Source organism: Lemur catta, chromosome 11 (assembly GCF_020740605.2).
Source record: "Lemur catta isolate mLemCat1 chromosome 11, mLemCat1.pri, whole genome shotgun sequence".
In the NCBI taxonomy this organism is placed as follows: domain Eukaryota; kingdom Metazoa; phylum Chordata; class Mammalia; order Primates; family Lemuridae; genus Lemur; species Lemur catta.
In genome coordinates, this window is record NC_059138.1 from 16,203,704 (window position 1) to 16,275,792 (window position 72,089).

At 41.4% G+C, this 72,089-nt stretch overlaps 2 protein-coding genes and 1 long non-coding RNA gene across 7 annotated transcripts in view; 2 read left to right on the forward strand and 1 right to left on the reverse strand.

Moving 5' to 3' along the window:
* The first annotated feature begins 716 nt into the window (after positions 1 to 716).
* Positions 717 to 10,002, forward strand: LOC123647099. The gene is made up of 2 exons (XR_006738137.1): positions 717 to 758; positions 9,778 to 10,002. It is a non-coding gene; the product is annotated as an uncharacterized LOC123647099 (long non-coding RNA).
* Positions 10,003 to 10,095: 93 nt separating this feature from the next.
* LOC123647301 (aldo-keto reductase family 1 member B15-like) lies at positions 10,096 to 30,028 on the reverse strand. 5 transcript variants are annotated; one of them, XM_045564647.1, is made up of 10 exons: positions 29,176 to 29,277; positions 27,422 to 27,589; positions 25,678 to 25,794; positions 24,649 to 24,726; positions 19,421 to 19,543; positions 19,051 to 19,157; positions 18,568 to 18,649; positions 17,964 to 18,047; positions 17,229 to 17,311; positions 10,096 to 10,234 (listed from the first exon to the last, which is right to left on the reverse strand). In XM_045564647.1, the coding sequence occupies exons 1-10, from the start codon at positions 29,242 to 29,244 to the stop codon at positions 10,177 to 10,179; spliced, it is 969 nt and encodes a 322-aa protein (XP_045420603.1). In that variant the 5' UTR covers positions 29,245 to 29,277; the 3' UTR covers positions 10,096 to 10,176. The 5 variants fall into 5 exon arrangements, with proteins under 5 accessions (XP_045420603.1, XP_045420604.1, XP_045420607.1 ...); XM_045564648.1 differs by lacking the exon at positions 29,176 to 29,277 and adding an exon at positions 29,800 to 30,028 and having other exon boundaries at positions 10,100 to 10,234; XM_045564651.1 differs by lacking the exon at positions 29,176 to 29,277 and adding an exon at positions 28,665 to 29,033 and having other exon boundaries at positions 10,134 to 10,234.
* A 36,496-nt stretch (positions 30,029 to 66,524) lies between these two features.
* The window catches only part of LOC123647621 (aldo-keto reductase family 1 member B1), a 16,577-nt gene continuing 11,012 nt past the window's right edge, over positions 66,525 to 72,089 (forward strand). The window contains exon 1 of the mRNA XM_045565225.1: positions 66,525 to 66,659. Coding sequence (XP_045421181.1) covers positions 66,594 to 66,659 — 66 coding nt within the window. The 5' untranslated portion in view covers positions 66,525 to 66,593. The remainder of the gene's footprint in view (positions 66,660 to 72,089) is intronic.

Genomic DNA, 72,089 nt, shown 5'->3' on the forward strand with positions numbered 1-72,089 from the left:
ATTAATTGGCTATATTAATTGCCACAATGACTGTATAGAAAGACAAGTGTGTGCAATTATTCTCATGGGTAACAAAGCTAGAGTGACAACCAAGGATCATTGACCCTCAGGAATCTGTGGCAAAGACTAATAAACTATGGTATTCTAGGAGCAAGATATGTGGGCAGGCAATGAAGGTGTTTGATTTGTATGTCCAGAAAAGATCTTGAGTTGGTCAGTACCACAATAGAAAATCATGGTCTCTTGTCCAGTTTTAAGAACTGAGGCAGTTTTCACACTTAGAACACATTGATTAAAGGGCCATGTCCCCTTGAAGAAGTTTCCTGCAATACCATAGCAAGTAGTTACAGTAGCTATTCACAATCCTTCCTCAAAGGAACCTACTGCCATTCACCAGAGTAATTATACACTAGGAAGAGTAAATATTTAATTCTTTTTAAGGCTATGGATAAGCTGACATGGACACCAACCACGTAACTCCAAGTAGCATCAGCCTCCTTGTTGGAATGATTATGTTTAGAGGCCAAGTGATAAACGGAATTCGAGCCCAAGTCAGAGAGCTGTGGAATACTTAGCAAATGGAAGAACCATCACATTGTTTCACTATGGAGTAAGTCTCTCTCTCTCTCTTTTTTTTTTAGAGATGGGATCGTGTTGTGTTGCACAGGCTGGTCTCGAACTCCTATCCTCCAATGATCCTCCCACCTCCACCTCCCAAAGTGCTGGGATTATAGGCCTGAGCCACCATGTGCAGCAGAGTAAGTCTTTATGGTGGGAAAGGCTAAGCAGAAACCCTTAAAGTCCCTAAAAGAAACTCCCTGATCCTCATCCGTGGGCAACGATAGTAAGTTGAAAGCAAGAAAGCATCCTGCAGTGATTCATGCCACCCTCAAACACTTAAAAGGATGCAGGAGTATTGCTGTCCATGAAAACTCATTCAATTCATCAGTTTGGTTCTTGCTTAAACTAGATAGTTGATGAACAGTGATAATGGTCCTTGGCCACCTGGACATTCTGGTCATTGGTCCACTATTATGATGATACCATGACAATTGGACCTGGTAGCAGAAAGTAGCTACAGCTCTAAATGCCTAAGTAAGGCATGTGCACCTAAGCTGATGGGAGATAAACCCTATGAAGATTCAGGGGCCTGATGCATCTGTAGGAGTTTTAGAAGCTCAATGGTCTAGACCAGGGATTGCCACACTGTGGCCCATAGGTCACATCAAGCCAACTGCCTGTTTTGGTATGGTCTGCAAGCTAAGAATGGTTTTTACATTTTTAAATGGTTGAAAAAATCAGAAGAATAATATTTTATGACATGTGAAAATTATTTTAAATTACAGTTAGTATTATAAATGAAGTTTTATTGTAACACAACCACACTCATTCATTTACATTTTGTCTATGGCTGTGTTTGAGTTTCAACAGCAAAGCTGAAGAGTTGCAACAGAGACCATATGTGGAACTTTCATCACTTAGTAAGTCACCTCAACAGCATTTCAAGTGCCAAGTATATTTACTTTATTTTACCAGTGCATATCTTTCATGTCAAAGCAAGAAAAGTAGACGTTCAATGTTGCACTTTCAAGTCATTATGGCGTGCTGTTTATACATAAACATGTATTTACTATGCATCGATACTTTGACTATGCTAAAACACAGTACATGTCAACATTACCAGACTAAGCACTCATCACAATACACTCAACTCACAGGAAAGCAAAAGGCAGAAAACTTAGGAAATTTAAACTGGAATATCTCATTATAGAAGAATTTCTTCACTAGAATTACAAATGTAAATGAGGCTGCAACCAAAGTTAATTTTTCAAGTGGCCCATTTGTTAGCAAGCAAGAAAAATTATTTACCAATAGTAAGCTAATTAAATTGTGTTTGGTTCTATCAGCTAAATAAATATGTACACAGAAAATAAACTTGTTTAAGACTATGAGCCTTTTGATAAGAAGAGTTGGTTGAAAAGTTGAGGACATTGGGAACAATATCAATAGTTAGTTAAAAAAACAAAGCTAATGGTTCTGAGTATCTTTCCTTGTCTTCTGATGAGTTTACAGATGCTACTGATACTGCTCTATCGTTGTTTTTTTACTTGAAATGTCAATGCTAAGTTTGAAGTAACTGAAGAATTAAGCTTTATGAATACTCTGTGTGGAACAACTACAAGTGGAAATAATATAATATTTTCAAAGAAGTTGAGAAAATCTTTAATTCAATACAACCTGAAGTGGAATCTGCTAAGATGTGCATGGTGGAACAGACAAAGGCTTAGTTGGACAAATTTATAAAGCTTATGGGGAAAGAAAGATGTTAAAACCTGTGATTACTCATTGTATTATTCATCAGCAGGTACTTTGCATAAAATATTTGAATCTATCATGTGTTATTGCACCAGTACTGTCAAAATGAACTTTATTCATTCTTGTGGACCTAACCATCTTCAATTTTCTGACTTTTTTCTTTTTTTTAATTTTTGTTGTTTTGTTCATTTTTTTTCTCTTTGTATTTTTAAAATTGTTTTTTCAGTTTTCTGATTTTTTGTGAGAAATAGAAGCTGAATATCCTGAATTAACCTATCAAACAGTAGTTTGATGGCTTGCCAGTGGTAAAGCTTAATTGTGATTTTTTTGGTTTTAGTTCCAGGATGAAATTGAAATTTTTCTGAACAAGAGGAACTACTCTCATCCACTATTATTCAACACTGAATGACTTTTGAAATTTTTTTGCTAGATTTTGCTAATTTTTAGGTGTGTTGTGGTATTAAGAGTTTTTGTCTTTTAGAACTATATATTGATCTATTTACACATGAAAGGATATCATGTTTGGGATTTTCTTAAAATAATCAGGGAAGAGAATGGAAAGTGAAAGGGTACAAATGAAATAATATTGGCCATAAAATGATACTAAAGCTGAATGATATTTATATTACATTCAATATAGTATCCTCTCTACTTCTGTACATGTTTGACATTTTCTATAATAAAAGGTTGGGGCCAGGTGCAGTGGCTCACACTTGTAATTCTACTACTTTGGAAGGCCAAGGTAGAAGGATTGCTTGAGGCCAGGAGTTTGAGAGCAGCCTTAGCAACACAGTGAGATCCCTCCCCCTACAAAAAGCACAAAACTTAGCTGGGCATGGTGGTCCATGCCTGTTATCTCAGCTACATGGGAGGCTAAAGCAAGAGGATCGCTTGAGCTCAGGAGTTTGAGGTTGCAGTGAGCTATGATGACACCACTGTACTCTAGCCTGGACAGCATAGTGAGACCCTGTGTCTAAATAAATGAATGGGTGGATAGATAGATAGAGGGAAAAAATCAATATCTGTTATTATAGCTAACAAAGAAAGAAGTCACCTTATAGATAGATTGGCTTGAAAAGATATCCCAAGACTTAAGTGATAACCAAAATAGTCATCAAAGGGGCAGCCAATTCTTCAGGTAGCTGAGAGTCTAGGGAGTCACCTCAAACTTGCCTCTAGAGCCAATGAGCCACATGGGATTTAAATCACAGTGTCAGCAAGAGTCAAATAGATGATTTGGGATGAGCAGAAATAAAGAACTCGCTGCATAAGGAATGAAAAAAATCTCTAAAAATCCTCTGGCCTTTCCAGAGTGAAGAAGGAAATCCCTCTGGGTTGGCCAAAGACTGAGAACAGCGTGAACAAGAGCCAAGTTATCCAGGAAGCAGATATGCAGGTGTTAACTAAAACAAAAAAAATTAATCAGTGAGGTTTATCCTTTGGAAAAAGGAGAACTTTATTTCTCATAAAGGGTAGCAACCTGCTAGGCAGCCATTCCAACAGGTTGGGAAGCAGAGCCTAGGCCAGAAGCCAGGCACACATGTTTCAAAGAAGAGACAAAAGACAACAGGATTTTATACTAAGCAGGTGGTCAAATATACATATTTAACAAACTATAGGATGAGTCATGAATATTTATGAAGGGAAATCATATACATGTAATTCTGCTTTATCTCTCTTATGCCCATCATGCCTGGGAACTCAGTTTTAAGGTGTTTCTGGGGCCCCATTGGCCAAGAGGGGTCTGTTCAGTTAGCAGAGGGCTTAGGATTTTATTTTTGGTTCACGCAGGAATTCCAAATTTTCTGGAGTAGTATGGGAGAGTAGAGTAACTAACCCTCTAAAATTTTTACAAACTCAAAAAGGAGGGAAGAGCAGGTAGGCTTTGGAGGGTACAAAAACTTGTCTGAGATCAAAGGAAGTCAAATTGCCAAAAGCAAGGGCTCTTATCCTTTGATGGGCCAAACAATCCTTTAAGAATTTATTTTTTTTAAATGAGAGAAAATAAAAGTTTTCACAACACAAAATTTTGCAATTGATTTCAGGGGAGGTTCAAAGCCTGAGGCCCAAGAACCCTAGATTAAGAACTCCTGGATGAATATCTTGCTTACAGAAAGTTCGCATGGAGATAAATGACAGGGAAGATGAGGAAGGCATTGTTAAGTGTGCTGTGCTCCTTTCAGGCAAAGAGAACACAGCAACATCAAGGATGCTTTCCTGCCCTAGGGGCATTTACATGAAACTGTAAAGGACCAGGAATGGGGAGCTTTGCCTAGTGGGGACATGCTGAGGCAGTCACTGAAAGGTTGAAAATAGCTGTTTGGCTTGAGAAAGTCCAGTATTTGAAGCTGTATCTTTTATAAAACCAAAGATCAGGTAATTCACAGTTGTAGTCTCCACTCTATTCCCTACAATCACTATTCATGATTTTTCAGCATTCAAGTCAACTAAACCAAAATTTTATAGACAATGTATTGGGAAGTGTGTGAGATAAAAAATTACTGAAACATGGACCTGACCCAAGCACACTCATCTCTAAGTGGAAAATGTGAACATCCCTTGCAACAACCTGGTCCTGAACTCTTTGACCTTCAACTTCAATGTCCTTCTTCAGTCTTTTCCAGCTACACACAACCATAGCCACTCCTTTGGTATTCTCCTCATTTAATACTTCTCCATTGTCAAGATCTCAAATTCTGAAATTCTTTTAGACCATAAACTCTTATTCTTCTGTCTTTCTTGTACCTAATATTTTTTCTCTTTACCCTCATCATGAACTCTAGACTCTTTGAATGCTTATATCCAGGTCTTCCAACTCTGTCTGGGTTTCACTTGCCTCCTTCCTATCCTAGACACCAATGACATGTGAAATGACCAAGGACCATTAGATGGCAGCATAGTCTCAACTAAACTGCTCACAAGGTTGAGCAAGTCAGGTAAGATTATTGTTATTTATGAGAGCCTCGTTTGAAGGAGCAGTACAATAGTGGAATTAAAGGATATAGAATACAGGGAGATCATTCAGCTGGGGACAAGAAGATCTTGACCCCATACAAGTGTAAACCAGAGAAGTGGCTAGACCTAAGCATGAAGGGAGATGGCAGGGTACTTTCAGGTTCATTGTGTGTAACCACTTCATACCTATCCACGTAGGCGGTCTTCCACCTGCTTTGAAAAATTTCTTGCCCAATGACCCTGAAGGATTTTCTATTTAAGAGTCAGTTACTTAATGCCAACAAGCCTCCTGGAATCCTTTGCTCTTAACTGCCTTGCCAGTTCCCAGTGCTAGGTAAAGTCGACTTTCTTGTCTCTCTCCTTCTGGGCATGCAGGTGCTCCTGCAGAAAGTTACACAACACTGCACCTCGATTCAACTCCAAAGCATAATATGTAACTTCAGTGGTGACCTCAAGGCTGTTCAACTTTCCTTCATTTCATTCTTAGGTAACTACTTGGGGCATTCCTCATAGAAGCAATTCTATGCCTTCCCCATTCCCTGAGATCCCTTACCACGTTTCGGCTCACCCAACCACAGCAGTTGACCTCACACCCTCCTTTATCTGGAGGGGTTGGACCATCCATCCTGGCCTATTCTGAAGCCCTCTCCTGAAGACTTAGCACAGGAGCTACAGAGTCCTATGTAGTATATTAATAGAGCTGGATAGAGAAGACATCAGAAATTCCACCCTCTTCAATGGAAAGGAATGAAAAATGGATATCTTATATATCTTCTCTGAATCAACTTACTCCTCAGAAAGATATGTTACAAATGTTAATACCTGGAGTGTTTCCTAAATCATCATCAGAAGCCTGGAGTTGTATCTTTTACAAATCTTATCTGGAAGGACAATGCTTTCAAACTATTCACTAAGTAATTAACAAACTAACATAAAATATACTCTAGTCCTTTAAATTTCAATTGACTTTACCCTATCCCAATGACTTGTGATTTGTTCATTAGGTCATTCATTTAATACATACATTAGAGCCAAGTCTCATAGCCACTACACATACTGCCACATACAGAAATGTAATAATGGAAGACTTTTATGGCAGATAATGAATAGTGGAAAACAAGAATCATTCATCCAGAATTTGTCGGTATGTCCCTCCAGCCACCACTGCAGCCAAAGCTGCTGCCACCAGTGCCAGGGCCAGGACCACAGCCTGAGCCTGAGCCAGCACAGCCACAGCTACAGCTGCTGCCATGGCTGCCCAAAGGCCTTCTTCAACATGGAATTTTCCTTCTGATGGCAAGACAGGGTTCTTAGATCTGCCTTCTTGTTCCCTGATCTTCTCGAAGGCTTCTGTCTTCTGCACTAGAATCTTACATTTAATTTCATCTGGATTATTTTGATACAGAAGCCTAAAAGACTGTACATGAGAGATTTCATCTCATTGCCCAACATGATAACAAAATAAATCTAACTGGAGAATAGTATTGTAGCTCAATAATCCATGAAGGGGCCATAGCACCCCAGACCTGAGAGAGTGCTGATGCCAGGCAGTATTATAAAAATATACCATTTTTTTTCTTCTTTATAAGCTCATAGTTATATTCAGGCCAGTTTGTAAAAGATGGTTGGATCAAATTGTTTTTTGACAATTTGGAAAAAATTTGGAACTTGTTCACGTGGCCAAAATTTAGTTGCCCCAATAGGTAATGTAATGAAAACTATGGACCAAAGTTTTGGGTAAGGCAGTTTGAGTTTTTCTTTAAAAGGCCTTTTTAACCTTTTTTTCCTTCTGTTTCAAATGAGTTTTCAATGTTCACATTGTTGCTAGAACTGGTTGCCCCAATTGACCTTGAATTAATGATAACATAGACATTGAGTTTTAGCTCAATACCATTAACCCAGCAACTGCAGTTCACAAGTACAGAGAGATAGAGAGCTTAACAAACTATATTTTAACTCTATAGTGGCAGGTTGACCATTTGAGCTCTGATATTTTATTGATGTAATTTGCCCATCAGTTTAAACACGTGCACAAGAATAGAACATAACATGTGGAGACCAACTAGAGTCCTAGAAAACCTGGCATCTCTTTAAACTTTCTTATAGACAATACATTTATGTGCCACATACAAATATAGATAAACACTCAATACAAAGAGAAATTTAAGAGGTTTCAAACACAAGCCTGGGAACACCACATCAAACAAAACAAAACTCAAAGCAAGAGTACTTCCAAACAAATCTATATAGGGGGAGACTGGATAGAAGTTTTCAAGAATCTTATCTCAAACCAACTTGTACCAAAAATGACCTGTCCTAAGTCCAAACGGCATAAAAGCCCAAATGGCATAAACAGAGGATTCCCAGTGTGCATACCAGTTTTGAAGAATGTAGTCAAAAGGGCTACATGCAGGGATTGAATTCTTATTTCCCAGTCACACACACAAATACATACACACCCAAATGGACTGAAGTTCCAACAAATAAGCCTAAGGAGGGCCAAATACAAACAGTCATAGGTCCTACTGTCCCAAATTGTTGAGGTTTCCAACATGAATGGGAATTCCTCTGGAGCTCCCCAAATGGAGAGAGGAGGTTTTGGGTCCTTCTGGGAGTTAGCTACTCTCCCAGCAAAACAGGCCCCAAGGCAGGATTGTTGCAAGGGATTTGGAAATATTAGGAAATAAAGAGATAATATAGATGGAGAAATGATTGAGATGGAGACAAAGTGCAATTTAATTGATGGGGGAGTTAGGGGGTCCCCAGCATTCCCATGAGCTGTGAGGCCACAAGTGAAGTCCTGCATCACTATTTATTGTTACAACAAATAGTTGTCTTTTGTTAGAGAATTATGTATACAGCTCATTTTTTGAGGTTCCCAGGGGCACCTTACTAATTCCGTCTATAAGAATAGGTGGTTAAAAAATTTTTCAAAGATAAGCATGTTAAGCCCTATGTTAGAAACAGACCTAGCTGAGCATACAAATTAAAGGTAAAATGTATAAAATGAGAACACTGAGTCTCTGTACTACTCTAATCTACTTCTTCTAGACAGAGAGACATGTAGTCAGGAGTGAAGCAGGAATAGCCTTAAAGTCTAGGATAGTTCCAGCTGCACATTATCGGCTGGGCAGGCATTTCAATCAGCTTCTCCACCAAGGACCCAAACCAAGCTTCTGCCTTGCAAAAAAGCTCAAGGTGATGGTCAGAAGCAAAGAAGAAATGTTGCTTTGCAAATGTCTTCTGACAATGGCTCCCTTGTTGGAAGCAGCTTCTATTCTGTGAACTAACATGTCCACAGATTCCTTCAGGGCAAAGCCTTGCAAAACTCCTGAAACTTTTCACGTCTCTTAGCCTATTTCCCAACAGGGTCCTACTCTCCCAAATGGTTGAGCCTCTCAACTCAAACAGGAGTTCCAGAGAAACTCCCCAAATGGAGAGAAGAGTTTTTCCACCGTGTAGTACCTTCAAACAGCACTCACCCACCCAGACACAGATGCCAAATCCAAAGGTCAAAGGTCCATTCATCCCTGACATGACAGTTAGGGGTGCATTTGGGACTGGTGACAGCAAAGCCAGCGGGAGAAACCAAAACCAACCTCTGGCAGAAACTCAGCCAGGCAGCCACTAGGGAGGCTTTAAAGTCTCTTTTTATCCCATGGCTACCAAGCTGCAAGCAATGGATTCTGAATGAGCCCTCAAATTGTTAATGAATCCACAAGTGGGGGTTCAATGTTGCTTGCAGCACAGAAAGCCAATTACTGAGACAACAAGGATTATCAAAGAAGAAAGGGTTTATTGCAGGAGATATGTCTATTGGGAGGAAGAAGGTATGGAGTGCCTCAAATCTGCCTCCCTAATCAACAGATCAGGGGTTTTTTGGAGGTGAAATGAATAATGCATATGGGGAGTGAGTGTCATTACATGTTTGCAGTGGAGTGCATAGCACATAAGCACAGTGAGAAATCATGCTAGTTTATATAGCCCATGATCAAAAAATGGTGGACAAGTCCCTCCCAGGATGGGGATTTTAGCATTATAATGAGCTAGGGTTAATATTGGGCATTCTTTCAGCTTTGTGCATAGGCTCAGTGGGGTCCTTGGGCACAATCTATGGTGGGGTATCACTTTTCTTGTCTTCTCTGGACAAATAAGTGATGTAAGGCTTTGTAGTCATCTTGTGACCACAAGGAGGCTGTGCCATTTCTGGAAAAGAAACTCAAAATGGAATGCATCAGTACAACAGGAAGTTACAAAGTTCTGGCCAGCAAATCTTCCTGGCCTGGGAACTTGAAACATAAGAGAACTACAAAAAAAAAAAAAAAAAAAACTATAAAAAATGTTTTCTTGCTTATGAAGCCAGTTGTAGTTATAAAAATCTTTACTTCTGTATTTCTAAACTGATCTGTCTATATTGAAAACCAAGAGTTCATACTAATTCTTACCCAATTCCACAAGGTTCATTCTAGTTTTGTAACTTTTTGTAATTGTAACCTTCTCTTACAGTGAGAAATCAGGCTCCATAGGTGACTACATAATTTGCAGAACCCAGAGGAAAATGAAAATGCAGGGTCCTAATCCAAAAACCAGGAAAAACTGCTGTTAAAGGTACTAAAATGTAAAGCTTTTTCCCTATTTTGCATGGTCTCTCAAATTGTAATAATGTTTTTTATTTGTTATGTAATGTCATTTTAAGTAAAGAAAAATTAAACCTTTTAATTATTAGCATTAGTTATACTGTTTATCTTCTTACTGTGCAATACCAGTTTTAAATGCAAATACAAAAGTATTTAACTTATATACATATTTACCAATTTTACACAAGTCATATTTGGGGGTTCATACATGCATATGTTATTCTTACCAGAACAATGGACACACTGTTCCAAACTAACTCAAATGTTGTCATGTACACAGTCTAACCAGCATGTTGTAATTTGGCTTACTGTTGCGTAAGGATGTGCTGAAAGGAAAAGAAACCATGGTTTGCCATATCTTTTCTTTCCTTCTATATCATTTTCAGCATATGTGATTGTCTAATACACAGAACTAAAACAAGGGCTCATGCGATTAAGTCAGGCCCTCCCCAAGGATCTCCCAATCTTAAAGGCAACTGATTTGGAACATTAATTATAGCTGTAAAATCTCTTTTACAATACAATCATGCCAGTGCTATCTTAACATATTCACAGGTTCCACCTACCTCAGAAAAGGGGATTATACAAGGGTGTGGGTCATTGGAGGGTATCTGAGAATCCTGTCTACCACACTCACCTTGGGATAGACGGTAGCTAGGGACCTAGAAAGCTAGCCATATGGCCTCCAGTGGGCCTGGCTATGAAGAGCAAAATGTCCCTAGGACAGATGCATAAAGGCCCACTAAACCCTTCCGGTCATATCAAGCAATTTGGACTCTTCTACAGGGGCAGCAAATGTCAATTATGGGACTAAACTACATGAGGCACAATTTCCAAGTCAAAGTTCAGAGACTGCAAATGCAAAGTCATGGTGCTGGGGAAGCTGCCAATACTTGTGAACACACTGAAAATGCTTTGCCCTGGGTAAAATAATACAGGGTCCAGGGAGCCAAAAGAAAGAATACATACAGAAACAAACAGGCTATTGAGAAAAGCAGTGCTGAAATATGAAGTAGATGATGTCAAGAGATACTATTTTAACTATTTGGGTAACAAGTGAATATAAAGTTTTTACCAAAGATGTCCATAAGTATAATCTCACAAATATTGACCATAGTTGACTATGGGCAGGGTGATATGTCAGACGGTATGCTAGGTGGAAGAGTGTTCCCTAAAAGGCCATGTCCACTCAGAACCTCAAAATGTGACCTTATTTGAAGACAGGGTCCTTGCAGATACAGCTAGTTGAATTAAGATGAGGACATACTGGATTAGGGTGAATCATAAATCCAATAACTGGTGTCCTTATAAGAAGGACATGTTAAGGCAGAGGCAGAAATCAAAGTGAAACTTTAAGACGTGGAACTCCTCAGATGGAACCAGGAACTAGGAAGAGGCCAGGAAGAATTCCTTCCTAGAACCTTCAGAGGGAATATGATTTTGGACTTCTGGCCTCCAGAACTGGGAAGAAATAAATTTCTTGTCTTTTAACTTGTGGTAATTGACGACAGCAGCCCTAGGAAAACTATTAATATTTAATACTAGTAAGGAAGAAATAAAAACTAGAATAATCAGAATATTGCTGTTTATGGAGAGTGAGGTTATGAATTCTGCTTATCAATAAATACAGAGGAACCATTATCTTTAATTTTCAGGATTATCCCAAGGTTGTAGCACTGAGGTATAGTTTTTTTCCAATCAGGTAGTCAAAGGCCCCTGGGAGGCTGACATATAGGCTGTGTTTGAGCCTGCTTCCCACCTGAGCTATTAGCATCCCCTGGCTTATGGACAGTAGTACCATGGCCATTCTCCTTTGCTTGGTGCTTCTCATTCCTCATGAAAACTGTGTCCTGGTAGAAAATAGATTCTGGGACTATGACCTATATGCAAGCAAGAACTGTTCAACTCACACTTAAGAAAGAATTGCTGATAAGAGCAATGCACCTGTTTCCAGTATGGAGTATAATAAGCAGAATTGAAGAGTGAGAATAGTAATGGTCCCTCAATATGTATTTTACCCTTCACCACTAGACTCGAGAACAGAAGTAAAAATCTGATCATGAATTAAACGCTGACATTCTCCCCATATCATCCCTGACTCCTAAAAGACCATCTCAGTTCCAGCTTAAGAATGATATAAACAATCTTTGCAATTTATGACTAGTTTTAGAGTTCTTCATACAGTTACTTCAGTTTATGTGAGTAGGCATCATGGGTTGTAACAACTGACAGATCTGGTTTCAGTTTTTCCCATTTGTAAACTTGGAGTAAAAATATTTTCCATCCATGCACCCATCCATTTATTCAACAGATATTATTGAGGCACAGGGAATACGGCAACTAACACAACACACAAAAATCCTTCTCCCACAGAGCTTACATTCAAGTGGGTAGAAACAGAAGAAGAAAAAAAATAACGAATATATAAATCGTAATATGTTAGATAAACAAATGCTATGGAGGAAAAGAAAGCACAGAAAGGCAAGAGGGAGTATCAGAGGAGATGGGTTCCTTTTAAACATGGTGATAAAGGAAGGCCTGAGAGGATGATAAATGAGCAAAGAAATTAAAAAGAAAATATGAGGCAGAGGATTATTTCAATATCTGAGGGCAGAACATCCCAGGCAGTGAGAATCGCAAAGGGAAAATCTGCATGGCCCGAGCTCAGTGATGAAGCCAAACCACCTATCCTGTGTACTCTTTAATGATGGTCAAGGTCGTCTTGATCCCCATCAACTCTCCCTAACTTAAGTGGGGGCTGACATTTTTGAATCAGCCAACGTGATGAGTGGAAGCAATATAAAGTTTTAAAGGTGAAAAACTTTCATGAAATTTCTGGGAAAATATTTACCTACTAACAAAAAATAAGGAAAACTGAACTGGGTAGTCTTTAAAATAAAACGCAATCAAATTCCACTGCATTGTGCATTCAGAATATTTGTTTACTAAAGTTGAAACATCCATTAAATGAGAATAATTTTAAGTAAAAGTATTTCTTTGACTTTCCCAGTGCATGTTTGAAATAACTAATTGAGTCGATTTGTTATTTGTTACTTTAAGTCCTTAATACTTCTGATTTTAAAAGTAAAATACTTGTCTATTATAGAAACTTTGAAAATTATGTAAAAGAAAACAAACTGGTTACCACGTAACAGAAACAATCCTATAGATTATGTATGGATGTACATATAAATAGTAAAAATGTAAAACTGTAGATGGCAAGTATATCAGTCAAAGGTCCTGATAGGAGAAGAGAAACCACTCTAAGATTTTTGGACATTAGATATTTATTTCAAATAATTGGTGGCACAGGTGATGGAAGAGCTGGGATGTCAATGGGAGTAGATGAGGCAATCAGAGGGTAGCAGCTGCAGGAAGAGACCACCACTCCAAGGGGTGGGGGACACAAGAGGAAATGCCACATTTTTATCCCGGCAGCCTCATCACCTACCTGGTAGGACACAGAACCAGGTGGAGGCTGCCTGGCACTAGCTGGGACCACAGAGGAAGAAGTGTGACTTCTGTTGGAGATGCCACTCAAGGTGGAGAGAGAGACACCCGGCTCTTCCCTTCCTCCAGCCCTGCTGTCTCCCCACAGTCCCTCCCACGGAGCAAACCCAGAGGAATCCAGGTGGCAAGGAAGCCTGGGAAGTGAGGGGTAGAGCACCCCCGCCCCCATGCCACGCAGAATTAATGATGGTAAGGCAGAAAAGGACGTGAGAGTAGGTGAACGACCAGGAGAGGAAGGATGAGGGGACTCATGAATTTGAGGACAGGCATTTCCCCTGGGGAGGGAGTCATGAGAATGGGGATGGCGAGAGGTCCAACGTGGGCCTCAGCTATATTGGTAAACACTTATTTCTTTAAAAAAAAATTTTTTTAAATAACTTTGGAACCAGTATGGCAAAATGTTAGCATTTGTTACATTTGTAAAGTAGGTGACAAGATGCTCATCGTTCCCTATGTATTTCTATATAATTGAAAATTTTCATAATTATTATAGAAAAAATGTGTCACATTAATGGCAATAGTAAGCATTTTTCTTGCTCAGACTGGGCCCTGTTTTCCACCCCACTCCCAAGGACACACCACACCTCTCTAGGTGAACAGTGACACCTTGTGGATCCTGCAGGCTCTGTTACCAGCACTGCCACCCACCTGGTTCTGTGTCCTACCAGGCGGGTGGTGGGGCTGCAGGGATAAGGACATGGTATTTCCTCTGACACTTGGGGGTGATGGTATATTAAGGACAGAAGTGGGGAGCCAGACAGGGCAAGAGTGCAGAAAGGCAGGAAGGGAAGAGGCCACGAGAGGACTTGGGAGGATGAGCATGACAAATCATGGGAACTTCCCAGACCCTGCTCCTGTAGAGCTTGGTTCAGCTCTCACTCCTGGGGAGCCTGGAGCAAGTTCCCTGGTCTCCCCCTGCCTCTGTTTCCTCTTCTGCAACATGTGAACGATAAGGGCTCCTACCTCAAAGGGTTGTTTCCAGGATTCAATTTCTACACCCACATGAAGAGCACTTTGATTTGTGTGGGTGCATAGTAAACCCTCAATACATGTGTGTTACTGTTATTATGTTTTATTCATTTTATTCTTTGCATCCTCATTGTTACCACAGTTTCTGGTGTTTGACAATCATTTGTTCAGGTCAAATAAGTGAAAACCAATTGTCATTTCCTTATCTGAGCCGTGCTTTTCTGTGATAATCTTCTCTTAGTTGAACATGTGCATCTAGATACAACACTGCCTGGATTCTGGCCTACAACGGGGCCAGGCTCCGTGTGATTTCAGACAAGCTTGGCTAAAAGAAGACTCAGATGGAGAGAGTTGTACATCAGTGAAGAGAGAGAACCCACTGGGTAATTGCATCAGGAGACTCAGCTTCAATATTCTGCACTGAAAGGAAAATCCTCCAAATGAGAAAATCTGCAGGAAAAACAAGCATAAAGAAGAACCTGTTCCACAAAAGCAATAATTGGGGTTTAAAAGTCATTCCTCTCTGGTGTGTTCTATGGTCTCTGTGTTCTCTCAGCCTCCTCCCCAAAGACTTTGCCAGCACACAAGAAGGGTGCTGTCACCCTGACCCTCCCTCATGCTGATGTGAGGGCTGTGCTAGGAAAGAGGCCAGGCAAGGAGGGACCAGGACACGAGAATAAACCCGCAATGACAGCTCATGTGCACCTGCTGCCCAGCGAGGTGACTTCCCACGACTGTCACGACACGGTGAAGTGGGAAATAACACTTTGGGGGTTGCTGTGAGTATTAAATGACATAGTAACACAGGCATAGGGCCTAGGACAATGGCACACGCTAAGCTAACATTCAATGGACCTTAGCTGTGATTAGCATTGTCGTTCCTACTTATGAAGAAATCATCTTGGGAAAGGGCAAATTTACCCGCAGTCGCACAGCTCATAAATCAGTGGTAGAGCTGGGATTTGAAGCCATGGAATTTACTACTGACCCCACGAATCCACTGCCTCCAGGAGAAATGATGTTCATACGAGGAGAAGCAGCTTAGTTTGGGGCAGAGACACACTTATGTTCGCCATTCCTCTTTACTCTAAGTAGCTGCTGTTTGGGGACCTCGGATAAAAGTAGCAATTGTCAGATGGGTACAGGCTGCTATGAGATGCCTGTAGACTGTGGTCTGGATAGATGTGGAATATCATGACAAGCAAGCAAGGGTGGAGATAGGCAAAAGATTTTTAAAAAGTGAAAAATCACGTTTTGGCTTTAAAAACTTAGAAGAGATTTCAATTGTCATTGTATTTGGGACTTGGAAGTAATAAACACTAGAAGTCACCTTCCCAAAGACATGTATCTTTGATTTGTTTAATCAGCTACATTTATCAGAAAGTAATGGCAGAAAAGAGATCATTTAGAATAATCACCTAGCCAGAGTAAAACTTTCTCTTAAGTACTTATAAATATTTAAATCATTTACGGTAAAGTTATTCCTACCTCCTTTAAGAGGCATTCAAATAACAATGCCTACGACTGGAGAATCCCATAACTGACAGAGTAATTCTCCTGGCTACCTATTTATGCAATCTTGTGGCCTTAAATACCACCTATGTGTCCTGACTGCCAAATATTTATCTGCAGACCAGACCTTCCCCACTAACTCCACACTGATATGCCCGCCTGACACCCGCTTAGATGTCTAATAAGCATCACAAACATGTCTCCGACCAAACTCTTGATGTCTTCCCCCAAATGGCTTGCTCAGGCAAACACAAACAAACAAAAGTTGGAGGCATCTTTGACTCCTAAGTTATTAACAAATTCACTTGGCTCTCCTTTCCCACTGTATGCAGAACCTACTCATTCCTCTGCTCCTGCACCACCGTCACACACAGCCCGTGCCTGTTTCTTCTCTGACTTATGTTTTGATGTTCTAATGTAAAGGTGTAACTGGAAGATTGGAAGGCAACTGGGATGATGTTTTTCTCCAAATGCTACTTTCTGGTAGTTTTAATAAATAACATTGGAGTATCTGAGAATCATTATGGGGACAGACATATTCCTAGTTGCTCTTCATTGTCTGAACTACTGGATGTAGAGCTAGAGTGTTAAGAGGGGACCAAGTCATCACTAGGTAGTATGCAGGGGATTCAGTCACTCAGTAAATATTTATTGGTCATTTTCTATGTGTCAGGCATTTTCTAGGTGTTTGAGTTATTATATGACACAAAATATAATTCTCCATGGGCTTTTAATCTAGGGAGGAAGAACAGAAATAAGTCAACTCAAACTATCTATGTGAGACAGTAAGAAATGTGATACAGAAAAGCAGGATAACATGGGTAGGAAGTGCTGGGTGGTGGTGGGCTTGATGCTTTATGTGGGTGGGTCAGGAGAAGCTTTGCTGATGAGGCAACTGAGCAGAAACCTAAAGGAGGTGAGGGAGGAGCCTTGTGGATATTGGAGGAAAATTATTCTTGGCAGTGGTAACAGCAGGTGCAAAGGCCCTGAGCAGGGATGGTGCTTTGTGCATTCCAGAAGGAGGGCATTGAGGCTGGAGCAAAATGAGTGAGGGCAAGAGTGGGAGGAGATGCAGTCAGAGAGAGGTGTCAGGAGCTCAGGACATGCAGAGTGGCATAGGCCACAGGTAGGACATTGATGTTAGCTTTGAGTGGGATGAGAAGCTATTGCAGGATTTTGAGCAGAGGAGGGGTGATCTGACTTATGTTTTAATGGAACCACACTGACTTCTGCACTAAGAGAGCACAGGAGACTGTTGTAATCATCCAGGGAGGGCAAATGGTGGACTCCTGGTGGTCTACTTAGTTAAGTCAACCTCGTGCCACTTACTCGTTCCAGCGGTAGACCCTCCATTTTGTGCTGAAGCTGAGTAAGGTCGCCATCTCCTCCTCATTCAATTTAAAGTCAAAGACCTGGGAAGTGGACAGTTTCACTACATCACTGGTAAGGCAATTACTGTTGATATTTCAGACCACCAGCCATTCAAGCATGGAGTGAGCTCACATCCAGAGCACAAACTCGACATAGGAGGTTCATCCGTTATGTTCATCGGTTACAAACTTTTCTCTAAATTAAGTCCTACACAAAGACTGCAGTGCTTATAAGATTAATGTTGCAAAGGGAGGGAGACCAGGCTGACATTTAACCACAGGTGTGCATGTTGTCTGTGCTCCCTGATGGGTTCTTCCAGAGGACAGTGCTCCAAACACAATCCACACCTCCTCTGCTGCTGGCAGATGGGCGTTTAGACCAGGCCAGTCTGCTCTTTGTGTGGTCCGTGACCTCACTGCTCAGGGGAATCCAAGGGTCTTCTCAGTGGTGTGAGGCACAGCAGGGCTCAGATCTGACAGGGCTTCACCCCCACCAGAGGGCAGGGACTGGTCCTTAGCCCATGGATCAGTCATCTCAGCTCTGCCAGGTAGCTCCCTGGACTGAGAATGACAGGGTGGTGGGAAGCGGGTAGGGCCACAGACAATGCAGAAATGGATTGAGAAGCCTAATGAGATGGTCTCCCCTGACCCTACTCCACTGGGGACCAGCAGGGCCAACCAGCCGGGATCTTACCTGAAAGTTCTCAACAATGTGCGTTGGTGTCACAGACCTCGCGATCACAACCAGATTCCTCTGGATATGGAACCGGATCAGAACCTGTGCACAAAGGGGACATCATGTTTCCACTGATCTACAAGACCCCTCCTTCTGTGGAAAGGAAAAACAAAACAACTCTCCAGCTCACTGTGGCTATAGTTACAACAGCTAGTGTTCTCTGAGCACTTAACAACTATCAGAGACACTTCCAGTCCTCCACTTGATTAACACCCTCAATCCTAGCAATAACCCTATGATTTTCCTTGTTTAGAAGTAAGGAAAATGTCTTCGGGTATCATAAGTCTGGTAAGTGGTAGAGTTGGGATCTGGAGCCAGATCTTAAGAGCCCAAAGCCATGCTTTGTCACTGGGCTATAAAACTTCACAGGAAGCTGTTAGACAGAGGTGATCCTTGTTTCTGTCCCTGTATTTCCTGGAGGTCCCAACAGACTTTCAAAGAAGCACATTTGTGGGCTCCATCTCCTGTTTTCTTCCCCTTCTGGAACTTAAATGAACATGGCATAAACACAAGACTGGAAAAAAAATTCCTGAATTAAAAAAAGAAACCAAAAACAATGTACCTGGGCTGTGGTTTTCTTGTACTTTGCAGCAATTGCCTTAATCTTGGGATCCTCCAGTGGAGAAGAGAAACCTAGGTTGGGCCTGTAGGCAGAAAGATGGTGGATGTGAATAATCACCATGGTTACCCTATGCAGATGGATGTCACTCCAATGGTGACTCCAGGAGAATCATCACAGCCTCTCCATCTGCCAGACAGTCAGGAAAACCTGAAAGCTTTGGCTCCTTCCCATGGATCCATACATGGGCTCTGAGCGTCAGCGTTTTGCAAAGCCTATTCCAGTCCAGCCCTGGGTGCATGTCAGAGGGTCAGGCATGTCACCATTTTAATTCTTATCTTTTCCCACTTTAATTCTATTTGGCTGCTTCAAACACATTACTTTAGACACATTTTTCCTTCTGATGAATAGTCTGATAAATACATCAATTATAAGATAATATTTATAAGAATATCAGCAGAAAGACCCACCACCCAGAAGCCTCACCAAGGTCTATCTGGATAGCCCAGGGAGGCGTACGCTGTGACAGCAATGCCCTTGGAGTGGCAGTACTGGATCAGTTTCTCCTGTGTAAGGTATGGGTGACACTCGACCTGCAAAAGCAAACAGTCCTCAGCACCACGGAAGTCGGCCTACTGTTTGAGTTGCTCATAGGGGGTTCTACACACAGAAAAAGACCACCAAGCAAAGGCCAAACACCTGCCCACTGACACACTTGCTAACCCACCCTGAGAAGAGTCTCACAGCTCCCCCAAGTGCCCTGATCACTGACGCCTGAGGGGAGACTCAGTACGTAGCATCACACTTTAAGCAGTAGTAGGCCAAAGGCCCTACCCTTTTCCCAGACAGAATTTACCTGGTTAGTCACTGGTTTATATTTCAGTCCAGGTTTGTTCAAGAGCCTTTCGATCTGGAAGTGGTTGAAATTGGAGATGCCAAGGGCTTTCACCAGCCCCTCGTCCACCAGCTCCTCCAGGGCCTGTCAGGGAAAGGGACACCTCTTGTGCACCCAGAGGGACAACAGGGACCCTGGCTTGCCTCAGTCTCTCTGGGGCATGAGACCTTGGTAAAGCATCCACCGCAGCAGGGTGGGCTTCAGCAGTGAAAGGAAACTTCAGTCGGGGCTGGGTGCCCATCCGTGTCAGTTCCAGCCCTACCGCCCCTCCCAGCCCCAAGGAAACTGGGAGTAACAGGGAAAGATTTATGTGCTTGTTGTTCTCACCTTAGCCAAACCTGGGGGAGCTGGGTCAGCCGGGGCCAGGCTGCAGCATGTGGAGAAGCATCACTTGTCTGGTTCTGGGTGACTCTCTCCCACACCACCCACGGTGTGGTTTGCAGTAGGGACGGCCACACAGATACATTGTGTCCTGGCAGGGGCGCCCAGCCCAGGGCTGTGTGGGGCTGGAATCTGGTCAACCCTTTACCTACCCAGCTATGCTTTCTGCTTCAGAAATTATGTCAACCTCAAAGAATGGAATCTCCTTATTTTAGAGATTATTAGCCTTTTGCAAACTTGCCCAAAGATACCATATAGGTTAGCAGCAATCCAAACTCTACCTGTATTTATTAGGCATTTATTCCATGTCCAGATCCTGTCCCGTAGTTGTTGGGATATAAAAGTATACCATGTGCTTCCTTCATCTGCGATCCTTAAGGTCCAAGTAAAGTACTGGGGTTCCCGTCTAGGGAGCAAACAGCCACAACACTGAGGCTGGCTCAATGTGACAGTGGCCCAACACTGAGAAGAAGGGAGGGCAGAGAAGGAAGGGACTCACAGGGACTGCAGTCGTCAGGGAAGACCTTAAGGGTAGAGTTTCAAAAAAACAAAAACAACAAACCTTGCAGACAAGAGAGGGAAAACAAGAGTGGTGAGGGAGGAATGCAGGAGCAGAGGCTTAGAGTCAGGAAGAAGCACAGTGTGTTCAGGGCACACTTGCCTCATGGTTCTCAGATTTGGCTGCAATGTTGAATCACCTGAGACTTTTAAAAAATATTGATGCCCAGCTTCCACCCTCAGACCTTCTTACTGATCTCCTCTGAGATGCAGCCTAGACACTGTGATTTGAGTTTCCTCTCATGACATGAATGCACAGCCAGTGCTGAGAACCGCTAGGGGAGACGATGAAGGTCTTCAAACTGGGCAAATGAGTTTAGAATTGGTGAGAACTTAAGTCCCAGAAACTCCCAAGTGGGCACTGAGGTAATATTAAGATAAAATTTTTTGTGTGCCATAGGTCAGGTTTAATTTGTCCATATGATGCATCTGGACTTCCTTATACTTTTTTGGGCCCTCTTTGCTTCCGGGTGGTCAAGGAGGTTTCTACTGAACTTGTTCTGGCTCCAGGATCTATCTAAGCATCCAGTGCTTCCATTTCAATCCTGCCTGATTCAGATCAGACCCTCTGACCTTGATCATCAATATCTTTTCATAACTTCAAAATGCTTTGCATAGCAATCGTTCTTGTATTCATGCAGAAGACATAGTACTGTGGAAATGAGGGTACATTTTGAAGAGGACAATGAGATACTTGTCATACTTAATATCATCATAAAAACTAGGGTAAAACATTTTGTGGAACTGATGTTACAAGTATGCTAGTGTTCGCATTTCACAATGAATAATTCCTAAGATATTTAAGAGGTCATCTTTTGCCAAGGTAATAGGTACGACAGAGCCCTCCTGGCAGATTTAATGCAAAGATGAGTACTGAAAACTTAGGCTTCTTGTGAATCTTGCCACAATTTTTCTTCTTAATGATAAAATATTCCCTGGGTTGAGTCCATGCACACAAACCACTGTGTTGCTCATTAAACCATCCTTCCCCCAGTTTTTCTCCAACAGGAAGTTTTTCATGGCAGGAAAAGAAATATTTTAACCTTTTTCTATAGTTCAGTACCAGAATTCAACTTTTTTTATGGCTATAATTTTGACACTCTCAAAAAGGAATATATTTTTTGGATGGGTAAAGCTTAATAAATTTATTTCAGTAAATATATCAAACAGGTATCCAAGACTATATATAGTTGGATAATAAATTTTTTGGTCATTAAGGCAAAAACAATATGTAAATTTTTTTAAAAGAACAGGAGTTTCAAGTTGTAGTTTGAACCCCCTTCTAGTATGTGGGCTCAACCAGCTCACAGCTTGTAATAATAGTGTTCTGTCACGTTACCATGGATTTATACCTAATTTTATGAGGAAGGTGGCACACATGTCTGATATATTAATGCCTTCATAAGTTTCCCAAGAGTATTTGATTTACTTCTATTTATAGTCTCTTGCTCATGAGGAATCATATTGTTAATAATTTATTTAGTATGGCTCTTAATTACATGAATTGTTGCTTTTTCATTATTGCTAATTTTGACTTGCAGAACTGAATTGCAAATAGCATATCCTTGCTGAGCAAATCTGGTCACATTACAGATGGCTCTTTATTATGGCTGGTAGTACTTTGTTCTTTTGCTTTTACACATAACCCAGAGAGCTTCAGACCAGTCTTTAAAACCTATCCATATGTGGAGAAAAGGGAACTTCAAGGTAACATTTTAGATGGGACTGTAAATTAACACAACCATTATGGAAAACAATATGGAGATTTGTCAAAAAGTTAAAAATAGAACTACCATATGGATTGAGCAATCCCACTACTGGGTATCTCCCTACAGGAAAAGAAATCAGTATATCGAAAGGATACCTGTACCTGCATGTTTATTGCAGCACTATGCACAATGGCAAGGATATGGAAGCAACTTAAGTGTCCATCAGTGGACAAATGGATAAAGAAAATATGGTATATGTACAATTTGAATACTATTTCACCATAAAATAGAATGAAGTCATATCATTTGCAGCAACATGGATGGAGCTAGAGGTCATTATGTCAATGACGTAGGTACAGAAAGACAAATACCATATGTTCTCATGCATATGTAGGAGCTAAAAAACTTGATCTCATGGAGATGGAGAATAGAATAATAGATACCAGAGGCTGGGCAGGGTGATGAGGGTGGGAGGGTGAAATGAAGAGAGGTTGGTGAATGGATATAAACTTACAGTTAGATAGAAGACATGAGTTCTAATGTTCCATTGGTGACTAGGGACACTATAGTTACCAACAATACATTGTATATTTCAAAGTAGCTAGAAGACATGACTTGAAATGTTAGCAACACATAGAAAGGATACATACTCATGGTGATGGATACCCCAAATACGCTGACTTGATCATTACATGTTCTATGCATGCAACAAATTATCACATGTATCCTATAAATATGTAAAATATTGTATATCAGTAAAACAAACAAACCAACAGACTAGTAGGGAAGAGCATGTTCTTCTATTTGTTGCCACTGGCAATCAAGCCAGGTAAATACACAGGGTATGTATACAAAGTACATACAGCCGTTTATATTTAAACTAGTATGTTGGGGAAAAAAAGTCTTTAGGCAAAAAAATAAAATAAAAAATCCACCCATAGAAATACAGATAGATTTGCCACACTTCATTTTAGCAGGCCTTGTACATATTTAAAAAACAGGCAAATTTAATGATTCACAGTTGACCCTCAATATCCACGGCCGATTGGTTCTTAGACAACACCCACCTCTGTAGATACTAAAACCCACGCATGTTCAATTCCTGACAGAACATGGTATAGTATTTGCACATAACCTATACACATCCTCTCATGTACACCAAATCATGTCTAGATGATTTTTAATATCCAAGACAATGTAAATGTTTTGTAAATATTTGTGATACTGTATTTTTAAATTTCTATTACATTTTACTGTAGTATTACCTTTGTATTTCTGAATATTTTCAATCTACAGTTGCTTGAAATCTTGAATGCAGAATCTACAGATACAGAGAGACAACTGTACTTGCCAGAGATCATTCCTTTCAAATACATTGACAAGATTGCTGGCATTGCCATCATGAAATGATTACTTCTTTGTAATCTGACCCCTTCTTCCCTCAGTAACCATGTCAGTTGTGCTCTCTAAATTTTCTTACTGCTAGTTGTTAGAGGTCAAAGCAGCAAGAATGCTTATAAATACTTTTGAAGAAACTATCCACAGAAAAGTTACATTTGATTTAATCATACTAATTTTAAGCAATTAAGAAAGGTTAGGCTTAATACATTTTCTGGTTGTAAAACAATATAAACTCCCAACTACATGTGCCCCCACTCAAACAACTAACCAAATGACACAATGAACTCTTGGAGTCCTTCTGTCACTGTTCATTGACACCATGTTCATTCACTTTGTTCTCTACTAACATTTATAAGAAGATATAATAGCTAAGGAAAAAAATTACCAAAGAAAAATGTTCATCTTTTAATATAACATTCAATATGAATTATGTGAAACAGGTCATGATTTGATCTGAGAGGTGTTTGGATTTGCATTCACTGTGTGCGAAGCACTGTGCACATGGCTTTGGTGGTTGGACTTGTGAGCCAGAACGAACCTGGGTCCCCTCCCAGCTCTATTATACACTTTTTCACGACCTGGACCAGTTACCCTCCTATATTGGTCTCAATGTCACCATATGTAAAAGGGAATAACACTGCCTTCTAGGGTGGATGACTAAATAGGCTGGCTCCATGACTAAAGTTCCTGGCATGGCAGTTATCTTAATCTTTACAACATCCTGAGAGATACGTATCATTAGTATGGATTATAAGACTTTTGTTTTTTAAGATAAAGAAACAGAGGCTTACAGAAGTTAAATAACTTGCCCGAGGTGACTCAGCTAACACTTGCAAACCTAGGCCAAAACCTCTACTCCAAATGCCTGCTTGTACTTTGAGAACAATATGTGTGTCCCCCAAAATTGTGGCACATCTTATCTCCAGTCTCGTTTGAGGACTCAAGGTTAGCCTGGATTTAAATAGTGTCAGATGGACCCAAAAGCCAAAGGTGATGAGGAAGGAGTGGAAGAACTAGAGAATGACAATGAAGACATCAGACAGCATCAGGATCATGGGCTCCTTCATACCAGCACGGAGGCTCACGGATGACTGGAGGAAAGTTTTCTCTCCAGCACACTTAGAAGAAGCTGGAACCTACCTCCCAGGCATCCAAGAATGTTGTTTTACTGCCAAGCATATTGCCTTTGTTGTCTTTGGGGAAAAAGTCCTCCCCAGGCTGTAAATGCAGAACAAGAAGTTTACTGGGATGTGTATGCAGACCTTTGGTTCTGTTAAACAAGGTTTTAAGACCCTGACTTGCACACCACATTTTCAAAATCTGGAGTATACAATTTAAAAATATGAGTTGCAATAAAATTTCTATATAAGCCTACCACAGTATGTAAATCCTTATATTTTGGAAACTGCTGGATTTATTTTAAAATCCATTGTCAGTACATTCTGGAAGCCACCGTTATCATGAGGGACATTGACCTCATACACTCAGACCCCATATATACTTGGGGGAAAACTCTAATTTTAGGATCAATATATAACGATAAGGGAGTGGTATTCTGGGTGAAGATATTGGCGAAATTCTATCCTTGAAGTCTCTAGAAGTGTGGAGGGAGGGGTGGCATGGCGTCATCACCCTGGCTGCGATTGTGTCCCTCCCACCTCTCAGGAGCAGGCAGGAGCAGAGCACCAGGCCATGAGTGTGGATTCTTCAATGAGGACTGGCTGGTACCTTCCAGCAACACCACAGTTGGACTGTTCTCCAAGATGCCACTCCCAGGGCATGTTTTCGTTAGTAAGAGGGTTGAGCCCTGAAGTAGTATTATGCAAGAATATCCCAAGAGTTCTCCTGGAAGGAGAACCCTGGGCACAGATTCAAGACAAAGGTGATATGGCAGTGGAGGCTTGTCTGGGCTTCCAGAAATCATGGTTTCTCTCAGATATAACATTAACTACAGCCAGGCACATGGTTAACTCAACAGCCACATGTGGCCTTGACCTCCCTTCCAGGACAGTACTTTCTGCTGCATCCTCTCCTCCTGACCACCCGCAGTTCACAGTTCTGCAAGGCAAGTCCTCCAGCTCCAGCCCACACCACCCCCAGCCCTGGCACAACTGCCATGTTCTGGAGTCTGCTCAGAAACTAGACACTGGGCAAGGCGGCAGCTCAAACCTGTAATCCCTGTGGCCAGTGAATCAGATAGAGGTCCAGATAGCTCAGCTTCAGATCCTGGAGGGTCCTCTGACAGGCTTCCTTCACTAGGGATCTCTCAAAGAAGGTGGGCCACAACTGCAAAGAGGGTAGCGATGAGGACTTAATACTGGGGAAGCAGAGGGCCCCATCATTCTCATTCTCCCTGCTTTTGTATTTGCACCCTGATCTAACCTGGGGACAGGCCATTTATAACAAAATTGGTTACAATATATGATCCAGTGTGGAAAGTCACCAAGGCTCAGCAGGTCAATGATATTACTCAAGACCTGAAGGCCATTTATTTTGACCTCTCTCAGTACTCTACACGTCTCTGCTATCATTTAGCAAATGTGGCCACTGATTCGATATTTATTTTCCTGTGTAATTCTCTTCCTCAGCTATCGCCTAAGAGCAGGACTTGTGTCTAGCTTGCAGATCTCAAGCATTCTTAAGCCTTTGGGAGTGGAGGGTCCTATTTCTGCACTGCCCCATCTCCAAGCCTATCGGGCCCTAAGGATGACTTTGCCAGGAGTTTCTCTACACTTGGCCACTGCACACCTTGGGGTCTATTGCTCCTACCACATGCGTGTGCTTTCCAAGTACCTGTAACTAGTGTGTTTTGCCAAGTTGTGTATTATAGAGATCCAGAGACTCTCTACCTCTCACACCCAACAGCCACTTCCTTATATATGACATTTTATAACTCACCTGTGGAAAGGTGGTCTTACTGATAACCTAACAAAGGAAAAGAAACTATCGAACTGAAAGGGAAATAAATTCACAACACACAATTGCCCCTTTGAAGAGAAAACTCACAACACAACTACCCCCTTTGTATTCATTAAAACACCTGTGGCCTAACTTGTTCTCTCTAACTGTTTCATTTTCTCAGCTTTGAAGAGTCCTAAGCAGACAGCAGGGTGCAAGCTCTCTGCCTCCACTCTTGGCAGACAGATTTCAAGGACTCAGAGAAGCTGGCCTCATAAGGAAAGACAAAAATAAAGAACACCTGCAACAACTTCTCCACTATTTCTGCTATCAGTCTGCTAAAGCAGAGAAAGAAAAAAGCCTTTTACTTTTTAAAACTCCAAGCAACTTTCCATCAGCTGCCAGTATTTTCACTCCCTCCTCTGTGTGCTGTGGCCACTCTCTTCTTCTGTCTCACTCTCTCTAATAATCACCTTGTTCTTTCTATCCTAAACCCTGTGTGAGAAATCTTTCCCCTCCCACATAAGAACTTCACATCCTTTCACCTTTTACTGCACGGAAACAAGAAGAAATTCATATGTGAGAACAAAAGCCCCTTTTGTTTTCCAAAATCCTCCCTGGCTGAGAACTCAGGGCAACACCACTGAGACTGCAGTGCTGGAAGGCGGGGTCGGCATGGAGCCCTCACTGCACCCCCAGCCTCTGACTGCCACTGGGCAGATGGATCCCCCAGGCAGGGAACGGGGGACCCACTTAGGGTTCTGAATAACTGGACTCTGGGTAACTACAGGAAACCAACCCACAGGCGCGTGTAGGGGAGCAGCAGCATCTTCAGCCCCAATGCTGGTCTGCAGCGTGGACATCATCATACCCACGTCTGTTATACTGGCAGAGAGGAAGAGGATGGACAGTGAGTCCATAAAGGAGGGGCCCAGAGAGTTCTTGCTGCCGACCTGATCCACATACTTCCCCCTGCCTTGAAGGGAAATCCTCCCACCAGAGGAGCCCCGTGTACCTTGCTGACGATGAAGAGGTCCTCCCGCCTCACAGCCTTCTCTTGGAGCTTCTCTTGGATGGCTTCCCCGACCTTATTCTGGTTCATGTAGATCTGAGCACAGTCGATGTGGCGATACCCTGCGTCAATGGCTGCCTTCACAGCTTCTTTGACTTTGTCTGGGGAAGACTGAAAAGCAAAGGCAAAAGGAAAGCCCATCATATACTCTTTTACTGATTGATTTATTTAGAGACAAGAGTGCACTACATCACTCAGGCTGGTCTGGAACTCCTGTGCTCATGTGATCCTCCTGCCCCAGCCTCCCACGTAGCTGGAACGACAGGTGCCCAGCGCTGTGCTCAGCTAACATTATATCCTCCTGTCCCCAGGCCACCTTCCACAGCCTCTCCCGCACAGCTCCGCTTACTCAAGCCTCCCTGTGTCCACTTCCCAGGGGATACCTGTGAAGAACAAACTTTCAAATGCTTTTCAAAGAAAAGAAAGTAAATTACATTTCTGATTAGGGCCTCATGTCCTCTCCTAGCTAAAACTCAATTTCCTTCTCTCCAGGTTACTCCTCCAGCTGTGTGGGAGGGCCAGATGCTGCTCTCCGTAACTTTCTGAAGATCAGACTCAAAACGGGCCTTTAAATAACCCAGAGGAATTTTCAGACCAGTTCTCCAAATAGTGATAAGAATCTGGAAAATGGTCTTTACAGCCTAAATCCAGACTCCCTCACATATATACTGTGTGGGGTTGAGATGATTCAGTATCTCCGAACATTGTCTGGAAAATGGGAAAAATCATAGCACCGGCCTCATGAAGCCGTGCTTGCAGGTGATTACCTACGACAATGAGTGTAAAGTGTCAGCACATCACCTGACACACACTGAGGCTCAGTAAATGCAACGCGTTACATACTTTTTGCCTTAGGAAAAGGACAAATGAAAAACCTTTTTGGAGTAGAGTTTCTATTCCACCCTCAGGAAAGGAAAAGGCAAAGGGAAAAGGAAAGGGAGCAAATAGTATTAGAAACATCACATTTTGGTCAAACACAGCCAAGCCAAACAGTGAGAAAAGCACATAAAACTGAAATCTCACAAAATTGTTTTTAAATATCTTCTATTATGAAATACACACACATTGGAAAGTACACACAACAGAGATGTGCAGCTACCCCACCACCAGGACAAGAAATGGACCCCTGCCAGCAACCTAGAACCACCCTGGGGTCCCCCACCCCAGACACTACCCCCTTTCTCACCTCCACACACAATCCTTTCACGGGACATCATCCCCATGTCTTGAAAATGGCTCCCTTCATAGTCCTTACATCTAATTCAGAAATTCTGAAAATTTCTAGAGAACAAGTACGGGTGAACAGATTCCCTGGAGATCTGGATGGATCCTTTGCCACATTCATATAAGACTGAAGCTCTGATGTGGGGCAAATCTAGCTACTGATGCAAGACAGGTTGAGAATGAAACAAGTGGGACTCATCTGCTCACCCAGGATGACCAGGAATGCACCCTGAGAAAGGCCCAGCACTGACACAAAAAGGGCTCCTGCCCTCCAGCCCAGGACAACAGATGGTGACGTGGGTGCAAACAAGGAAAAAGTAAAGGAGGCAGACTCTGCAGGACATTAGCCGTGAGGGACAAGAAGGAACAGGAAATGCAAGCATTGCTCCTGGTACCTAGTTAGGGAGGTGCTACCATCGAAGGAAATGCCAAAGAAGGCAGAGGTAGAAGATGAGGAACAATGCCAAACTCACCCCAAGAGAACTCAGGATCTGCCTCCCTGAGCACTGGGATGTGCCTTGCTGAGTTTTGTCAGCTGACATTTACACAGCCAGCTGGACCCAGAGCTCCTGACCCCCAGCCCAGGTCCTTTGTGGACTCAGAGTTTAAGGTGCATGGGAATCACCTGGGGATCTTGTCAATGTGCCGACGCCCGTTCAGTAGCCTGAACGGGTGTGGCCTGAGATTCTGCATTTGTAACGAGCAGCTGGTCCAAGTCCCACACTGTGGGCAGCAAGAAGTACCAGGGCATTCAGAGCTCTGCAACCTTTCTTCTCAGTCACCCAGTCATAGAAACGGCCAAGACTCCTGAAATATTGAGCCCCCTTAAGTGTTGTAGACCAAGGAGTGTTTTAGAGAAATTTCCCTGGGAAACAATTTTAAATCCAACCCCTGCTTGAAGCTCTCATCCAGTCTTGGAGCTTTGCAGCCTGAATCAGCCCTGAGAAAAGGCCGCAACTTGGATCCTGGTTCTAGGGCTGAAACTCATCTTGCCAAACCCCTGCCCACTGTCAGGGCTTTCTCAGCTAAATGCAGAGAGGGGAGAACACCCAGATGCCCCTCCAGGGAAGCAGAGTGTCCAAAGATTTGCATTTTACCTTCCCGGTGCCCAGGCCGATGATCGGCATCTTGGCTTTGGTACTGAGCTCCACAAAGGTGGCCATGGTTGGTGAGAGACGGTGGTGAGTGAGCAGGTAAGAGTCTCGAGTCCTGGTTAAGAAGCTGGCACAGGCTGCATGGGGAGGACCTGGAGATGAACCATGGTAGTTTACCACCCTGGCTAAAGTAGAAAAACATTCCAGGCTTTGGTAAGATTAGTGATTACCGTGAATTAAATTTTAGCAAGGCAACCTCATGCAAAATTCTCTCTCAGATCATGGTACAATGGGAGTTTTTTTGAGTCAACAAATTGCACACAGCTGAAAGTTGTAAAGCTGAAATTCTTTTGTGCAAAATTAACCCAGTTAGAGGAGATAAGAAAGAGAAAAAACGAGCAAGAGAGAGGGAGGGAGGAAAAAAGGATGGAAGGAAAAAGATAAGGGCCTTCGTTCCTTGCCATTGTCTCTTTCCTGTGTGAAATGGGGTCCAGAGAAGAGAGGTGAGAAGCATCTCATGTTTTAAAAGTTGCAATTCCAGGTTCATTGCGGACATAGTCAAATCCTCACCTGATTAGCTTCAGCTGTGACTAGTTGGGCAGTCAGCAGTCCAAGCAAGCTGACATAGGCCTGTGGCATGCCACAGCATCGCCTTCACCCTGCAGTAGTGGGGTTTTTGTCATTTATGTGTTCTGACTTGATGTCAGTAGGCTTTGGCAGAAGCTTGAGATGGATATTAACCTCTAGGCTGTGATATAGCCCATGGGGACCAGTTGGCATAATAGATTGCACGTATAACACATTTTATTAATGTTGGTTAAATTACCTTCCTCCATGTTAATTCTGCATGTGTGCTTCATAATCTAGTGGCTACTAGGGAATAGTACAAACTCTCACAAACCTAAACATGGGGAATCCTATTGTCCCAGTTCATACCCAATGACACGGTGGTATATTGTTGAATTAGTAAACAATTTGTGACTGTGAAGCTAAATAGCAAGCAGAGAAGGCTCTCTAAAAGAAAAGATATGTATTAGGGAGTAGAGCACTGCAATGGGAATATGCATGTCACAGTAAATTATCTGTGTATTCAGGGAAGTAAAGGAAGACAAAAGTTTTTAAAGGAAAAAATGAGGATGATTACATTGGTGTTTTGAAATACTTATCCTTGGCTACAAAGATCAATAACAAGAATCATGGTAGTATGTGGTTGGAGAAGCAGTCGTTAGGCAGATGTCCTTGCAGAATTACTAATATTTTTTGTGTAAGGATGCAATGGGCTTTGTGCAAGGTTGTGATTTTTGCAGTCATTTGTGATCGCTTTTGTTATCAGACACACAAACTTAAGAACTCTCTTCATGCGATCCCAGCTCTTTTTGATCAGGTTTTTTTTTTTTTGTCTTTTTGTTTTATTTTTACTATTTGTGACTCTCTTTTGATTCTGACAACTTTAACACGACTCACAGAATAAAGAAAGGTGTATTGTTCTTGGTAGTATTTTGCTTAGAACCAAGAAAACTATGAGTCAGTGAGAAGAGAGAAGATCATTATTAGACAATTGGGATTAAGAAGATGTATCAGTTAGCTGTTTCTTGTAACAGACCAGCTTATTGTCACAACAACCATTTAAAGGCTCATGATTTTGTAGGTTGGCGATTTGCGCAGGAATTGGTTGATAAGCTTGTCTGTGCTCCATTTGGTGTCAGCTGGGCTCGTTCACTTGTTCAGGCTTAGGCTGGGTGGGCTTAGAGTGTTTCCCCTCCTCCCAAAGGCTAGCTTGGACACCATGGACATGGGAAGTGATCAAGGATCATTAGGTGGCAGCAGATACTCTACCAGACTGCCCACCAGCTTGGCACCAAGTCAGGTAAGGTGATGTTCACAATCGGATCCTGAAGTTCAAAGGGGCAAGACAATAATGGAATAAATCATATGGTAGAGAATATGGGGAGAATAATCGCCAGGGTACAAGATGATCTTGAGCCCATACAAGAGTAAGCCAGAGAAGGGGCTAGGCCTAAGCAATAAGGGAGATGGCAGGGTACTTTCAGGTTCATCATCTGTAACCACTTCATACCTATCCACGTAGGTAGCCTTCCACCAGCTTTGAAACATTTCTTGCTCAATGACCCTGAAGGAATTTCTACTTAAGGGTCAGTTACTTAATGCCAACAAGCCTCCTGGAATCCTTTGTTCTTAACTGCCTTGCCAGTTCCCAGTGCTAGATAAAGTCAACTTTCCTGTCTCTCTCCTTCGGGGCAAACAGGTGCTTCTGCAGAAAGTTACAGAACTCTGCACCTCGATTCAATTCCAAATTCATAATATGTAACTTCAGTGGTGACATCAAGGCTGTTCAACTAACTTGCCTTCATTTAATTCTTAATTAACTCCTTGGAGCATTCCTCATAGAAGTGATTCTGCTTTCCTCACTCCCTGAGATTCCTTCCTACGTTTCAGCTCACCCAACCACAGCAGTTGACCTCACATCCTTCTTTATCTGGAGGGGTTGGACCATCCATCCTGTCCTGCTCTTATGCCCTCTCTACTGCACACTGAGTACGGGACCTTCAGAGTTCTACGTGGTATATTAATAGAATTGGGTGGAGAAGACATCAGAAATTCCACCCTCCCCAATGGAATGTAATCAAAATGGATATCCTATATCTCATCTCTGAATCAACTTAACCCTCTGAAAGATAAGTTACTAATGTTAGTAACTGGAATGTTTCCTAAATTCTAGGAAGAAGCCTGTGGTGGCATCTTTTACAAATCTTTTCTGGAAAGACATGTTTTAAACTATTCACAAAATAATTAACAAACTTATATAAAATGTTCTCTACTCCTTTTAACTTCGACTGAACTTATCCCATCCCAATGACTTGTGAGTCATTTATTTAGTCATTCATTTAACAAAAACCTACCCTAGAGCCAAAATTCTTAACCACTCTATACACTGCCAAATACAGAATTATGATAATGAAAGACATTTATGAAGACTAACTATTGAAAAAGAAGAGACATTTATCCAGAATTTGTCAAGATAATTCTTCAGTATTATCAAAAGGGAATCCACCTGCTGGACTGCAGGCATATGCTAGTTACCATCAGTCCAGAGACAAGTGCCACAGGCTTAATTCATTTATTACAAACTCTCCTCTAATGTTCAAATAGTTTTCAAAGTCTTTCTAGCTACTTAAAAGATAATGTTCTGATCTGCCTGATGGATATATCTCTCAGAAAAGTGATGTCAATAAGAATTCCACCAAATTTATCAGTTTTTACAAACTAGATTCCTATGGATCATCCCCAAGATTATTCCTGAGTGAACTAACAAAAATACATTTGCAACACTGTAGACTGGGTCTCAAAATGTCCATACCAATGAGCTGATGTGCTATAAGATTCAGCTTCAGCCTTCTGTCTCTCTCTTAAAGCTACCAGTATTAACTTAAAGACATCCATTTTAAACTGCATTAATTAAATTTACCTAATTCAGTTAATCTATAAATTTAATATTAATACTTTAGTTCATCAGCTTGTAGCCATGAGTGTGCTGCTTTGTATTAAGAAAGAAAAATAAAATCCTACACCCCCAACCAACTGAACTCTTGGCCAAGGAGCCCCCAGAAAAACCTTACAACTGAGTTCCTGTGTATGACAGGATGGGAAGTCAGACATGGCTCATTATACCCCCTCCCTCATTAACCACCGTGAGGCTTTCCTCTCTAAGGGGTCAACAGAACCAGCCCTTTGGAAAGATTTGCTCCACCACTGATTTCAATCAACCACATATTTCTTCTCACTTTTTGCATTTCGGCACAACAACTGACCTGCATTCTTCCTTGATAAGTGGCCACCAATCATGGATTAGTTTTAACCACACTATGGAGTATGTACAGTAAGAGTTTACAGTATGTTGCTTCACCTTCTGACATCAGAGGGCCAAAACCCCACCCTAAGTTCACATTAATACTGCCATTTTGGGTACATGCAACCTATGAGGGGCATTAAGCTCAATTGTGCATGCCATGTTTTTCCATTCATAAATATTTATGACTCCTCCTATAGCTTGTTAGATATGTATATTTGGCCACCTTGCTCAGCATAAATTCCTACTCCCATTGTCCCTCCCTATAAGTACATGCCCTGGGCTTCTGCCTGAGTCTATTGCTTCCTGGTCTACCAGAATGGCCACCTTGCAGGCTGCAACTCACTATGAGAAATAAATCTCTCCTTTTCAAATTTATTAACCTCATCATTTTCTTCAGGTGATAGTATCTGGAAAACTCATAATGGATGACATTGCATGGCTGATAATTATGATTATGATGAAGCAAGCAAGTGTTTATAAATCCTTGTCTGGGTGCTTGACTTCCAGCTGACAGGTAGAACAGAATTAAATTACAACACATTAGAACACAACAATTGCAGCAGCATTTTTCTGCTTTAGAATATTAACTGCTTGTTTGTAAGTAAACCAAACAAAGCTGAAAGACCGAAGCAGGACCCAGCATTGGAACCAAGAAGAAAGAAGGGGAAGAAAGAGTTACTTTCCTGAGATCACTGTTTTCCACTCAGAGCTGAAACACAATTTCTGGAGTTGGGTTCAAGAGTTCCAGAGCCTTTAGGACAAGCTCCAAAATGTTGCCAAGTAAAGAGTGTATTATCTAGAAAGAGCGTTTTTCTGGACATACATTATCTGAAAGGCAAGAAGAAGAGAGGGAACTTTATTTTGTTATACGGAGAAACAGTAATATTTTAGGAAGAGTTGTCATTTCTGTCTTCACCAATTTAATAGGCTTCTGATTTTGCACTTGTGAAAAAAGTACTTGGGATGGAATTTATTCTGAAGAATATACATTCGCAATATCCACGTTTCTATTTTTAATTAACACCAGGAAAATAGCTTCTTAAGAGAAAGAATGAGCTGGGGCTTGTGGTTATTTTTGATCATCACAAGCCTGCTGTCCTTGAAAACCACAACCCTGGTCTTGGTGGCTGAGAGAGTGACAATACGTGTCTTGTACAGACAGAAGGCAAAACCCCTGAATCCAAAGACGGGATGAGGCAGGGATATGTGCAAAGTCATGGTGCTGGGAAATAGGCCAACCGTTTAACAATTAATAAAGATGGTATTTGGATGTGGTCATGCACAGTGCAGAGAACTAACCCGTGCAGAAGTCAATAGAGTTCATTCAAATAGTAGAACCTCATGACCATCAAGTGACGTCTAAAGGTTAAAGTTTATAATATTACCAACAAAATAAAAAATCTGAGCCTGGATGATGTTCATTTTTACAGAAACCGAAAGGTAGCCCCTGTGTATTTACTGAGTGTTGAATTCCAGGAGAAACAAATAACAGTAATCAGTAAATATAGAGTGCTTATTAAAATTTTTAAAAAACTATTACAAACCCTTCTTATTGCTATATAAAGAAAGGCCATTGCCTTTCTATAGCCAGAAAGAGTACTCTGGGATCATGATAAAACTCTTGAATTTCTATATACTTTATTAAAAATATTATTAAGAATTTATGAAGAAGACCCCAAAGGCAATCACAGCAACAACAAAAATAAATAAATGGGACCTGATTAAATTAAAAAGCTTCTGCACAACCAAAGAAACAGTCACAAAAGCAAACAGACAGCCTACAGAATGGGAAAAAATTTTTGCATGATACACATCTGATAAAGGACTGATAACTGGAATCTATTTAGAACTCAGGAAAATTAGCAAGAAAAAAATCAAACAACCCTATCAAAAAGTGGGCAAAGGACATGAATAGAAATTTTTCAAAAGAAGATAGAAGAATGGCCAACAAACATGAAAAAATGCTCAACATCTCTAACCATCAGGGAAATGCAAATCAAAACCACAATGAGATATCACTTAACTCCAGTGAGAATGGCCTTTATCAAAAAGTCCCAAAACAATAAATATTGGCGTGGATGTGGAGAGACAGGAACATTCATACACTGCTGGTGGAACTGCAAACTAGTACAACCTCTGTGGAAAGTAATATGGAGTTACCTTAAACAGATCCAAGTAGACCTACCATTTGATCCAGCAATCCCATTATTGGGCATCTACCCAAAAGAACAAAAGACATTCTATAACAAAGACATCTGCACCCGAATGTTTATAGCAGCACAATTCACAATCGCAAAGATGTGGAAACAACCCAAATGCCCATCAATACATGAGTGGATTAGTAAAATGTGGTATATGTATACCATGGAGTATTACCCAACTATAAGAAATAACGGTGATATAGAATCTCTTATGTTCTCCTGGAAAGAGCTGGAACCCATTCTACTAAGTGAAGTATCCCAAGAATGGAAAAGTACGCACCACGTGTACTCACCAGAAAATTGGTTTCCCTGATCATCACCTAAGTGCACATTTGGGAATAACACCAATTGGGTGTCAGGCAGATGGGGGGGGGGAAGGGGATGGATGTATACCTACATAATGAGTGCGATGCGCACTGTCTGGGGAATGGACACGCTTGAAGTTCTGACTTGGCGGGGGGAGGCATGAGCAATATACATAACCTAAACTTTTGTACCCCCATAATAAGCTGAAAAAAATATTATTAACAATTACCTTCTTAACGCACAATAAAATTGAATGTTCTGTTTTTCTGTTCCTCTGAAATTCAGCTTTGCTACTTTGATACACTGAGAACTACTCAGACCCATTTGATAACTAACTTTGATTCAGTCCCATTTCCTCCCAGCTAACAATTTTTCCATTTTTACAAACTGATATCATAAAGGAGAGTAGACTGCCTTACTTGGTGATTTTTAAATGCTCAACATAAAACAAAATGGATTTCAAAAAGAATATGTGAGATTCTAACCCAAATCATTTCTTTTCAATTCTGCTTTGTATCTAGTTTGTCTTGTTTTCTTGATTAGCTAACTAATGATTCTTTTTTTCCTCTTAGTTAATTTCAGCAAAAGTTTTCATTTAAAAATTGCAGAAATTGTGCCAACCCTCTTTTTCTCTTTTTCTGAGTACTTTGAGAGTATTTAGCTACCCTGATGCCCCATCACCCATTAATTGATTAGTCTGTAATTTTTACAAAGGACTTTACCTTATCATTATCAGCCATCAAAATGAGGAAATTGAGAATCTTTATGAGTTAGATTTGATCCTTGGAGACAGCAGATATTTGGATTGGGTTTCTTTATCCATTCCACCAATCTCCACCTTTTTGGGGGGGCTATTTATAGTCAATGTCAATATTGGTAAGTGAGATCCTGTTCCATTCACCATGTTCATTGTTACCGGATGCTTTGTATTCTCCCTTGTGTTACTCCTTTATAAGAGCTATGTGTTTTTACTTTTGAGTGCTTTTATACTGGTGAGTATCAACCATTCCTTTTGATTTTTAGAGTACTTTTAAGCATTTCTTATAGGCGAGGTCTAGGGGTGACAAATTCAGTGTTTGCTTGTCTGAGAAAAATTTTATTTCTCTTCCGTTTATGAAACTTAGTTTTACAGGAAACAAAATACTTAGATGACTGCTATTCTGTTTAAGAAGACTGAAGATAGGACAACAAGAGACTTCTGGCTCATTAGGGTTCTGTTCTGACTAACAAGTCTGATGTTAGTGTGATGGGATTTCCTGTGTAAGTTACTTGATATTTGCACCTCACAGCATTTGGGAAATCTTCCTTTACACTGACTTTGCCTGGTCTGATGACTATGTGCCTTGGTGATGTCCTTCATGCAGTGAATCTCCCAGATGCTTCTTGTGTCTGGATGTCTAACTCTTGTAAGACCAGGGAAGTTTCCCTCAATTATTCTATCAAAAAGGTTTTCCAGGCCTTTTGCTTTTTTGCCTTCTCCCTCAGGGATACCAATGATTTCTATATTTGCATGCTTTACATACCCCATATTTCTAGGAGATTTGGTATCTCTTGATTCTTTGCTCTTTATTTTTGACTGACTTGGTTAATTTGAAATAGTTGTCTTCAAGCTCTGAAAAACTTTCTTCTGCTTGGTGTAGTATATTATTAAAACTTTCTACTATGTTTTATATTCTCCTAAAAGAATTTTCCATTTACATAAGTTCTATTTGGTTTTTTTCTTTTTGTCTTATCTAGTTCTTTATTAAAATTTTCATTCACTTCCTGAATTATTTTTCTGTATTTTTTTTCAGTTGGTTTTCCATTTTCTCTTGGATCCCATGAGCTTCCTTCAAATCTATCATTGGGATTCTTTACCTGTCATTTCAGTATTTTCATTTCAGTGCAGATACATTACTAGAGAGCTGGTGTGATCCTTAAGAGGGGTCCTTGCACTCTTCTGAGTATTTTGGGGGTTCTTGCTCTAATTCCTTCTCATCTTGAGCCCCTGTTACTTCCTGCTTTTGAATCTTCTTCTGTTTAGATAAGACTTTATTTTCTTCCCCTTAATGGTGTGCCTGTAGCATATGTTGGGCAATCAACTTTGGCTTTGCTTGTGGGTGATTTCAGGGGAGCTCAGGTTCTGAATGAATCTGTTGGTTATACATATCTTCAGTGTAGTGGTTTTCTCATTTGCTAATTACCTGTAGGATGTAGCAATGGTGTTCAGTGTGCATGGACAGATTCCTGCCTCTTGTCAAGATGGGGAGATGGAGGTCTTTGAAATCTTTTCTCTTTCCCCAGCCCTGTGGAATTAACAGTGAATATATTAGGATGGCCAATGTAATCTCCAAGTCAAAAGGTGGCACTTGTAAGAGTCAAACAAGCCCTGTATGATTGGATCAGTAAATGCTGTAATGAGCTATGCAATTTGATCCACCTGCCAGTAGGTGGTGCTTGCAGGGGAGAGCTGGATGCAGTGTTGGTTTGGGGGAATATGTCCAGCCCTAATCAGTTAGGAGAAACACTTGGATATCCCAGGCAATAGGCAGGGTCTTGGAGCTCCCAAGGGACCCCTTCTTGTGCTCTACCACAGCAGAGGAGGATGAGGGGGTGAGACTGGGTGGGGCTTGGTTGGGCAAGCCCATGTTCAAGCTCCCCAAAGGCAGGCACAAGTTCTGTTTCAGAGGGGTTGTGGGTCAGCTCCTAGGCCACTGGGGAAAGCTACCATGAAGAGGCAAAGGTGTCCCCACCATGCCAAAATCTGCTCATGGGTGATGAGCTGTCTGGAATTCACAGTTCAGCAAGCAAGAATGGGTTTCACTCTTCTTACACTTTCCTTGTCCCATGGATGTCCCTACAGTGTCTTGCCACAGGCAGCAGCACAAACCAGCCATGTTCGCCAACAATGACACCACAGGTTGCAAGCTTCCCTGCCCAGGGCCCACTTCAGGTCAAAAGTGTGGATTACTTGTGGGAGGAGGGCCACTATATAAAACTGCTGTGTCTCAGACCTACACTGCACTCTCCTTTCTGTTCTGCCCACATGGGCTCCCACTCCATTCAATAAAAGTTCACAAACCTCTCCTCTGTGCCCCAGAAGGACACAGTCAAGTTCTGGGGGCATGGGATCAAGCCTATGGACCTGCCCTGAGATCCCTGAGTTCAAAGCACTAGAGGCATACTGGCCCTGAGTTGCCCATGGAGTGCTCAAGCAGGCTTAATGTCCCTCCACTTTGGGGTATTCCCTGTTCTGCTGGAACAGCCAGGCTGGCAGTGCTAGGGAGAACTAACAGGCACAGAACTCATGGCCTATGCACCTCTCATTCTGCTTTAGGCTTTCAAGGGGAAATGCATGACCCCCACTCTCAATGGAAACCTGGGTGTGGGAAGGAGCTACTCTAGAGTGACCTGGTTTAATTGTACTTTGGGGCAATGATTCCAAACCTGCATGGCAACTGCCACAATGCATTACTCAGGGGTGGCTGCTACTCCTACAGCCTTAGTATGGGGAACTCAAAATTTTGGGGTCCCCACTTCATATCCAAATTGCACTAAAGCAATTCGTATTCAATGGCAACAATGGGTCTGGTGGATCAAACAACATGGGCCCACCTGAAATAAAAGAGCTTTAGGAGAATGAAAAACTGGACTAGAAGTATTTGACCAGGCAGGACTCATTTGTAGTGAGGAAGGACATATAGAAGAAAAATATCTTCTAACATAAATAGGGAAACTGCAAGCATCCTATTCCAGGACAAAGGACAAAAATAGTAAGTTACCCGGAATGACAGCACAGCACTGACAATATTTGCCTTGAGATTACAGCAGAAATTAAGACAACATGCCCAAACCCAGAAAAAGGAATGAGCTTGCATGTCAACACAAGCTGCGTTTTTACATATCTTAATTCAAATGGAGTCTGAAGTAAACCAGACACAATGACCCTGGCTTCTCACCGTAGCAATCCAAGTTATTAAATGCTTATGGAAGACTTAGAAGCCATCCGATCAACAAAAATGTTTAATTGGAGAATGCAACCTATTGAGATGCTCTTCCACAGCTTAAGCACCATGGCTGAGTGCTCACCATTCTTCTCCTATAGCGTGACTCATGATTATTGAACAAATCTTAAAAAGGACTGGAGTTCTTCCCAGGGGGGATAGCTGGGCCCTATTGTTGGAGGACCTATCCCATTGGGAAGCTATATTGTTCTTTAAGCTATATGCTGAGAGGAAAGGAATTTGGCTGTCTACTCCAGATACTTTGGATCCTGAGATAACAGAAATATGGCTTCATATTTGAAGTCTTATGAGAAATAATATAGGGTGAGATAGGCAAAATAATGTCCCCAAAAGCTATTCATGCCCGAATCCATGACACCTGTGAATACGCTGTATTACATGGCAGAGGGGAATTAAGGCTGCAGGTGGAATCGAGGCTGCCAATCTGCTGACTTTGAGATGAAGAGATTATCTGGGATTTTTCAAGTGGGTCCAATGTAATCCCATGGGTCTTCACAAATTGAAGAGTGAGGCAGAAGAGAGTCTCAGAGAGGGTAGCATGACAAGAACCAAGAGCAACATTGCTGGCTTTGCAGATGGAGGAAGGGGGCCATAAACCAGGGAGTGCAGACGGGGGGCCTCTAGGAGCTAAGAAAGGTGAGGACACAGAATCCCCCCTAGAGGGGCTTCAATAAAGAGTGCAACCCTGCTGACACCTTGATTTTAGCCCAGGAGAAACATGTTAGACTTCTGACCTATAGAAGTGTGAGACTGCAAATTTTCAATGATGTTAGCCACTAAATTTGTGGTGACTGATTACAGCAGCAATAGCATACTAACACATACAGTATATGCTAAGGTAGATTTTGGGGGGAAGGACAAAATGATTACACTGTAATTATGTCTGATTTTTATTATAACCAGTTTTGTGTGTCCAGGTACTGCTGCTTGCTGTCATACAGGAAATATGGATAAAATTAATTTTATATGGCCAGGCATGGTGGCTCACACCTGTAATATCAGCATTTTCGGAATCTGAGGCGAGAGGATTGTTTGAGACCAGGCATTGGATACCAGCCTGGGCAACAAAATGAGACTCTGGCTCTATGAAAAAATGTTAAAATTAGCCAGGCATGATGGTGGGCACCCATAGTCCTAGCTACTTGGAAGGCTCAGGTAGGAGGATCTCTAGAGCACAGGAGTATGGGGTTATAATGAACTATCATGATGCCACTGCACTCTAGCCTGGACAACAGAGTGAGACTATGTCTCAAAAGAAAACAGAAAAAGATTACACCTGGAGTCACCCTGCGTTGTAAAGTGGAAGGTGGAAGGATATCGCTTTCACTGTTTATTAATGTGACAGGGATCCACTATCCATTATCCCTTCCATCTGTTGCCTGTACTAATCTTTAAAGAAGACTCCTGGAGCTTTAATTCCCAGTTCAAGGGTTTTTTGGGGGGGTCACTAACAGTATTGTCCTTGGCAAACTAAGGCTAGAGAGAGGCTCAGGTGGGTCAATCCTAGAGCAATAGTCCCCACGCTTTTTGGCACCAGGGACCAGTTTCAGGGAAGACAATTTTTCAACAGACCAACGCGGGGTGGTGGCGGGTTAGGGATGATTCAAGCACATTACATTTATTACATTTGCAGCTGCTCCCCAGCACTAACATCACAGCCTCAGCTCCACCTCAGATCATCAGGCATTAGATTCTCATAAGGAGCATCAACCTAGATCCCTTGCATGTGCAAGTTATAGTAGGGTTCACTCTCCTATGAGAATCTAATGCCACTGCTCATCTGACAGGAGGTGGTGTTGTGAGTGATGGGGAGTGGCTGTAAATACAGACGAAGCTTCACTTGCTTGCCTGCTGCTCCCTTCCTGCCGTGCAGCTCTGTTCCTAACAGGCCACAGCCCAGTACTGGCCCCGTCTGTGGCCTAGGGGTTGGGGACCACAGTCCTAGAGCACTGGTATTAAAAATCATCATAGAGGCTGCCCTGTTGCCTCCCCACCCCCCAGCCCTGCCCCATTAGACCAAAGAAGTTGCCTTTGCCAAACTCAGTAATTAGGCCAGAGGGGTAGACTAGCTCTGGTCTTGAAGGAGATCCACCTCCTCACACAGAGCAAGGCATCATTGGCCATGACCTGGGAGTCTTCTGTGCAGCGCTGTGTGTCATGGTGTAGGTCTTAGCGCCAGCTTGTCCACCATCGATGCGAACTATTGCTAGCCTCTCTGAGCCTCAGTTTCTCCATGGGTAAAAAGACAATAATGTGGCAGTGCTCAACAGAGAGAAGGGGCTGTATACCAGAGTAGCTTGGAATGCTTTCTCAGCATACATATTCTTTCTTTTCTCTTTAAAAAAAAAAAAATCTCCAAATATTTCAGAAATACCCACTACCCAATGCTAAATGGTTGTGAAAGCCCTAGCAGATCTAACACATGGTTTGAAGAACTGGCTCTGCAATAATAGCCTGTGGTAAAGCTCAGCAAATGTGGGTATCTAAAGGTTTGGTACGGAACAAACCTACAAGCTTGGAGGAGTGAACCTAACCCATTTCCTGGCTTAGAAAACCCCATCCAGCACCAAATTCAGGGTGGGGCAGATTTGTGTGCATGTCAGACCACAGCCAGCAGAGGGCAGTACATACCTAGGCACCAGGCTTTCCAGAAAAGTAATAACTTTCTGGAAAACTCTCCTGAGGTAGTGCTTCTTGAGGTAAGGGAACAAAAATTTAAAAAGCCTATGTGGGCATAGAAAATTAAAATCCATTTAGAACACAATCTGACACTCAACCCCAGGTCCAGAGGTAGACAAAGGCCACTTTCAGATGCTGCAAAACTTTGTCTTTGAATCGCCCCATTTCCTGTTCTGTGTCCCTCTTTTTCTTTCAAAGTATGGATAGAGGACAGGCAGTGTTGGCTTGTCACCTAGGAGCTTGTCAGAAATGCAGAATTTCAGGCCCCACCCCAGACCCACTGAGTCAGACTTTGCATTTTCACAAGATTCCCAGTTGATTCCTATTCACATTGAAGTCTGAGAAGCAGTGGTGTAACCACCTCTTCTCTGCATACACGTGGCACACAGAAACCTACCCTGTTCCCTGTGTGAACCTCGCTCCCCACCCACACACCCGAAAACACAATAGGAGAAGATTCCTGCAGTTTCAGGCTCACCAAGAGTAGAGCAGTTAGTGTGGCCGTAGTTGGGCAGATCTCAGATATTTTCCTCAGGTGACTCAGGGATCTCATAGCACCCTTCAACCACCCGCCTATATTTGCCTTTAAGTAACAGCTTAGCAAGGGAATACTGGGGCTAGATGTCCCAAAAAGATTGATAGGGCTCAGAAAACGTAACCCCAAAACATGGCACATTGAACTGCAGGAGATGAGATGTCCTCAGAAGCAACCTTAGAGGCAAATTCTCCCTCACCTTCTCCTGCCATTCTGTCCCTTGCCCCTCTTTCTCCCATAAAGTGAGTCAGAGGAACCAGATTCTTCTTCCCAATGACAGGTCACAGAAACTAGAACCCCTTTCCCCCAAAATAAGCCATAAAACTAGAAATACTGCTCTAACATTTCCTCGTCTTTCCGTGTAGGAACTGGCCATAAAGAAATTCTCTGACCTGCTTTGTCTGATAGGAGGTCAAAAGACCTTTATTCCAGTGGCCCTGCTGTAAACCCAAGAGTAAGGAATGTTACACAGAGAGGCCGAGACGAATCTCAACAGACAGGTCTTACTGGCTTCCCTACACTTCAGTCTATTACCATTAGATCCTAATCTTTTGTCCAGTTACATTTCTACACAGCTGTTCAATCTTCATCAAATCTCAGCCTAAAAAGAGACAGCTTTCCCTAGGTCCTTGGGGTTTTCATTTCTGAAGGCTCCCGTGCCACATACAACTTTGATAAAATAGGAGAGTGATATCAACAAGATGGCTGGCTAGAGATGCCTGGTGCTTGTCCCCGCTGACACACACCAAAAAAACAGGCCAACGCCATGAATAAACAGCTAAGAACTGACAGGATGGAGAAGGGAGAGTGTAGGAGTGCAGTGGGGGAGTGAGGAGGCACCTGTGGTTATTGGAAGCCCAGGAGGACAGTGTGGAGGCACCTGGCCTCTGCAGCCCAGTTTCATCTACCCTGATTAGAACAACCCAGAGAAAAGCAACTTAATGATACTTCTCAAGGAATTAGAAAAGCAAGAACAAATGAAACCCAAAATTAATAGAAGGAAAGAAATAATGAAGATAAGATCAGAAATAAATGAAAGGATCAATGGAAAAAGTTTTTTTAAAGATAGACAAAATTGACAAACCATTAGCTATACTAAGAGAAAAAGAGAGAAGACCCCAATAAGTGGAATCAGAAATAAAAAAGGAGATACCGCAACTGATAACATGGTAATAAAAAAGATCATTAGAGACTATCATGAACAATTAAATGCAAATAAATTCAAAACATAAAGGAAATGAATAAATTCCTAGACACATACAACCTACCAATATTGAACCAAGAAGTAATAGAAAGCCCGAACACACCAATAACAAGTAATGAGACTGAACCATTAATAAAAAGTCTCCCAACAAATAAAAGTCTAGGAACAATGGATTTGTTGCTGAAATCTGCCAAATCTTTAAAGACAAATTAATAATACTTCTTCTCAAACTATTCCAGGAAGACCCAGGGATCCATCAGCTATCTCCCTCAGGACACTTGCATCGAAAAGCCTAGAACTGAGCTGAAATTTTGAGAGTGAATTGGTAGAGAAGGTTTGAGAGGTGCAGAGGCTGTTATTCCAGTACAGAGAAGCCTAGATTCCAAAGTACAGTATATGGGCAGGGGATACTAAGTATGTTCACCCAATCTAAGGGTTTTTGCTTCTTTGTTGTTGGTTATTTTACCAAGACTTTAACTGGAATGGCATATTTTCAGATATGCCTTGACTGCTTTAAGGAAATGAAATTGACTTTATACAGTCAATAAAAAGCTTCTTGGAAAGACTGGCCTGGTACCTTGTCCTTTATACATTTTCTCACCTGTAGTAGGTAAAGAATGTCACTTCCTCATAGGCCCAGGAAGCCCAAGTTATTTTGTGACCTCAAGAAAAAAGAAATTTACCCAAATCATACAGGTATCTGCAGACACAGATAAATCCTTGGCTTGGCTTGAGAGGCTTTCGAAAGTCTAACCTGAGATTCCTTATGAAAAAGTTCCAGCAAAGCCAATTGTAAAAGAGCCTATATGTCCAATAATTATTCTTGCTACACCTTATGCAAATAATCAGACCAAGTCTAATAAGACTGAAATTTGTTTTGCAAATAAATTAGTCCTACTATGATTTATCCTTGTAGAAATGGAAAACCAGAGAGAAAAATGTTTCAGAAGTATACTTGTTGTTATTATTATTAATAGATTCTAACCTTATTCCTTGTTTTGGAGTTTTTATTATTTGCCTGCAATTTGGACTGAATCTTGAATCTTTCCTAACAAGTCTCCCCTTCTGTCCCCAAGGACTGTTTTTCTTCTTTGATTTCTTGGATTCCTCATGAAATCCAGTTTATGTTTTCTGATTGCTAAATTTAAGCATTTCAGTCTTGCTAATTTTGCTTATACTTTATAATAGAGCCAAACATATATTAAAATGTTGTAATAAAACAGTGAAGGAAACTAAGATAGTGATAGTTCAGAACTATGGCACCAGGTCTGAGACTCACAAATATCTCAAGCCCCTGCTAGAAACTTTCTCTCCTCATACCTTGGTCCCCAATCTTTGCCCCAATTCAGCAGGAAGTATCCAGAAGGGTGTGTGTCCTTGGACCCTTCAAGACTGAGAAGGAACATAAAGATTAGTATTTTTATAAATTTACACAAACATGTACTTATATATTAAATGTTAAACCTCTGGCAGATTGAGACCAAAATGTGCTAATTTATAAACAATAAAAGTTTATTGCCACTGAAACTTCTATAATTGACCAGGCTAAATATTTGCTTTTTATGTGGTGCCATTTTACAAAGGCCAAATAACTAAATGAATCCATTTCTCTACTTTTTAGTACTATTGTAATATTTAGATTATTCTCAAAAGAAGCCAAATTCATGGCTTAGTCCACAGCCTGTAATTGGATAACAATTATAATATTGGTTTAGTAAAATCTTAAGTTGTCTAATCGTTTCCCAAAAGAAACTAACTTCCTAAACTCATTTTACTTTTTTTCATTTGTTTCTAACAGTTTGCTGGTCTTACTAACGGGCAAACAAGAAAATAAATTTCTAACTGGCAGCCACTTAGAGTAGCATAAACCCTGCCTCTAAGGTTAGTAACATAAATCCCTCTCCTACAGAGATGTTTACCTAGCAATCAAAGAAGCTGAGCAGACAAAAGAAGGTATAAATCCTCATTAACATTCGTCAGAGCTGCTCAATTCACATTCCAAAAGGAAAGAAAGTTTCTGGGAGAGGGGAGGAAAGGATAGACTATCTGATGGACTCTCATCAAAAATTCACTGCCTGTTAAAATGTTTTATGAGTATTGTTTAAACAGCCTTGAAAAAGTTCCTTGAGTAGCCAGTAGGAGTGTGAACTTTCCCTGCTTCCTCAAGAACAAAAGGTACCAGATGCTTCCTGCTATCAAGAAGAAAGAAGAAACTAATTTCTGCTATCAGTCTGCTATGTGAGAAACAGAAAAAGCCAACACAGCAACTTCACAGCCACCTTTGTTATCAGTCCCCTGGAGCAGAGGGGAAAAAAGCCATTTTTACCCTTTAAAAGCACCAAGCCACTTTCCTTGCAGCCCGACATTTCATTCCTCCCTCTGTATGTTGTGGCCACTCTCGCTTGCTCTCTTTCTCTCTCTCTCTCTTTTTCTTCCTCCCTTTCTCTCTCTCACTATCTCTCTTTATCTCTCCCTTTCCTTATTTCTTTCTTGGGAAAATAAATACACTTTTACGTCTGTTTATCCTAATCACTGTCCGAGAATTCTTTCTCCCCCACGTACGGACTTCACACCCTAACATCTCTCGTGTTGTTTTCTTACCTAGTCATCTGATTTGGCCTACTGTCAATATCTGATTCCTAAATAAGGCTGCACTTCAACGATTTCAACTACTTTAAAATTTTCCCACCTAAATTCTTCCTACTCAAGGTTTCGATTTCTACTACTTTAAGGGAAGGGCTTCTGTGGAATGTTGGACCCCCTCCCCCCCAATAACACCAAAACAATCTACCGATCCTGTCTCTATGAAGCCCTACTAGCATCTTAGAGGGGAAAGGGCGAAATCGGAAAATTCAAAAGTTGAGATTTTTTGAAGGCTAGTTTAAGGTAGATCTTTCAATAAAAGAAGGGAAGTCTGGAGCTTGATTAGAATTGGGTAAGAATTATGACTTAATAGATTAGGACTGGTAGACTCAGCAAGGTGGAGATTTTTCAGGAGATTATTCGAAGAGTCTTAGAGTATCAACTAATATTTGATGCCTTCTACTCAAGAGTTAATGGGTCTTTTAGAAAGTTCCTGGCATGAACAATAAAGTTATCTGCAGCTTTTAATTTCCTGGGCAAGAATCTTCTGGATGAGTTGCTTATGAATGGTTTTGTTCTTAGTGTAGTTCTCATTAGAAGGAAACAGAGACTCACATGATTTTTGTGAGAAAAAGATGCCTCATACACACACATATAAATTTTGCATTTTGAATTTATATCATATATAAATAATATAAGTTATATAAAATGAATTAAAACATATTTATATCAATTTACTGAGTGAGTGAGTGAATGAATGAACGAACGGAGACTTCAGGCAGAGAGGAGCAGCAGACCACACAGCTGACTGTCCCCCAGGCTTCTCCTTCCCCTTTGAGTTCTGCCATTTAGTACATGCCCTGATTTCCCGGAATACAGTTTACAAATCCAGCCCAAGTTGGAACAAAAATATCCTTTCTTTTGGATTCCCTTAGCATAGCTAAGTCAGGCAAAAATTTTAGAAATTATTGCTAGCCACTTAGGAAACACTGAGAGAATTGAACAAAGAAATAACCCCAAAATTCAAACAAAGAGAATGACCCCTACAATGACCAGTGGTATGTCCACTCACGCCAATCAGTGCTGAGTAAACAGAACCATCTATTTACTTAGTGAAAAAGTCCATCATTGTTTCTTCAGGGCAGTATTGCTGATACAACTTTAACGCTGCTTAGCAATGCACACACTCTGGTTTCCTGAGGTAATTCCCAAAATGGTCCACAACCACAAGATGAAGTTAAGGTTCTTTTGCTTGGTACTCAAGATCTAAATGATCTGGAGCAGTCTGCCTTTCTGGCCACATTTTCTGCCCCCTCTTTCCCCAATGCTTTCTTAGATGCCCTACCCAGATTCTCTGCATGCTGTTGCTCAACTTCAACAGCTAGAATTAATACCAGTGGGACACCCTCTGTGAAAGCCATCCTACCCTCCCTCCTCTGCATTCCTGTTGCCTCTGCCCTGCCATGTCGCCTGCTACAGACTGAATTGTGTCCTCCCCCAAATTCATATGTTGACACCATAACTCCCAACATGATGGTATTTGGAGACGGGGCCTTTGGGATGTTAAAAGATAAACTTAGGCACATTAAAAATTTAAAGAGTTTATTTGACCAAACAGCAATTCATGAATCAAGCAGCATCAGCCCACTAGTGGGACAGGGCTCTGCTGAGGGGAAAAAGGGGCAAACTTGTGCAAGGTGTGCACAGAGGCAAGACAACGGAAATATTTGGTTGGTTATAGAGGAAAGTCCCTAGTTAGAGGATAGTTGATGGTTTCTGACTGGTAAAGTCTCTCGTTAGAGGTTAGCTGGCAGTCTCTGATTGGGTAAGTTTCTTTTTACTGTATATGCTGACTTGGGTTTCAGTTTGCATATGTAAGGACTCAAGGTGCTGGGGCCATCTCAGCCTAATGGCTCCTAGTTAATTATTTTAACAGAGAGTCAATTAGACTTACATCAGGTTATGATGGTGGGTCTGTCGTGATCGGACTATTGCCCTTATAAGATGAGACACCAGAGAACTCGTCCTCTTTCTCTCTCTCAGCCACGTGAGGACACAGTGAGAAAGTAGCCACCTGCAAGCCAGAAAGACAGCCCTCACTAGAACCAGACCATGCTGGCACCTTGACCTTGGACTTTCTTCCTCTAGAAATGTGAGAAATACATTTCTGTCATTTAAGCCCCCCAGTCTACGGTGTTTTGTTATGACAACTGGAGCTGACTAATACACATGGCTAACTCTGCACAGGCTGTCAGCTCCTTGAGGCCCGGGTGGCTGGTACACAGTGCAGTACACCTTGGCTGAACCACACTGACTTGGTCTGGTCTGGTTTGATTTAGCTTTACGAAGCCTATCACTTTGTACACTACTATGGTTCTAGTGTACTTTTAACCCCTGTGGCAGTTTTCTTTTCATATTACAATGGTGTGGTTATACTTAAGAAAAGCGGAAGAAGAATAAGAACATTCAAGGAGCTTAACTCTTAAGTTCCATGAGAACTATTCCCTGTAAAAGTTGTGTTCCTTTTGCTTCTGGTTTCCAGAAAGGAGACAAATAGAATCTTATTCAAAAGTAGGTATTTTTAAATATTACTCCTTTTTTTACATAATAAAACTACCTCCCTTCCTACAGACAATTGATCCTAGATATTAGGAACTGATCCAAGGAAGGAGAGCAGATTCCATCTTATGTGGTGTGAGACCACCGAATGGCTCTCTTCCCTTTCCTTCCAGACACCTGACTGGGATTAGCAGGGCATAAAGACAAGGCAGAGCCTTCTTAAACTGGCCATGCTGTTTCTTATTGTGAAAAAAGGTGGAGGGGGGTTCCCACTCTCTCATTCCCCCATCCTCTTCTAGGAACCCCTGATCAGACATCACTTGGGGGATGGTGGAGGATGAGGAACCTGATCAGATATCAAAGTGATCAGATATTGAGGATGGGGATTCATGCAAAACTGACCTAGCAGGGTTTTTTTGCTAAAACTAGATTTTACAAAGAAGTGCCCACATGGACCTAGCAGAAGATTCAGAAGCCTGACTAAAGTCTGGCCAAGCAAAGAATCTTGGTCAGCTTCAACACCATGCTGCCTTTTGTTATCAGTGAAACTTAATTTTAGCTGGATAAGTGCTGCCAACTGGAATTATGAAGCAGCCTAATATAGGAGATGTGTAAAGAGAACAAATAGGGAAAAGGGGAGAGAAAAAGAAGATACAAAATTGATGCAAACCAGGGGTGGGAAACCTGTGGCCTTCTGGTTTCAACATTGATCCTTCTTAAGCACCAAAGGAGGCAAGAAAAGCATCATCTTTCTATGCCACACCCCTTTTAATCCTTCTTGGCCCATCAAGAAAGATTTTTTATGTAAAATCCAATCAAAAGGTCACACTTAAGGACCAAGAAGGCCACGTTTCCCCTGTAAGGCGGCAAGTTCCCCCCAACCCCCCAGCCCTACCCCATTGTCTAGTTGAGCTTCTCATGAGAGCAGCAAGGTAATTATGGTAGAAGTTCCTGGTTATCTTCCTAAATATCAATGTCATCTGTTAGAAATGGATGCCAAAGTTTCTAGTTTCCTTTAATAATGCACTCCGGACCGGCCATCCATAATTAATTGTACTTAAAGGGTTTTTTTGTTTGTTTTTGTTTGTGGGGGGTTTTGTTTTGTTTTTCAGAGACAGGGTCTCACTATGTCACCCAGACTGGAGTGCAATGGTGCAATCATAGCTCACTGTAACCTCAAACTCCTCGGGTCAAGCAATCCTCCTGCCTCAGCCTCCCAAAGTGCTGGGATTATAGGCATGAGCACCTATGTAGGCACCTGGCCCTAAAGTGCTTTTTAAAGATAATGATGTTGGCCTTACTTTGTAGATCTAGATTTTCAAAGTGTAAGCACATGAACCCCTGACCTGTCATTAGGCAGCAAGCCTTGTTCTGTCTGTGAAGTCATGACTCAAACAGAAAGGCTTCCTGTGGGTGAAAAGGAATGTGTTTCAGATTTCAGCAGAGCAGAGGGGACAGAGCTTGAGACTGGATGTCAGAAAACTTGCAGTGTATTACAGTCTGCTACTTGCTGGCTGTAAGAAGTAACTTTTTGAGCTTCAGCTTTCTCATCTACAAAGTGAGCAAAACAAAGACTAATTCCAAGGGATCTGGTGAAGGCTTAAGAAAACAATGTATGGGAACTGCTCATTGTAACTCTATAGTGGCTTAAGAAGATTAGTTTTTGCTTTGAAGCTCAGGAATTTCAGGGGAAAAAAAGAAGATTAGCTTTGGGGAATGTATTGTTGTATGTTGAAAGGAGCAGGCAGTTTCAGACCTGTGTTCTTAGGTTACTTAGTATTTTTTAAGCCTGAGGATCTTCATTTGCTTAAGATCAGAAAAGGACAGGCAAAGAGAGACAGAGAGAGACACCGTGAGAGACAGAGATATTATAGCTTACTTTTGCAGGTTCTTGTGAGGATTAAAGGGGATAATGTATGAGCAGTGTCAAAAATCTCAGCAATGAATGTGCTTACTTCTACCTACAAAAATATAACTCTTTATTAAGTTAATAAATCATTAGTTACTTGAATATTACTCTGAGTGTATATTTTCAAATAAAGAAAGAAATCAAAGAACTGCTTACACCCAAGTTCTATCAAGTGATATCCACATTTATCTTCCACTCTTAGCCATAACCATTACCTCTTCCAGCTCAACAAAGAATCTCTTCCTGAATCCTTCTTGGCCCATCAAGAATCTGTAACTGTGAAACACAAGACCCCCAAGCTAGTATTACAAAAAAGTTGTGGAGATTTATGACTGATAGATTATGTATTCTTACTGCTAGCCAGTACTCAACACTATTACCTAGTTAACAAAGCCTCTTTCTGAATATTGAATGGGAGGGGAAACACATTTCTGTTCTGGACACGTAGGTGAGCCAGACAAAGAAATTCTAAACTTATCACATATGCATAACTAACTCCCTCACCATGGGTCTTATCTATTTACAGATCTTATAACCCTTCCTACTGAAAAATCTTAAGATGCAGATCAGTTAGTGTTATCATAGTCTCCAAACAGTTTCAAACTCTTGGGAGATAATTCTCTAGTTGGCATTGAGACAAGGTGAAAAGTGAAGGGATTTCTAAAGTTATTCAATCTGGCTCATTCCCTTAGCAGCTCTATATGGTCTTGGGCAAGTTGCTTAACCTCTCTGGGCCTTAAAGGTCTCATGTGTAAGATAGCACCATGCCCATTGTCACCACTCCTATTCAACATAGTGCTGGAAGTCCTAGCCAGGGAAATTAGGCAAGAGAAGAATATTAAGGGCATCCAAATCGGGAAAGAGGAGGTCAAGTTATCATTCTTCACTGATGATGTGATCTTGTATCTAGAAAAACCCGAAGATTCCACCAAGAGTCTCCTGGAATTGATAAATACATTCAGCAGAGTCTCAGGACACAAAATCAATGCACATAAATCTGTAGCATTTCTATACACTAATAACAGTCAAGCTGAGAATTAAATCAAAGACTTGATATCATTAACAATAGCTATGAAGAAAATAAAATACCTAGGAATACACTTAACCAAGCAGATGAAAGATCTCTACAAGGAGAACTATGAAACTCTGAGAAAAGAAATCACAGAAGATACAAACAAATATAAAAACTTATCATGCTCATAGATAAGTAGAATCAACATTGTTAAAATGTCCACCCTACCTAAAATGATCTACAGATTCAATGCAATCCCCATAAAGTTACCAAAGTCATATTTCACAGATATAGAAGAAACTTTTTATCAGGGGAATTCTAGCCTCCTTTAATTATCAGGCCTGAGAGGCACGGAAATGCAAGAGCAGTCATGTTTCATGCCCCCCTTCAGCTAAATAATTATTATACTTCTTGAAGCCAATTGCTATGTGGGCTCTAGACTAACTGATGCCATGTAGCCATAAAATGCCATATGCTTGACGCCGTAACTGACACCCTATAGCCCAATGATGTATAGCCAATCACTAACCAATGTTATTTCTGTAAACCAATGAGAATTCCCGTCAAACAACTTTTCATCAGCCCACTCCTTGTCACTTTTGCCTTTAAAAACCTACTTGTAACAAAAGCCAAACGGAGCACTCCCCAAGGCAACTTGGAAGCATGTCCCAGGCAGCTGTTCTCAACTGTGGTCCCCCAAAATTCTCTATCTTAATTTTTCCTCAGTTTCAGCATCTCTTTCTATCCTGCTGATTTAACCATGCTTTCTCATGATTCCAGCTGGCTGCTTGAGCTCTAGCCATTATGTCCACATTCTAGGTAGTAGGAAGGAAGAAAGGACAAAGAAGGACTGAAACAATCCTTTACTGGTTTATAGGTTTACCAAAAAATGTTCTCTTAGAAAATGCAATTCCCTTTGCTTGGTTGACACAGAAGTAGAACATTTCTCAACTATAATTTTATTTCCTATAATATCTACTAGGAATTTTTTTGCACTAATAATCAGAACCAACTATAGAGTTTCACAAAATATCTTATCCCAAGCAGTATTATAGATTTACTAACAGTCTTACTATTCAACTTTTTTATATAGGAAGGCTACCTAAGCATTTTGCCATAGATATATGACAAGTTACACATATATGTGTATGTGTGTACATTACATATATATATTTATTTATTATGTGTGTGTATATATATAGAGAGAGGAATGTTGCAGTCTACAGGCTTATATATTTTAGTAATAATAAAAATAATACATATTTTTATTATTTACATTTTATGGAGCTTGCTAATATTCTTAAAAGTTTTGGGGTCAGAAACCCATTCTAGGATCTGAAACAAAGCTTTGAACTGTTTTCTGGAAGAATGCACATAAAAACATGCACTCCAGATTATACGTGTAATGGATTTTTATTGCATTGGAAATGTATTTTCTTCACAAAAATAACAGCAATAATATTTGCAATGATTCATGATTCATTCACTCTCGGAAATGTGTTCAGGCTTGGCAAGTGGCTTTGACAATGGTCTTTCCTTTTCTCTCAACAAAAGAGAAAAGTGCCTGAAGTTCAATTCTGTGCCTCCAGAAGGCCTCTGCACAGTCAGAGAGTTTCTTGGGAGTCTGCTCTCATTTCTCGACAAAAACTTTTTGAAAAATGGTGATTCAAAGCCCTGATTCTGATGAAACTGATGACTCTCGCAACAGTGAACAAGACTTCTTTCAAGATTTCAGCAGAGTACTTGAAATTTATAATGAAATGTGTGGCTTCCTCAGAGGCTAAAATACTCCCTCCCTGTCCCCACACATTCTCACTCCCATTGTCCTGTTTTAACTCTTTCAATGTTGTTATCATTCTATTAAATCATTGTATTCTTTGTGTAATGAATTTATTCCTTTATTTAGTTTTCATCTGTTTCCTCCACTAGAGTGTAGTTTCCCCTGAGGCCATGTTCTTAGTGCCTACAGCAGTGTGCAGAGTTATCTATTAATATATTCCTATGAAGACCATCTCTCAGTGGTGGGCTGGAGCCCACTTGCACCGGCTGGGGAGAGGTACTGGGCTCATCTCTTCCCAGCTCAGCCTTCAGAGAAGCCAGCAGTGCCACATGGAATCATATTGGAACCTGAGGCAACAGGAAAAATGTGCACCACCATAGACAGTTACTAAAATAACATCTCCTATTGTGAACCAAGCAGAAAAAATCTAATAAAAGCACTATGATCAAAAAACTATCACCACGTACAAAGCCCTGTATTGCCCAGGCCAACCTGTTCCCATGCCACTGTCAACTCGCATAAAACGCCCTGCTGGGTGGAGGATTCAAGGGCCATTGAGCTTGGGGTGCTGAGGGCAAACAACTGTTCCCATGGTACACTCATGCTGGGTTGTAAAACATAGGAACAGCAGCCCATCTTTATTTAACATTTTGATAATTTGTCATGGATTTCTTGCATTTATTTTGATTTTTTTATAATGTTGCATTAAAGTCTTCCTTATTATGATTACTGAATTTTTCCTAGCCCTTATCTTGGCCCTGGAGGTCAGATAGCTTGAAATAGGCCACAACAGGGAGTATTTATCTCTCAGAAACTGGCAATCAGTACAAATCAGGACTCCCCTCTCCCCCTCCCAGAGAACTGGTTGTTAAACATTTATCGACAAACCACTGCCAACAATCCTCATTGCCCACATCCCTTTTACTTTATCTTCCATTTTATATCTGAATGTTCATTTCTTGTTCTTGCTGTAACTGAAAACATGCGCTCCCTTGCAGAAATTGCTTCCCCTGCTGTTCTCCTAAGAGGTGGCTGGTTTTTCTCCATCAATCCTCACACCAATGAGCCTAAAAGAGAGGCAGATTATCTTCTTTGGATACTGCAGCTTTTAGTCTATTTCCTCTCTCAACATCCCAGATACTCTGAAGTACAGGACATCAAACCTTATGCCCCTCTTCCCCTTTCACTGACCTCAAGGGCACTCTTTCTCAGTCATTAGAGGTTTTACCACTTTTCACTACTACTTTTGTGATCATCCTTGGTGATATTCCATATCCACATAATTCTTGGTGACTTTGTGATCTCAGTTAATTTACCTCCTCAATTTGTTATGAACTTCTTCTCTCTTTACTGTCATTACCAATAAATCTACTACCATTGAATCTAAAATTTAAGCATCACGTTCTGACCAATACATCCAACCTTTCCGTCTCATTTGCTCTAACTCTCCTACTTTATCAGTGCTTTGACACCACGAAGACAACTAATCCACTAACCTTATCTCACTTGACTGCCCATCACTACCTTCCTGCACAATCAACTTCTTCTTCTCCCTCTTTATCCAGCTTAGATGCCCTGGTCTATCACAATAATTACTCCTCACACTTATGTTTAGCTGTCAAGTGGATTTTTTCTGTTCCCATCAAGAAAGAGGATTGGAGAAAGTTTGCATTCAGACAGAATAGACAATAGTATGCATTTACAATTTCACTCCAAGGCTAAGGCTAAGTTAGCTCTCTTAACCTTCAAAGATGTCTAGACCATCTGGACAGCCTACATTGATCCACTATGTTAATGACATCATGCTACTTGGACTGTATAAGCAAGAAGTGGCTAGTACATTGGACACCTTGGGAAGAAAAATGCACTCCAGAGGGTGGAGAATAAACCCTGCAATGACTCAGGATGCATGTCACATTAGTAAAAAGTTTAGGGGTCCAGTGGTTGGGGCATTCGGGGAGATACTTGTACAAATGAATGAATTTGTTGAATGATTGAATGAAGGCACCTCTTCTATAAAGGTTCCAAACTTGCTAATACCACATGTGCTTCACCTGTGCACAGAAATATTTTCTTCTAGTAGATTTGCTTAGCAAAGTAATCTTTTACCATCTCAAAGGTAGTCATGGCCCTTGCAATTTCTAAAAGATGCTCCCAAGATTAGAATACTTCATTAAAGGCATGGGTCTGGCCATCGAAGGAGGAAAACAGGAGCTAGGGGCCAGAGAGATGTCAATCATCTCATCCAAGTCCATGCTGATGGGGAATGAGAAACTGCTTAAAAATATCAGAACATGTGTTAGCAAATCTGTAGTTGACAATATTTTGGTTTGGCAACTGGTTCGCTGATCTCCAGAACCCCAGATAGGTAAGGAGACAGTCTCATCAGTAACCTATTCCTAAACGGGAGTGTAGGATACTTATTGATTTGTGCTGTGAGGCCCATTCCCCTGGGCAGTTGTATGAGGAAGTCTCTCCTCTTGCCACAAAGTCCCCTCAGGAAGGAGAAGCCACAGGCACCGAGAGATTCGCAGCCACAGAGCCACAAGACCTTAGAGAACTCCAACAGCCCTAAACGGGGTCATGATTGCTGGTTTCTGGTAACAAAGAATTCATGAATGCCTCAGGCATTTCTTGCAAATAAGAGCTGGTCTCAAAGTTATTTATTTCTGTTGGAATGCCTCCCTCCCTTATCTGTTTTCTCTCTGGCTTTCTTAATTTGAAGCAAAAGGGAAGTGGTAACCGCTGCAGGGGCCGGGAATGGTGCTGAGCGCCGGAGGTGCACTCGTGTGTGCACAGTTAACAGCAACGCAGTCACGAGTTGTTGCAGTGTGGGTAATAATCGTTCTTTGTGAATAACCCTGCTTCTGTGGGTTGATTCTTCTTCATTTTGGTGATCTTTTGCCTCAGTGCAAAATTTAAGGGGAGAGGGCACCAAAAATCTCAATAATCAAGTTAAACTATATTGTATTACAATTTTTAAAGCTCTAAAGTAATGTAAAAAATCCATGGTGAACAAAATATCAAAATTTTAAAGAAAGTCCGGTTACCAACTTCTTGGTCTTGGGCAAATTAATTTCACCAAACCTCAGTTTCTTCAATCTGAAAAATAGGGACAGGAATACAGCTAGTTGTCTTTGTGGGGAGGTTGTAAGGATAAAGTCTGATAATGTATTTAAAGTGCTCAATACCGGAAGGCATTCAGAAAACAGTGGATATTACCATCCACAGGAACGTATTGAACAGCTGGACTAAAAGTGAGAAAACTTTTTTTCATTTGTTTGTTTTTCTCTTCTTTTGGTGATTCTCCAATACCTATGAGCAGTGCTAATGTTGACAGTTCCCCCAGTGATGTTTGCCATCTAAACCTCTCTGAACACACAGATCTGAGTTAAACATGGACACGCTGGAGTCGGCTCTGGGGTAGACTACTTCCCCGTATCTTCAAGGGCCGTCTCAGTCCACAGCAGGGGCTGGTGTCTGTCCTCTGTCCTCTTCCTCAGGCCTTCACTCTCTTTCTCTTCACCTTGCCTCGCCTCCCGGCTTCCCTCGGGTGTTCTCACCCCAAAATTATGGCTGCTTGGCTGAGGGCACAGAAGGATGAGGTGGGCACAGGTGGGGAGAAATACATGTTTGCTGGCAGGATAGGAAAGCTCATCCTGTGCATTTCTCTGAGAGATGTGACCATGTCCCTTGTATGTGGTTGTCATAGTTCTCCTGCTACCTGCAGTGAGGAGAACTGGCAAGGCCACAGAGTGAACGGAGGGCAAAGTTTTTCAAACTGTAGGCTGCAATCCAGTAGCATAGGTCACGAAATTACTTATCATGTAATCACGAGTGAATTACAATTCAGCAAAAATTTAAAAAAAAAGAACAGCAAATACGAAATGCTGCATATGCCACACATAATAAGGATGATAATGGTTTTGTAACTCTTATGTATCTGTCATACATATTTACGTATATAGTGTTATAGGGTAGCATAATTCTTGTTCGGACATTTATTTTCTTTTTTAATTACACATAATAATTGTACATACTTACGGAGTACATAGTGATGTTTCAATACATATAATGTATAGTGATCAGGGTTATTAGCATATCCATCATCTCAAATATTTATCATTTCTTTGTTGGGAACATTCAGTATTCTCCTCCTATCTATTTAAAACTATAAAATATGTTATTGTTAACCATAGTCATCCTACAGTGATGTAGAACACGAGAACTTATTCTGCCTATCTAGCTGTAATTTTGTATTCTTTAACGTATGTCTCTCTAATCCCCTTTCTCCCCTACCCTTCCCACCCCTAGCATCCTCTGCTCCACTTTTTACTTCTAAGACATTAACATTTTTTAGCTTCCACATATGAATGAGAACATGTGGTGTTTAACTTTCTGTTCCTGGCTTATTTTACTTAGCATAATATCCTCCAGTTTCATCCAGGATTTCATTCTTTTTATAGCTGAATAGTATTCCATTGTGTTTATGTACCACATTTTCTTTATCCATTCATCTGTTCTTGCACACCTAGGTTGATTCCATATTTTGGCTCTTGTGAATAGTGCTGTAACAACCATGGTGGTGCAGATGTCTCTTTGATATACTGATTTCCTTTCCTTTGGATAACGTTCAGTAGCAGGACTTCTGAATCGTATGGTAGTTCTATTTGTAGTTTTTGAGGAATCTTTTTACTGTTCTCCATAGTGGTTGTGCTAGTTTACATTCACACCAACAGTGTATAAGAGCTCCCTTTTCTTCACATCTTCACCAGCATTTGTTATTTTTTTGTCTTTTTGAAAATAGCCATCCTAACTGGAGTGAGATGATACCAATTGTGGTTTTGATCTGCACTGCTTCGATGTTAGTGATATTGAGAATTTTTTAAATATATATTTGTTGGTCATTTGTATGTCTTCTTTTGAGAAGTATCTATTAGATCATTTGCCCATTTCTTAATCAGATTGCTTGGTTTTTTGCTGTTGAGATGTTTGAGTTCCTTATATATCTTGGATATTACTCTCCTGCTGATGAGTAGCTTGCAAGTATTTCTTTCATTTTACAGGTTGTCTTTTCACTCTGTTGATTGTTTCCTTAGCTGTGCAGAATCTCTTTAGTTTGATATAATCCCATTTGTTTATTTTTGCTTTTGAGGTCTTATAATATATTTCCCCAGAACAATGTCCTGAAGTATTTCCTCTGTTTTCTTAGCAGTATTTTTATAGCTTGGGTTCTGACATTTAGATCTTGATCCATTTTGAGTTGATTTTTGTACAGAGTGAGAGGTGGGGGTCTAGTTTTATTTTTTTCACATGGTTATACAGTTTCCCCAGCACCATTTATTAAGGAGACTGTCCTGTCTCCAATGAATATTATTGGCATCTTTGTCAAAAATTGGTTGGCTATGGATATGTGGATTAGTTTCAGTTTTTTGGAATAGTTTGAGAAGAATTCATATTAATTCTTCTTTAAAGGTTTCATAGAATTCAGTGGTGAAGCCATTGATCCTAGACTTTTCTTCGTTGGGAAACGTTATTACTCAATCTCATTACTTGTTATTGGTCTGTTCAGGTTTTCTATTTCTTCTTGGATCAATTTTGGTAGGTTGTATGTGCCCAGGAATTTATCTGTTTCCTTTATGTTTTTTAATTTATTCTTCATAGTAGTCTCTAGAGATCTTTTGTATTGCTGTGATATCAATTATACAGTCTCCTTTTTCATTTCTGATTTTATCTGGGTCCTCCCTCTTTTTTTCTTAGTCTAGCTAATGGTCTATCAATTTTGTCTATCTTTTAAAAAAATCAAATTTTTTCACTGATCCTTTGTATTTTTTTAGTGTCCATTTCATTTATTTCTGCTCTGACCTTCATTATTTCTTTCCTTGGTCTAATTTTGGGTTTCATTTGTTCTTGCTTTTCTAATTCCTTGAGAAGTATCATTAAGTTGCTTGTTTGAAATCTTTCTAGCTTTTTTACATAGGTGTTTATTGCTATAAACTTGCCACTTAATACTGCTTTTGTGGTGTCCTACAGGTTTTCGTATATTTCTATTTCATTTTGTTTCAAGGAATTTTAAAATGTCCTTCCTAATTTCTTCCTCCAACCATTGGTCATTCAGGTACATGTTGTTTAATTTCCGTGTGTTTGTATAGTTTCAAATGTTCCTCGTTATTGATTTCCAGTTTTATCCATGTGTTCAGATAAGATACTTGATGTGATTTCAATTTAAAAAATTTTTGAGACTTGTTCTGTGTTTGAAAATACAGTCAATCCTGAAGAACGTTTCATCTGCTAATGAAAAGAATGTGTATGATGCAGCTGTAGAATGAAATGTTCTGTAAATATCTGTTAAGTCCATTTGGTCTACAGTGCAGTTTAAATCTGATGTTTCTTGGTTGCTCTTCTGTCTAGATGATCTGTCCAATGCCAAGAGTGAGATATAGATGTCCTCAAATATTATTGTATCGAGGTCTACTTTTTCCTTTAGATCTAATAATATTTGTTTTATATGTCTATGTATTCCAGTGTTGGATGCATATGTATTTATAATTGTTACTTGTTTGCTGAATTGATCCCTGTATTATTACATAATGTCTTTGTTTGTCTCTTTTTACAGATTCTGGTCTTTTATTTGATCAATATACTACATTTGGTGGTGCTATTTTATAAAGTGAAGCAAGAGCTTTGCAGCAATATAAAAAAATATTAAACTTCTTCATTGACAAAACAATGACCTGTCTTCAAGTTCAGAAATTCTTTCTCCTGCTTGGTGTAGTATGTTGTTGAAGTTTCCAGTTGTATTTTCTGTTTTATTCATTGAATTCTTCAGCTCTAGGATTTCTGTTTGGTTCTTTTCTATGTCTATCTCTGTTGAATTTCTCATTCATACCATGAATTGTTTTCCTGATTTCATTGCATTGTCTACCTTTATTCTCGTTATTTTATTGAGTTTCATTAAGATTATTATTTAAATTTTTTTCTGGCATTTTGTATATTTCCTTATGATTGGGGTCTGTTACTAGAGAATTATGATGTTCCTTTGGAGATGTCATGTTTCCTTGATTTTTCATGTTTTATGTGTTCCTATGCTGATTTCTATGTATCTGGTGGAAAAATTTCCTCTTCTAACTTAATGGAGTAGGTTTTGTAGGGGAAGACTTATTTCTATATGTGGGCCATGGGGTGTCGGTTCAGTGGTGTGCATTGGCTTTGCTTCTAGGTGGACACAGCAGTGTTGCCTCCACATATTAAATAGTTTCTTCAGCTGTAATCCACACAAGTGACATTTATGAGCATCTCAGTTGCCTAGGTTGAGAGGGTTTGTGGCACTGGTGGTGCAGCTTTGCCAGGGATGGGCTCTTCAAGCTGTTTCTCAGGTCAGGGGCGCACGTATACACATGTTGCATCAGCCAACTTGGGGTCTGGCTCAGTAGGATTGGAGCCACAGGGCTGTTTCTCAAGCCCAGGAAGCAGGTGCATGGCTGCTTGGATGGCCTGTGGGTGTGTCTTCTTGAGGTGGCCCACAGAGCTGTCTCCCAGGCCCAGGACACAAGCATATACCTTCTTGGCTGGCCTGGGTATGTTTCTGCTGAGAGTGGCCCACATGGCTGTTTCTCAGGCCTTGATTTTAGGTGTGGAACCTTAGGACAAGCTAGGAGCATGTCTGCGGCCCTGGGTGCAGAGCTATGTCTCAGGCCCTGAGCATGAGTGTGTAGGTACTTTGCAGGCCTGAGGGCTTGGCAGCTGCTCAGAAATTTCCCCTGCTAGGGGATAATTCTCAGTGGTTTGACTGGCTCAGAAACTGCATTTCTCTGGGTGAGACTGCCAGATTGTTCCTCCAGCAGTAAGTGCAGATGGCAGGGGTTTGTTTACCTGCTGTATAAGATGAGTCACAACACATCCTGGGCTCAGGCGCCACAGTGCTGGGGTTCTGGTATTCAGCTACCCATTTGGGCTTGGTGGAATGAAGATAGAGCCCCAGTGGTGGAGAGGTGCAACAGCTCCTGGCCCCCAGAGCAGGGCATATTCCAGAGGTGGCTCTGGTCTCAAGATGGCGCCATGTTTCATTCAGCAGCTTGGCTGCTCCGGGGTGAGTAGAGGGTCCTAATCTGGAGCAATGCAGCTGCATGAATTCCTAGCAGCTCTTCAAACTGGGCTCAGGGCTTGTGAGGACTGTGGGATTCTCCTGTAATAAGGACTGTAGTCATTTGTGGTGGCAATGGGGGCTGATGTTACCTTTTTCCTGCAAGAAAGAGTCCATCTTTCTCTGGGCTGATCAGATCTGTGTGGGTAAAACAGGGCTGCACAGGCTGTCCCAGTGCCTCCACACTGCCCTCGAGTGCTTCCAATCGCCACAGGTGCTTCTTCACTCCCCCTGCTGCTCTGCAGCACTCTCCCTTTGACACTCCTGTCAAATCTTAACTATTTGTTCATTGCCTTGATCTTTTCTTCTGGGGGAGACAAGCACCAGGCATCTCTAGTCAGCCATCTTGATGTCATCATTCACTTACAAAATTCTCAGTGCGAGTCATAGTAAAAAAGTTTGAAAGCCACTGGTAGTAGTTAAGAGTTTGTGCACTATAGTCAAATTCCTTTGGTTTGAATCTTGACCCTAATGCTTACTGTGAGACTTTAGCAATTAATCTCACTTCTCTGTGCCTCAGTTTCTTCATATGTAAATGGATTGATAACAGTACCCACTGCAAGGACTGGTTATGAAGATGAAATGGTTTAATGCACATGGCACTCATAGGATAGTGCTGGGCATATATTAAGCTCAATAGAAATCAGCTATTGTACTATTACCATTACTGTTATTATTGTTGGCAGCAGCAGCACCTTCATATAATGTATGTAAAGTACTTAATACAGTGCCTGATACAAAATAAGGACTCAGTAGTTGTTTGTCATTGAGGAAGAAACTTCTGGTGCTTACCATATCCCATTCATCCCTGCTTTCTTATACACAGGATGATGCTACTTCCCCAACCCCTTGCAGCCAGGCTTGACTGGGCCCTAAGACTCCAATAGATTACAGGTAGAAGTGATGTGAAGTGATGTGTGTCACTTCCAGGCCTGAGCAATTGATTGCCCATTTGAGACTCTCAGATGCTCTTCTACCCACCTGAGCCAAACCCTGTATACTTAGGCTGGGAAAGCAGTGAAACAATGTGGTGGAACCTCCATGACCTGAGTCCTTGAGTGACATGTAAAGCAGAGCAGACTGCCACCCTCACTTTCACAAGCCTGTGTTGGGCATATAGGACATAGCCTCTGTTCGTTTGCTTGTGAATAGCAGCTTTAATTCACATACAATTCACCCTTTTAAAGTATACAATTCAGTGGTTTTAATACATTCAGAGTTGTGCCAGATTTCACGGGGCCTTGGATGCCCAGCTCAGGAGTTTAAGTTTTATCCCAAGGAAATTGGACAGTTAATAAGAGGTTGTCTTTTAATCACAAAATGTGATTATTAAGGAATAATCTGAAAAATGGTACTCCTTATTTCTTTTGGCTTTTTCCTAACTTTTTCCAAATGTTATATATTTTATCCTCCTGCTTATCATCATGTCATATTTATGTGACTTTGTTTTCTACTTTCACCTTAGCATCATTTCATAGACATTTTCTCTGTGTCTGTATCACCTTTATTTTTAATGGCTATACCTTATCTCTTGCTATTGTTGGATATTTATAGTTTCATTTTATGTGTATAGAACTGTTTTTCACACACACACACACACACACGCACATATGTGTGTATATGTGCAGGTCTGGGACTAAGGGGCCTAGACAAGTGCTTAGCACATTAAATTTAATCAAGTGTCTATCTTCTGGCATGAAATTTTGCACCTACATACCTAATTTGCCTCACCCTAGTTGAAGCCTTATTATCTATAGTGTGTATGTATATGTCTCTATCTCTGTGTGTTTTCCTTTTAAATTATTTCCTCAGGAAATAATTCCCATGATGGGAGATTACTGGTCCAGAGTATGTTAAGATTCCAATTACTAGAGTATTTGTTAGGAGGATTCCACTGAAGGATTTTTTTCTTTCTTTAACAAATTTGTAATATGTGCACAATGGCATTTTACAAAGATTACAGAGGCAATAGGGGCATTTAGGGTATGATCACAATAGTGTATCCCAACTCTAGTAATATTGTTTCTGTAGAAATTCTACTGATATGACTTTTCCCATTTACGTAGCCCAGCCAAAATACTCCAGTTTTAGAAAAAGTTATACCCTCATGCAATCAAGCTTATTGCTCAGTTATTATTGAAACAACAACAAAGCCTCTGATATCAAGTCCATGTCCCTGATAGACGACCCTTCTGTGTATATCAACCTGGTCACTCAAGTTGTACCATTTTCACAGAGATTGGCCCTTTGGATTTGGATCCAGAAGCTTCAATTGACAGAACAACCTCCTAATCAGGAGGGATCTCATGGAAGAAGCATCATGGGCCATCTGCTGTTTTACACAAACCAAGTTCCCAGCTTTAGGCTCAAATCAAATTCTATTATTTGGGGATAAATAGCACCAGAATTTGCCCACTAACAATAGTTTTTACAAAAGTCAAATGGAAAAATATCTGGGCTAGTATGTTCTGTATAAATTTTTCCAGTGGGGTGGGGGTGGGGGCACTTTTTAAGAAGACACTAAATGGAAAATCACCAGAATGGAGTTTAAAGAGATCTAGTTCCTGAGTCACTACCGGGCAGATATAGTCCCAATCTTGCAGAATTAGGTGAAAGACTGAAGGGTGATGGAGCATAAAGAGCAGGCTGGGGTGAGGCAAGAGCATCATGGAGAGAGAGATTGCTAGAAAGAAACCAAAATTGTCTTCAAGGCTCTTCAAATGACTTTCCTTTGGCTATCTTGAAAAAATAATGTGTTTTTATACCTGACAATCAGGGCTGATCAATTTATTATTTAGTACCTTCTAATTTGAAATACTGACAGCTATGATATTACAGTTAACTTTTTTCTTTTTTTCTTTTTCTTTTTTTTTTTTTTTTTTCTTTTTAGACAGGGTCTTGCTTTGTCACCCAGGGTGGAATGTAGTGGCCCAATCATAACTTACTGAAACCTCCAACTCTTAGGCTCAAGGGATCCTCCTGCCTCAGCCTCCTGAGAAGCTAGCTGGGACTACAAAAAATGCCAACATGCCGGCTTTTTTTTTTTTTTTTTCTTTTTCTTTTTTAGAGACATGGTCTTGCTGTGTTGCCCAGGCTGGTTTCCAACTCCTGGCCTCAAGCAATTCTCCTGCTTCAGCCTCCCAAAGCACCACCTAAGTTAACTTTTTCTTCTGTGGGTTTCTGCCTATTCCCTTTACTCCTTCTAGAGAGTTTTGCTAACTGTACTGGAACTTGCCATTTTGATAAAGTCTCACTTTCCAAAGACTGAACAGAATCAGTCTTACTGATTGTGAATGGAGAGTCTTACTTTCCAAAGTCTTCTGTGTATTCCACATCAACCTCATCTGGGCTTTCTAACCTTAAGAAATGCTAGCTTTTGTCGGAAGGCTTGTTGAATCACACTCAGCGTGTACAGACAGGGCCAGCACCTAGGGTGGGGTGCAAAGATACCTCTAGGAGGCTACATACAGGCCGGGCAGACCCACGTTTCATGAAGGTGTTCTGAAAAAAGGTTGCAGGCCATTTCTCTGACATGCACCTTTTTCTATGAATAAAGTGCACTAAACTACACGTCTAGTCAATATGATTCGTACAGATTAAGGGCAGGGCATTTGTCAAATCCCCAAAGAGCAGCACACTAGATTTGGACAGTAAGCAAATGTACTCTTCCGGGCTCTTAAATAAAATTAAAACTTCTTTCTAGTCTATTTAGGTATAGGATGCCTGTGGCTTTTGATAAAGCACTCACTTTTTTCCACGCGCCACAGCAGCTGGCGAGGCATGGGCAAACGATGGTTGGGGAGGGAAGAATCCGGAGGCGCTGGGACCTAGCGGAAGAAGCGTCCTCACCGACCCCCGTGCGGCTGCGAGGCTGACCAATCAGAAGGCTCTTTCGTGCAGCCCCCGCGCCAATTGCAGGCACCCTTTCTAGAGCGAGCACGGGCTATTTAAAGGTCCGCGCGTCCCGGCCACTGTCGCACGGTGCCTGGTAGGGTTTTGTGAAGTTCAGCTATGGCCGGCCACATCGTACTCAACACCGGCGCCAAGATGCCCATGCTGGGGCTGGGCACCTGGAAGGTAGGTGCCCCCCGGGGCGCGGTCCCGTCGCTCGCTTCGGGCTCTGTGCGGCCTGGGGCAGGGAGGGACCCGGAGTGACCCTGAGCGGCCGCGCCGTGGACGCCCGGCCTGCTGGGAGCCACGCTCGCCTCGCGGCGTGCCGGGCACCGGGTCCCGGACACCGGCGGGCTGAGGCCGGGTCTGCGGGGATGGGGCGCCGAGGAGGGCAGGGCCCGGTCTCGAGCTTTGCGCTAGGGTCCTCCGTCTGGGAGCCGCACGCGGGAGGCCGTCCCGGCGACGCTTGGCGGGCGGCTCCCCAGGCCGCAGTTGGAATGAGGGCCGACGACAAGGGAGGGGGACCGGGAAGGTGGGCGTCCCGACCTGGGTGGACGGCGGAGCAGCCCGGGAGACGGAGCCCGGCGCGAGATGAGCTAGCGGAGCTCCGGCCTCGCTCTTCTCGGGCACCGGTGGCGCCTTTGCTTGGCTTGTGAAGTTTGTCCTTAATCGGTTCAGCTATTACTCTCTCAGGAATAGGCGTCTCAAGTTGAGCCCGCAGAGGGCAGATCATTTAGTTAGATGGCGCGCGTTTGCCTGGGCGGATCTCGGGCTGCCCTGGGTCCCTGGAACTCCACGGAGAAGCTGGGCACCCCGCTGCTGGTTGATAACTGATAGCAGGCTCCAGGGTTAACATTTTTCCCAGAAAACTTAGATACCTCGTACAGTGTGCCTGAGAAATGCCTCGCCTGATAAAAATGGAAGTGGAACATGAAATATCATAATAGGTTATCTGAAAAATTTGATAATAGGATATGAGAAAATGATTTAAAAAATAAAAATGATAGCCTGATTATCTGAAAGTTGAGGAACACAGAAAGGTGATGTTATGGGAGCTGAGGTAAAACCCAGTATTTTTTTTTTTTCCCCCAAGAGGTGGAGGTCTGGCTCTGTCGCCCAGACAGGAGTCGAGTGCCCTGATCATAGCTCACTGCAGCCTCAAACTCCTGGGCTCAAGGGATCCTTCTGCCTCAACCTCCCACAACAGACAAAGCCCACCACACCCAGTTATGTTTTTCATAATATTTGTAGAGACAGGGCCTCCTCCCTGTGTTGCCCAGGCTGTCCTGGAACTCCTGGCCTCAAGCAATCCTACCACCTCAGCCTCCCCAGTTGCTCGGATTACAGGCAGGAGCCACCACTCCCAGCTTAAAATCCAGTGTTTTTAAGCAGTTTGTAAATTAGCTTCAGGGTATTGTATATTACATTTACCAGCTATGACCTGGGTTTTTCTCACATGTGAACTTTGAATATGGACCTAGGCATTGTATATTTACACACAAAAAAAGAAAAACAGAAAAGATTGAGTGTACTGTGAGATGGTTTGAAGTAGGACAGAGGTGTTTACCTCTACCTTAAAACCTTTGAAAATCAGTAAATCGAAAGTTGTTAAGGAAACGGTCATAGATTTGCTTCACATGGGAAGTATTTCTTGGCCAAAATGATCAGTACCTAATTTCTGTTTTTTCCAAAAAGTCCAGTAGTGGCTCTGAGGGTGTAATTGAATTATGACAGCGATACCAAATTAAATTCCATTTGTTGCAGGTAATGCTCTTAGAAGGGATGTGACAAGATGCTTTCTTGACAAAAGCAAATACAGTCTTTTTTTCGTATATCATGATGCAGGACACAGACATACACGTGTAACTGAAATAAAAGTTTCACTAAAATAGTACTTACCCATACTGCATTCTGATATTTTTATTCTGTTCCATTTTTCCAAAAAGCTATGGTCATAATTTAGAAATTAGTTTCTGGACCCTTCATTTGAACATCACTACTCAAGGGTAAATAAGAAGTAAAATTTTATAAAAGTGGATTTCAAATCATTCATTTGAGCACTCAACATCCCCAAAAGCTGTGTATTTGTTTAAAATAATATAAAATCTGCATTCTGGCAGACAAAGTTCACTGAAAGCTAAGATCGTGTCTAGCTTGTTCACTGCTGTTTTCACCTTTTCTCACAGTGCCTGGCAAATACAGTAGTAGGTATCCAAAGTTATGTGTTGAATTAATGTGAAGAAGTAAAATAACTGTAAAGATAGCTATACAGTAAAAATGCCCACTTGTATTTCTGGGGTTGAGGAGGTGGGGCTGGTATAGAATTGTATGGAGGCATGTGGATGGGGCAAAATGGTGAAATAAATGGTATACGTATGGACTTGGGGTAGATTTTCTTTCTTTTTTTTTTTTTCAAATGACTTAATATCTTTCCCCTGGATACAGATTCCTTCACAGATGCTCCACAAAGATGTGGTCATCTGCTTGTCTTTGTGACACTTGGAGGAGGCTCTGCAAGTGGGTACAGTTCCTTGTTCTCATGGAACTTTCCATATCATAGTGGCCATGTTATACCATTCAGACCCTCAACAGGACTCTAGTAGTCTCCAGTCTACTGTTTTACTGAAGGGCCTCAAACTCCCTTCTCTCTTCAGAGGTGAGGGTTTCACGCAGGTAGGAGGCCATCTCTGCCCCACACCCCAGGTGGCTTAGAGAGGGTCTCCTCCTGCCAGGTTTGCCTTCCCCATTAGGATAGCCACTGAGCCCACAGCCTTGTATTGCCAGGAGGCCTTTAAAACAGAGATGACCTCTGATGCCAGCCAGTGTTCTCTTACTCCTAGTGTTTTTGACCTCGTTGAAAAATTGTTGGTAGTAAATGGTCATTGTAACTCTCCCATGTACACTAGGAATGCTAAGAATGGAGGTGCAACTGTGTTTATCAATCTTTTCCCCATTATCACCCTCCCTTCCTGCCTAAGAGCCTTGGGAGACATTTTTTTCCCCTAATTGCCACCCAATAAAATTTTAATATCACAGATAATGTGCATTTGTTTATGTCCTGTAACCCTTTAGAGGGTTACAGCCATTCTATAAGCTAAGATTGTGTTTTGCCCCACCCCCACCCCTAGGAACTACTTTTTGCCTCTTTGGAGACTGTAGCACCCTCTTTGAGAATGCATGAAGTAGAAGAAAATATGCCAAGAAAGACTTCATGCCACTTTGTCCTTGTGGTGGCCCGAATCCCGGAATGGGAGAAAGCGTAGAGGCACCGTGGACATTGCAGCTAACACTAGAGCTCGGTTTACTGTTCTCCTGCCTGGTTAAGTCCTGCCCCTGCAGGTCCAGTCTTGGTCCATCCACACGTCAAACAAGTGGAAGCAGCAGTGTCTTAGAATCAAGGACAGAGTGATTAAAATAGACTGGGAGAAACTTAATCTCTCTGCTTGTTGCCAAATGTATTTGTGAGCTTTAATGTAAGATATTAGCCAGATTGACTATGTTTCAGTGTGATAAGGCAGTGGGAAGGATCGTTCTTCATCAGTCAGTGTTTATCATTTGAAATTGTAGTTGTATGATTAAACTGTAAAATCAGTTTGGGCATACAGGTCAAGTGAGGTTGGTTTATCTACATCAAACAATGAAAAGTAAACTTTCTGTTGACTGTGGATAGTACAGGAAAGAGATAGCACATGGTAATTGTTCTCTGGATGTTCCTTGATGTTTATTGTTCCTTGATGATATCTGGAGTCTGCCCTTGCATGCTCACGTTAAGTCTGTCCACATCAAAAGCTATAGTTTCCTGTTTCTTGCTCCAGGATTATCTCTGGGACACTATTTTCATATTCCTTACCCAAGATGGGTTTGTTTCTCCCAAAGTGAGGTTTCCTTTATTCCCCCCACCACTTCATTTCAAAAGTAATATCTACTAACTAGAGAAATTAAAAAAAAAACAAAAAAAACAAAAAAGAACAGAGTTCCCTCTTCCCAGACATCGCCATAGTTAATACTGCAAAGGATTCAATCTCTGAGGTACTTTGTTTTCACTATAGACACTGTCCTAGAACCATCTTTCTGTTTGGAGCTGTGATTTTCTTTTTTGACTTCCAGATGAAGTAGAAGGAGGAATAATATCCTCAAGTAACTAGCAAGACCCACAAGCAAAAGGGAGGAGGATTAGGTTTTGTTTTTGTTTCATTTTTTTAGAGCTCGGGCTGGAGTACAGTGGTGTGATCATAGCTCACTGCAACCTTGAACTCATGGGCTCAAGTGATCCTCCTGCCTCAGCCTCCCGAGTAGGTAGGACTACAGGCACATGCCACCACACCCAGTTAATTTATTATTATTATTTTGTAGAGACAGGTCTTGCTGTGTTGCCCAGGCTGGTCTCAAACTCCTGGCCTCAAGTGATCTGTCCCGCCTTGGCATCCCAAAGCTCTGGGATTATAGGTGTGAGTCTGTAATCCAAGATTGAGTCTTAAAAGGAGTGTTGTGTGTATCTGCGTGAGAGAGACGCTGATATTATCTGAGTCGGTATTGGCTGGCCTGTTAAGTGCTATAAAATGAGGAAGCAGGGCTTATAGAAGTGGGGAACTCAAGGGCAGAGGCTTCTCACTGCCATCACTTGGTGCCATCAGCGCAGAACATGATAAAGTTGCTGCCCAACATAGGGCTTTGAGGAGGCAGAAGGTCCAAGGGGAACAGGCATGCATGGATTTGCCCAAGTCGCAGGACAGATTACTGGCAGGATTGGGTTAGAAACATGTAGGATTTGTACAATTCAGCTATTTGTAAATTGAGTTTCCACAGATAGAAGCATGTTTTCATGGTTTATCTTATTATAATTCTCAATCTGGACTCTTTCCTTCTGTTTGCATTTTCCCTGTGTTGACATGGAATGGGGAGATATTGTAATCATTTTAGCATTCCCAAGTTCATTGAATGGTTTCTCACCAGAATTTAAGTTGGCTGCTTCATTATTGATAAGGGAAATTAGTCTCTTCAGAGAAGGATTCAACAATGAGATAATTAATGTTGAATGTAGTTGTGGATTCTGGTACATTTTTATTCCAGAAGGTAACTTTTTTCCCTTATCGGCACGGATAGCACTTGGATCACATTCCCAGGACCTGTGTCTCCGGCTAATCAGTATGCTGCCAGGCAGTCAGGAAGCAGCAGCTGCTTTTTTTTTTTTTTTTTTTTTTTTTTTTACAATTGTAACCAAAACTTTAATCCCAAGGATTCTCACAGAACATACTATGAATGACAGCATGAAAAAAAAATCTTGCACAGTAACTCAAAGTTCAGCTCTGCAATGTACCCTTACACTGGCAGGACATTGGTATTAATATTTGATTATCTCAAGTTTCCAAATAAAGAATGTTACAAACAGCTATATATCCATATATAGCAATCACATAAGAAACTTAACTTAGGACCTAAGGCAAAGGTAAACTTTCTTTGAATTTATTGGATTCTATACTAATTAGGCAACCTCTGCCCAGTGTGAAAACTACCTGGATTTTTCAGAGACCTCTAATTTAGTATAACGGTGCAGCTTTTATTTTTACCTGCTGGCTTGTTTCACAGCAACTTTTAGAGACTGCTTGTTCAACTATA

Coding starts and splice junctions, on each gene's coding strand:
- LOC123647301 (XM_045564647.1), bottom strand. CDS start 29,244: ATGTCAGCTGACAAAACTCAGCAAGGCACATCCCAGTGCTCAGGGAGG. Junction 27,590..29,175: donor AGATCCTGAGTTCTCTTGGG/GTGAGTTTGGCA, acceptor TTTGCTTTTCAG/TCTTCCCCAGACAAAGTCAA. Junction 10,235..17,228: donor AGGGTCTACCGCTGGAACGA/GTAAGTGGCACG, acceptor TTTTCCTTTCAG/CACATCCTTACGCAACAGTA.